The sequence below is a fragment of the Malania oleifera genome, chromosome 1, assembly GCF_029873635.1.
Source record: "Malania oleifera isolate guangnan ecotype guangnan chromosome 1, ASM2987363v1, whole genome shotgun sequence".
NCBI classification, from domain to species: domain Eukaryota; kingdom Viridiplantae; phylum Streptophyta; class Magnoliopsida; order Santalales; family Ximeniaceae; genus Malania; species Malania oleifera.
Window position 1 is genome coordinate 68,861,152 of NC_080417.1, and position 72,089 is coordinate 68,933,240.

Sequence of the window (72,089 nt, forward strand, 5' to 3'; positions counted from 1 at the left end):
ATAAGCATTCATCGACAAACTTCCTTCTTGACCTCGTCGACGAAGTGACGTGGCTCGTTGACGAGTGCAGGTGTATAAATAGCCTAAACTCAAATTTTTCAGCAAAATTAAGTGCAGAAACTCTCTCTCTCTCTCCTGTTCACCATTCCCCCTTCTCTCTAAGATTTCGGGCCGGATTTTTGCCCGTTCGACGATCCGAGGCCACTACGACACTCCTAAGAAAGTTCTCGTCAAGTCTGCTGAAGTGGATCGTTGGTGGGGTTGACTTGAACTCCATCCCAAATTCAAGGTAAGACTTTTTATTCAATATTTGGCTTTCCTATAGTTGTAGAAAATGTAGTACTCGAAGAAATACTGAAGTTTTGTTCAAGAAAATATTGCTTTCAGGGAGTTGAACAGGGAACCCTATGGGTGTAGAACTAGTGATTTTAGGGGCTTTTTAGTAGTCAGGTAAGCGAGTAAACTAAAGCAATGATTTTTCATAAAAATTATTATTATTTAATGGCAAATTTATGTTCAGAAAGCATGCATTATATATAAGCATATTTGTAAAAATATATATTTGGGAAAATACTGCCATTACACCGAAAAATATATTTTTAGTATAAAATGTCAGGAAATATGATTTTAAAACAAAAATCATAATTTTATTCACTATTGTGTGGCATAAATATTATTTTACGCATATTGTACTATGTTAAGTCAATTTTATAGAAAAAGCATGCTTCAGCTATTTCAAGAATAACATGATAATATGGTAAACTATGATTTCAAAAAATATGATACACAATACATTTATTTAGATCAGTATGTATGGTATGTTCGGTGCAAGTCCGTGATAAATAGCCGGCGCAAGGCCGTGGATTATGCATATTTTCGGCACAAGGTTGCAATTATGAATATATTCGGCGCAAGGCCTTGTTTATTTATGCTATTACAGAAATCAGAAAATGCTATCAATCTATTTATGTTAAACAGTATATTATAATGTATTATATGTTATCAGAACCCGGATGATAGTTTAGATCAGTTTCATGAGCACGGTACCGTAACTATACAGTTCAGTTTAGTTCACACTTGTGCTAACCGCCTCTGCTAGTAGAGGGGGTGAGAGATGGATAGTCGATGTGGTTTTCAGTGTAGAGTTGTAGGCGTCCACCTAGCAGTCCGGACTAGGGTGTGGCGGGTCCATCGTACTTACAAACATTTTTGACTCAGCAGTGGTCGACCAGCCATTGTCGGGTCCCGCCTTCGAGCTGCACAACCCGTCACGGAGGATAATACATGACATCAACTAGCTATTCATCCTGAGTATTATTAGTTATATTAGATGACTTTATGAATAGTTGGATATAGTATGATCTAGTAGAATTATGAAATTATATTCTTACTTAGTTATGATATTATTAGTGTTTTTAAGCATGTAACATGTACTATATATTTATTTTAGCACACAGATATTCATGTTGCCACACAACTTTATTTAGTTTACTTTCCCCTTACTGAGAGGTGTCTCACCCCAGCTTAAACCATTTCAGGGAACCCAGAAAGACAGGCGACCGTTGAGGCAATGATTACCACCCCGTTAGGAGGGTGAGTCTTTTGAACTAGGGTCAATAAGTTTTTGATTTTAGATCCTAGATATATCTTTTGATGATTTTGGGGATTGTATAAATATATATAGTATTATGATGGTTGTAGGTAACTTTGGTATAATGTATCTTATGGTTTGGTGAATGAAATTCATGTTTACTGCTGCTTAAGTTTCCACTGTGTATGACAGGGGTGTCCCCGATACCCATGGGTTCAGGTTAACTTTGTGATGTTTTAAGTTAATGATAATTAATATGGTTGATTATGTAGTAAATTAAGCAGGTCGTTACAGTAATTAATCAATCTAATAATGGAGTTCGAAAGAGGTGTGATAACATTCTTCCAAGGATTTTCAAGGTGAAGGAAGTCTTATGATTTTGATAGGATATCCGATAATCATAGGGTGGAACAATATTTAATGGAAAGATAATCTAAAAGCACACAAGAATCAAAATCCTTGTTTGATTAATATTTGAACATTTCCAAGTTATTGTGAAACCTTTAGAAAGAATATGTGTATCAGGGTGCTAATGCCTCCCCTTACGCAACCCTACTCCCAAATCTGTCTTTGGTATCACAAACTATGACTACTAATTTCTTGGACCTAGTTTTGACTTTGGTGTGATCCCAAGAGTGGGAGTGAATTGGGTTTTAAAAACTTTTCGGCTAATTTAAACGTTTCACTGATTCACCATGTATCATATCTCATTCAACATATACACGTGTATGTAAAATGATTTTAACAATGAAAGCAAACATACTCGTGTGCAGTATCTTATTTAAATCAAATGTGTGTATGCAAATAATTATGACATTAAATAAACATTCATACACATGCAAAAATTAAAGTACAGGAATTTAAATAAGATAGAGAGCGTGACACCGGATTTGTTATCAAGGTTTGGCCAAACCAGCCTACATCCCCACCTTGGGCATACCTCCCAAGGATTCCACTAAACTTGCTCACTTAACCGGGTGGAGCAGAAGCCGTTTACATCATCTCCTTACGGGGCGAGAAAAACCCCAACTCAATTATTAGGCTGAGCCAACCTAGTCTCACTTATGGGGCTGAGACTCCTCAGTTCAATTTTTGGGCTGACCCGAACCGGTCTCACTTATGGGGCTGAGACTCCCCAGTTCAATTCTTGGCTAAACCCAACCGTACATGGAAAACATTTTTGTACATGAAAATGCTTCTAAAACATACAAGCATAAATGTATACATTAAGCTCAAATGCAAACACTCTAGTATGATATGAAATGTATGCTCAGTAGAGTAAGGGTGCTTAAATATTTTAAACCCTAATAAGAGATTTTCTCCAAAAAAATATATTTCAATAATAATATGGGAGAACTTAGGGTTTTTGGTCTTAATAATATTTTTGCAAAAAAGAAGAGGAGTGATCTTGATGTTGAGAGAAATATGCACATGCTTCAAAGATTAAAATAAAATAAGTATTTCTCCAAAAAAGATTAGCAATAAAAAGTATTTGGAGAAATTAAGAGTTATGCTCAAAAATTGTTTTTGCAATAAACTCAATCAAAATAGATGCCCAAACAAAATAAATACTCTCTTACAAAAGATTTTCCAAACAACAATAAAGAGAGTAGGAAAGTAAAAAATTTGACCCCAAAATGATTTTTCAAGTAAAATAGTATGTGGGGGAACTTTGATTAAGAAATAATTTGAAAGGTTTTTAAAGTTAATCAAAGTTGCTAATTTGGAGTAATGAGTGGGTATTTATAGTTTTTTAAAAAATTATGACCGTTAGGGACACGCTTGATATTTTGAAAAAGATTAATTAAAAATTAATGACGTTTTAGCCCTTAAAAAATTTCCAACCCGAGAGGTTTCGGGTGCTCGGTCCAAGATTCGGGTGCCTAAATAGACTCAATGCAAAATAGGTATTTTTGAGGTTCGATCGCCTGAAATATGTTTTGTTTAGTCGAACAGAGGCGATTCCCCAAAAAGACCGCAGTTCGGGTGCCCGGAGTACAATTCGGTCAATTGAACTCGCAAGTTTGGTTGCCCGAGGCCAAAATGAACGCAAAGGTCGGGCACCCAGGTTGGTGAAAAGTATTCTGACACGGGTTCGGATGACCGAGGAAGATATGTTAAAAAATGGTTCGGTTTGCAGAACATAAGTCAACATGTTGACTTGTCCACAGTTCGGTCACCCAAGGCATTTTCAATGCCACACGTTCAATCGCCCGACCTCTCATAAGATTTTAAATTTAGTCCAATTTTGCTTCTAATTAATTCCCCTGATATATTTAAGTGATGTTGGAAACTTTGTGCACAATGTGTAGGAACCTAGGGTCTTTTCAAGTACGCCCAAAAAATATGACGTCGGTCAACTGAAGGGTGCCCTAAGGTCATTCGGTCCCTATGGTCAATCTACGACATTTCTAAGCATACATGACATATCATGCAGATGCATGCATTATTACAGACCAAAGATATAAAAATTAAATGTAATACAACAAGAAATAAACGTCTTCTTCTTTTGCTCTTCTCTTCATGGAATGTGCCAAGTTATATGTAGGCTTTAAGTTCAATCTTGGCTTTCATTTCTCTTGTATCTTATATCCGTGCTAACATGTACACCTGTTCACACACTAAATGTACACATAAGATACATGTGTTTTGTCAGTATCAAAATAGGGATTTGACTCAAAAAGTCAACACCTAGGTTTAGCATAAGACCAATCAATTGGTAGTAATTAGGTGAATTTAACTATACCTAGGTAAAAAAGGTTAATGGCTTCTTCGTAGAACCCTTAACATGATTAAACCCCACGCTTATCATTTTTAGGATCATCATCCCAATTAAGGCATGTGTTGACAATATTGTTAAAGGTTGATTTATGACAAGTATAAATAGTGTTGACAATAGTTTTGTAAAGGACCTTCAACTCAACATATCATATAGCCTAACACTAATACAACCGACCTTAGTGGCACGTCATTATTCTCTCTCTCTCTCTCTCTCTCTCTCTCTCTCTTATTATCCTTTGTCTTTAGTGTATGGAACCTTCTCCTTATCTCTCTTGATATGAGTTTGTTTGCCTCCTTCATTTTAAGAATTTTTATGACTCTAATGTCCTATTTCATAGGGTATCCATTGTGGAATAGGGAAACTTTCCCATGCATCTGATAAGGGGGTAGGCATAATGATCCTATTACCATATCCACATCCTACAAATCACCCCAACTCACAACATTTAAAAGGCACTTGCAAACATTTTTTTTAGCATAGTTAGACTCACCAATATTGATTTAGTGACTATTTAATCACAAATTATTAAGAAAATTTTTTATGTGGTCTCTCACACCTTTTATGAGGTTGTGTTATGATAAAGATGACGGTTGGTGATTTGAGGGGTGAAATGAGATCTTGGAAGGACAATATGTAGAAAGACATGTTTAGTGATATATGGTCCACAATAAAAACTTCCATTGCAGCTCATCTCCATGGGTGTGGCCAAACCATTGCCATAGTTATTATTATCCATATGGGTTCAACCAACTTACACTTTTCTCTAGGTAGACATTAAGGGGAAAGTTTTCACCCCACAGTTTACTCTTGACTAAATCATTACCTATGATGATTTTGGCCAAAGTATCTCAATGATCACAAGGGTCCTAAATAGGTTGATTATATATACTTAAGTCCCAATGTTGAGGTCTCAATGATAAAAAATAAACCTAATTTTGATGTTGCTAATTCATCAGTGAAATTATTAAGTCGAGTGAAAATCACTTTCTAGCTTGGCCTAAGTATAAAATGACCAACTTGTAGTCTTCACCCTTGATCAATCAAACTTTCTTTAAGTCCAACATACTTGGGGGCATCCTTTATAATTAATTTGACGATAGAAGAATTATTTGGCTAAGAAAGACAATGAAGGTAAATACATACTTTATGCTAAAAAGTAAAAAAAATAATACAAGAGCAACAACAACAACAAAAAAAACCAAGCCTCAAGTCCCACTAGGTGGGGTTGGCTATATGAATCATTTTTCGTCAATTTATGTGATCATGAACCATTTCTTTTGACAGATTCAGGGATATTAAATCCTTACTCACTATCTTCTCCCAAGTTATTTTAGATCTACCTCTACCCTTTTTACTGCTCCTCATAGTAACTAACTCATTCATCCTCACTGGTGCACTATGCGGTCTACGTTGCAAGTGTTCATACCATATGAGTCGTCCCTCTCTTATCTTATCTTCTATAGGAGCTACACCTAACTTATCGCAAATATGTTCATTCCTTAATTTATCTTTCAATGTTATACCACTCATCCATCTAAGCATTCTCATTTCGACAACTTTTACTTTTTGACAAAAGTAAAAAACAAAAATAATAAATCACAAATAAAAATTAGCTAATGCTCAGGCCATGTGATGCACCAATTATTTGGCCTAGGAAGGTAGTGAAATTAAATACACATTTCATATTCGAAGGATATAAAAGAGTAAAATTAATCAATGCTTAGGTTGTATGGTGTTTGCTCAAATTATTTTCCATATGAGTTGGCTTACAATTTTGTGTGCATCAAATTATATTAGCTCTTACTTGGTGAGTTCAATTGGACTATTTAGTCAAAATTTATAATTAGCTAATCATGTTGGTAATGACTTTTAATCACACTTGGATCATATAGTGAAATTAAATTCACAATTCATATTTGAAGGATATAAAAGAGTAAAATGAGTCAATGCTTAGGTTGTATGGTGTTTGCTCAAATTATTTTCCATATGAGTTGGCTTACAATTTTGTGCGCATCAAATTATATTAGCTCTTACTTGGTGAGTTCAATTGGACTGTTTAGTTGAAGTTTATAATTAGCTAATCATATTAATAATGACTTTTAATCACACTTGGATCATATATGGCAAGTTACATTTGCTTTTTTATAAGCATTAAATACAACTAATTAGAGTAGACATGGGGGCATTGTATGTGCAATTTTTGTGCATCCTATAAATATGTATTGTGGATGCCGAATATTAGCCACATGGTGCATGATAAAACCATGCGTGTTAGGATAGAGACTTGCCTAAGTAGAATAGGTCATGAGTGCACCCTTAATACATAAACTATAAACTTGCCTAGTTACATGAATGTCAACCGGTCATCTAAGGGCCAACATAGGGAAGAGAACTTGGGTGGTCTTAATTACTAAGTCAAGGTGTAGAGTCTTGATCATTGTGAAGCTTTTGGAAGGAAATGAGTTATTATGGTCAAAGACATAATAAACTCCAATGTTAAATTAGGCTTTAAATGTGTGCGGGCGATTGTAACATAATGAATTGACCTTTCATGAGCATATGTAGTGCTGATGACAATTTTGTGAAGGATCTTTAACTCAGCATATCAAATAAACCAATACTAATACAATCGAACTTAGTGCCACTTTATTTCTATTTTTTCTTTCTTATTATGCTGTGTTTGGCCTAGTCCCCTATGCCTTTTCCTTATATATATATATATTGATTTGAGCCTATTCACCTCCCTCATTTCTAATTATTTTTATAATTTCTATAATTTTTACAACTCTAATATCATATTTCATTAGGTATCCCTTTTGCAATAAAATTTTTTTTTCACACCTCATCAACATTTAAGAGTTATTTGCATGTAAAATTGACACATATTTTGATTTTAAAATTTTGATTTTTAATAATATTGATAAAAGTGACCAAATACAACAAAAAATGTTTTTTCTTTTTTGACATTTATTTTTGGCTCCAGGGATCCACAATGGCCAATCGGTTAGTCTGTTGATGATATGGCGATATCTGGGCCCTTGATCCCGTGTGGCCCACAGACGTTGAAACCCCTCCCCCTATGCAGATGAACCCAGTCCCTAGCCCTTCCCGAGTCTCCTACCAAAGCACAACACACGCACGGCACAATACAATACGAACGAAAAAACTCTCTCTCTCTCTCTCTCTCTCTCTCTCTCTCTCTCTCTCACACACACACACACACACATTCACACCAAGCCCACTTCCATGATGGAATATTGAGTCCTGGTTTTACCAAGTCATCTGCTTTTCCCTGTGCTATGCTCTTAGCTCTCAACCATTCCTGCTTTCTAGGGTTCTTCGATTCTGATTAGGCAAATTAAATGAGATAGGAATACTCAAAAACTCAAATCCCTGCGAACCATGCGGGATTCTCGGGAGTTTCGTGCAGAGCAAGAACTCGTGAACTGTGAGTCCTCGTTTGGTGCTTTTCTATCTACTCTGCTCTTTCTCATTTGCATTTAAACATACCCTGTGTTTGTTTGTTTTCTGTGCAAGCTTTAAATTCTGTAAATTTTGCATCTTTTCTGCTTCTCCGCCATTTCAATCCCTGTAATTTTTTCTTCTCATCGCTCGCTTTCGTTTATTTTGTTAGTTTCGTTTGGACTTCGTTATCCTTGTGCTTATTCGTTGGAGTTTTCCTTTTTTAAATTTTTTATTTTTTTGCCCCTTTTTGAAGTTTTGGTTTTGTCGCAGTGAAATATTTTCGAGTGGGTTTGTAGGGTTCGAGCTGTTTTAAATATTTGGGGTTTGGGTGAAGTTATGGCATCATCTCATGGCAGTACTCACTCAGACGCGGCAAGAATGGAGCAAATAATAACTGAGTTCTTTGCAAAGAGTCTGCAGATAATACTTGAATCAAGGTCCCCTTTTGTGTCATCGCGTAATTATAGTGGAGACCAAGTCACGTCTTCTCCATCCTCATCCACATCCTCCTCATCAAGCGTGAGGCCGAGAGATAAATGGTTCAATTTAGCGCTTCGAGATTGCCCTGCGGCCCTGGAGAATATTGATTTCTGGCGCCACAGCAACCTTGAACCGATGGTGGTTGATGTCATTCTGGTGCAGCGACCATTTGATTGGGACCCGATGATTTGTTCCCCAAGAATGGGTCTCGCTAGGAACACCTCTTTGAAGGAGTGCCTTCCAAATTGCTGGAATTCAGAGCAAGAAGAGTTTGGGTGTGAGGAGAGGAGTAAAAAGATTATAGAGAGATGGATAGTGCAGTATGAGAATCGGAAGAGCAGGGATGGAAGTTCAGGGAGCAGGAGGTCAAGTGTTTTGCAAACTTTGTATAAAAAATCAATATTATTGCTGAGATCTTTGTATCTAACTGTTAGGCTCTTACCTGCATATAAACTCTTCCGTGACCTGAATTCATCTGGCCAAATTCATACATTTACGCTAGCTCCTCGAGTGTCATCCTTTGTTGAGCCTTTCACTCGTAGAGAAGATTCAGAAATGCAGCGGTTTGGGTTCACCCCAGTGGATACATCATGCGGTAGGCTTTGTCTTTCAGTGATGTATTGCTCCTCGCTCTCGGATGTGAGCTCTGAACCCTCGACTCCTATGACTCCGCGGTTTATTCCGGATTATGTAGGAAGTCCGATTGCTGATCCAATTAAGAGGTTCCCCTCTCTTCCAGTCATGGGATCCCCTTCCTCTCCATTTTGGAGGCCTCATAGCTGGAGTGATGACCTTTTTAAAGCCTCACCAGCTTCCGCAGGTTCTTTGTTGCCCTCCCCCACACATTCAGAATCTCGTTCTTTGGTTTCTAACCCTAGTTCCCGCCGCTTCCCACCAATGAGCATGCCTGTTCACCCACCTGAAACATCTATAGTTCATAACAAAAATACAAGCTTTGATGAATATTGGCCCTCCCCTACCTTTTCACCTTCCACTTCTCCATCGCCACCAATATATATCCCTGGGAGTCATCCATCGAACGCTATTTTGCGCTCTGAAAGTGCTCCAGTTAGGATACCCTCAGCAAAGCTTGTTAATTCCCCTCTATTGTCCAACAAGCAAATTTTGCCTCAGTCTCCTCCCCTCAAAGGTTCAAGACTTGGTAGTTCCAAGACTGATAAACATACAAGTTCAACTCAAACTGGTGCAACACTTGAGAAGGTACATTATATGCTTTGTCACAGTGAGCTTCTTCTTTCAGGGGGAAATAAGTTTGTGTGCCTGTGCTTGTGTTTATTTTCCTCACTGGGGTTTATTTTGTGTCTTCTGCAGTTCTTCTTTATTGGGAAAGATGAATCTGGAAAATTTTCTGGGGTCAAGACTTCATGCAACAGCTCACCACGGATTTCTGTTTCTAGAAGCTCCAGCAGGTTGTCTCTGCAGGATGATTTAGATGATTCTGAGTTTGCCTGCCCCTTTATTGTGGATGATGATGATATGACAGATACAAGTAGCAGGTAACATTTGAAATTTGTTGATTAGATATGACTTCAAATTTACTTGTGTTGTGTCATTTTCCTAATATTTCCAATTTTGGAAATAGCTTTGAAATTTGTTATCATTGAAGATGGGATAACAAAGTTAAAATGAGAGGATAAAGAATTTTTTTCCAAAGATTTCCATAGTATTTCTTGTGAAACAAATTCTAGGTCATCCTTGTCGAAAATTCAAAAGAGACAAAGACAGAGATATAGAGAGAGAGGAGCAAATCAATGTTGCTGCTCAGTCTGGTAATATTATTTAGGTTCCTCTTATTGTTTGTCATAATCACATTGGCACCGTCTCATTTCAAAAACTACACTAACACTCATTGATGTTTAGTATTTGGTTGTAGTAACACCTCCTAAGGTAGCATACTGTTAATGCACATTTGAAAATCATAGCTTTGCTACTTTGGAATAGAATATTCCATATTTTGCCTTGAAAATTGATTTAGATAACAATAGGTACGTATAGGGGACCCTTTTTCGTCCCACATATGGTCGGTGGGGCCGTGGGGGTCTTCTTTACCGTGCAATAGAAAAAGAAAAGATGAGAATCTTGCTACCACAATGGAGGTTGTAGGTCAAAAGCATATAAACATTCAATCGTGTGGTGAACAGTATATGTAACTAAAATTGGGTTTTCATAGGTGGTAGTGGGGGAGTAGGTGGCAGGGGAATACGTACAGAGGTCGCTTAGACCATATGTGGTTTGTATTGTAAAAAAAAAAAAAATACCGCTTTCATGGATGGTTTCATTGGTGATAGCAAGAAATATGTATAGAAAATATTGCCTCGTCCCTCCCTCCATAAAATTGCTTTTGTTAGGTGTCAAATTATTTTGTTATTTTTATTTCAGTCTACTCAATATATTTTTTGCATTTTCATTTAATGGGGGGTATAAGAGTATTTTCTTTGCTCTGTTAATATTGTTAAATGTAACTGATTTGAAAGGGGTTCAGTGTAGTAGCTGTAGTTTTTGAAATGAGAGAGGTTGTTAGCATGATCATCAGGCTATGGGAAAGCTTAGGGTGTGTTGTGTGGCATACCCTATTGTTTATCATGCTTGCAAGAGGCCATCATATGAACTGTTATAGAAGCTTACCAATGATGCAAAAAATATGATTGTAAGGGGTTAGAGATTGTATCCAATGTAGATATTTATTCTCTCAGCTTTTTGGGTCGTATTTATTTATTTATTTTTTCTTTTTTAAAGCTTTAATCCTGTAATCTCATTGGACTACTAACTTCACTGTGCTTGTTGCCTCTGTTTATCTGCCTTATGTTGTGTATTGCCATCTGTGAAGGGGTAAGTAGCTCATAATAAATTCATATTACTGGTGGTGGTAATTGGTTTCAGTAACTTAAAGTTTAAATATTATTACTGTCATTGTGCCACAACTGCTCATATTGTTGAATATGTTAATAGGGAATTAGAAGGGTGTATTTTTTTTTCTTTTTTATTTATGAAATTCTAGTGTTTAGATTTAAACTCTGGATCTCTCTTTTTTACGTGGCTTATATTGGGTATTATCATCTCTCAAGTAGCATTTCTTGTTATAACTTCATAGTCTCTACATAATAATTTGACTTAATGATAACTAAGAACTTCATTTTTACTACTAGCAGCTCATAATCCTGTGTAAGTTCTAGGTTTGGGTGTTGGCTTTGTTATGCTATTACTGTTTCTTGGAATTAGCATCTCATTTGAGTAAGGCTATTTTAGATCCCTGCATGCTAGTTCAGTTTCTCAATCCTCTTTGATAGTCTTAGCTGCATTACCTTGTGCTAACTCATCTCTTCTTACATACTGTGTGCTCAGATTGCCAGAATTGTTACTCTCAGAAGAAACTTTTCTTGATGCTTCTCAATTCATTGATGAGCTTGTGTGTGATTGCTGATGTATAACTTGTGCCAGCCATGTTGTTAGTTTGTGATGTAGATATATGTCGCAAGCTAGTAAAAACTAGCATGTTCAACAGAAGTACATATCATTCTACCCTTCATTTGAATGTCACTAGAGTATTTTTCTAAGGATAGCATGAGAAACTTGAAAACTTTTAATGATTTGGTGGAGAAATCACCTACCATTTATCTTGGATGAATGGTTTAGATTTGACATGAAAGTAGCAAAATAGATTTGGTAAATGCTATTACTCAAAATAAATATAAAAGAAAATGCTAGGATGTTGCCGAATAGCCCATTATAAGTCATATTTAAAGTATGCAAATTAAATAAATCATTGAATAATTTAGTTTTTTGCTATTTTATCTTGTAGAACTTGCAAACTATTGAAAAGAATTTGTTATTAAGTTTCGGTCTGTAAACTGGTAAAGATATTACTGAAAGTGAGTGTAGATATGGTTGAACACGTTGTTATGGTGTTTAAGATTCTGTGGAGGAAGGGAAGGAGAGGAGGTGTGAGTTATTAGAGAAAATTGAAAAGAAATGAGACAAAGTACCAACAGTAGTCATTCTGCCTGAAAAGCTTTTTGCGCCAGGTGTTGTGTTTTTGCATTTAGGTAGGGTTATTTTTCTTCTTGTATATGCTGAGAATTACATGTTGCCCTTACTTTTGATTAATATAGTCTCAGCACTCTCCCTGAAGCTGGAGCATCAATTTTGACATGCCCAACTTGTTACTCAATTGGAAATTTCCCTACTGAATGCATTGTTTTTTTTAGATAAACAACAACAACAACAACAAAACCAAGCCTTAGTCCCACTAAGTGGGGTCGGTTATATGAATTCTTTTCCGCCAATTTATGCAATCATGGACCATTTCTTTTGATAGATTCAAGGATATTAAATCCTTACTCACTATCTCTTCCCAAGTTATTTTAGGTCTACCCCTACCCCTTCTATTGCCCCCCACAGTAACTAAGTCACTCTTCCTCACAGGTGCACTATAAGGCCTACGTTGCAAGTGTCCATACCATCTGAGTCGTCCCTCCCTTATCTTATCTTCTATAGGAGCTACACCTAACTTACCACGAATATGTTCATTCTTTAATTTATCTTTCAATGTTATACCACTCATCCATCTAAGCATCCTCATCTTGGCAACTTTTATTTTTTGGATATTATGTTTCTTCGTCGCCCAACGTTCCGATTCATATAGCATAGCTAGTTTTATAGCTGTCTTATAAAACTTCCCTTTCAATTTTAAGGGTATTCTACGAGCACTTAGCACACTTGAAGCAGTTCTCCATTTTACCCAACCTTCTTTAACTTTATGCATTACATCATCTTCAATTTCTCCTTCAGCTTGCATAATAGATCCAAGGTATCGAAATCTACAAGTGCTATTTATTTCTTCATCATCAAGTTTAACTTTGTCTCCAATATTTCTCCTATCATTACTAAAATTACATTTCATATATTTTGTTTTATTTTTACTTATCCTAAAGCCTCTAGATTCTAAAGTTTCTCTCCATAATTCTAACTCAGCCTCTACTCCATCCCTAGTTTCGTCAATTAATACAATATCATCTACAAACAACATACACCATGGAACCTCCTTTTGAATATTCTTAGTCAATTGGTCCACTAAAGCAAAAAAGATAAGGACTCAAAGCAGATCCTTGATGTACACCTATGGTAATTGGAAATTCTCTAATTTCTCCATCTATAGTCCTTACACTAGTCATTACTCCATCGTACATATCCTTAATGACATTGGTATACCTACAACATATACCCTTTTTTTCTAAAACCCACCATAGAACTTCCCTAGGTATCCTATCACATGCTTTCTCAAGGTCAATAAATATCATATGCAAGTTCCTCTTCTTTTCCATAAATTTTTCCATTAATTTTCTTAAAAGATAAATAGCTTCTGTGGTAGATCTCCTAGGCATAAAACCAAATTGATTTTCTGATATCTTCGTTTCTAACCTTAATCTTTGTTCAACAACTCTTTCCCATAGTTTCATCGTATGACTCATAAGTTTAATTCCACGATAGTTACTACAATTTTGAATATCTCCTTTATTTTTATATATAGGTATTAAAGTGCTTTTCCTCCATTCATCTGTCATTTTCTTAGTTTTTACAATTGTATTAAATAAATTAGTTAACCATATAATTCCGTTTTTATCCAAGCATTTCCAAACTTCAATTGGGATGTTATCTGGTCCAATAACTTTCCCATTTTTCATCTTTTTTAGTGCAAACTTAACTTCGTTAACTCTAATTTTGCAAAAAAAATCTTATATTAATAGTCTTTTCCTCATTTGACAACTCTAAGTTTAAGCCTTCTATTTGGTTTTCGTTAAACAACTTACTAAAGTAACTTCGCCATTTTTTTTTAATATCTTCGTCCTTAACCAAGACAATATCATCCTCACTTTCTATGCATTTTACATTTCGTAAGTCCTTGCTCTTCCTTTCTCTAGCTTTAGTAAGTTTAAATATATCTCTTTCCCCTTCTTTTGTACCTAGTCTATCATACAAACTATTAAATGATCTATATTTAGCTTCACTAACGGCCCTTTTTGCATCTTTTCTTGCCTCCTTATATTTTTCAAAGTTATCTCTATTTCTACATTTTTGCCAAGTTTTATACCAAATTCTTTTTGTCTTTATGATTTTTTGTACATCTTTATTCCACCACCAACTTTTTTTGCTATTCGAGAATCTTCCCCTTGATTCACCTAAAATCTCTTTCGCTATCTTTTTAATAGAACTAGCTAATCTATTCCAAAGAGTATTTGTATCTATCCCATCCTCTAAGGTCCAATCCCCATCTTTGATCATTTTAACTTTAAATTTTATTATATTTTCTCCTTTTAGGTTCCACCATCTAGTTCTTCTACACTGGTTTATTTTATCATTTTTCTTCCATTTTTTAATATATATATCTAACACTAAGACTCTATGTTGTGTGGTTAGACTTTCACCTCGAATAACTTTACAATCCTTGCATGATAAACGATCTACCCTCCTAGTTAAAAAAAAATCTATTTGACTTCTATTTTGTCCACTTTTAAAGGTTATTAAGTGTTCTTCTCTCTTCTTAAAGCAAGTATTCATTATACTAAAATCATATGACATAGCAAAGTCTAAGATCATCTCCCTTGACTCATTTTTGTTTCCATATCCATATCCTCTATGTATCTTTTCATAATTTTTATTATCTCTTCCAACGTGTCCATTTAGATCTCCTCCAATAAATATTTTCTCAGTCCCTGGTATGCCTTGTATCCATATCTTCCCAAAATTGTCTCTTAAGATTTTCTGCTAAGCCAACTTGAGGAGCATAAGCACTAATGATATTATCTCTTGTCCTAATACCATCTTGATTTTTATAATTCTATCCCTTACTCTAGTTACATCCACAACGCTATCTTTTAAGTTTTTGTCTATAATAATGCCTACTCCATTCTTATGTTTTTCTTTTCCAGTGTACCAAAGTTTAAATCCTGATTTATCGATTTCTCTAGCTTTCTCCCTCATCCACTTAGTTTCTTGAAGGCAAATTATATTAATTCTTCTTCTAATATAATTACAAGGAAAGAAGGATAAGATACCCTCCATTAAAGGTAAAATAAAATTACAGCAGTGCTGCCTTCCAATCCCTTTGAATATTAGATAGCGACAAACCCTCCAAAACCCCCGAAAAATGTGCCCAAAGAGAAGCAAAAAGTGTTACTTTCTCCCAAGGCAAAATCAGAGAAGTCTTCTATCTTTGAAAATTCTTGCATTTGTTTCGAACTAAAGAGCCCACAATATAGCATACACTGTGCAGTTCCAAAAAGTCCTCTTTGACTCTTACTAAAACTGCATAAATGTACCAACAAAAAGTCATATCGATCCTGCAGAGCTACCCAATCCTCACCATAACTAGAAAACAAAGTGTTCCACAGGTACCTTGCTGCCCGACCGTGTGAGGAGAAAAGATGAACATTAGTCTTGTTTGCCTCATGGCATAGCATACAAACATCTAGACTAAGAGCTTTATGGGGTCTCTTATTTGTAGCAAGTCATTCATATTAATTCTCTTATGAACAAGAGTCTAGATGAATCTGGAAAGGAACTTCTTTCCAAACAGCTTTGATCAACAGAAAGGGCTGGGATTTGAAGATTTTATAAGATGATTTTGAAAAGACTTTGAAGAGAAAGAACCCAAAGAATTCCTAAGCTCACCCAATAAAGAAGTAGGTCATCAACCTCTCTTTTCTTTGAGACTTCTAGGCTCTGTTTGGAACTTGGAAAATACTAGGGAAAAGAAAGAAAAATTAGAAGCAATTCACTTTTTATGTTTGGTTATCAAGGAACGTGAGAGGATAAAATATATACCCAAGCTATGAACAAAAAATTGATTTTGCATATAGTTAACATTTGATATTTCTTATTTTTTAATCATGTTGGAACCTATTTTTTTTCATTTTTTTAATAGTATTTGATATATAGATAGAAAATATAGTGGAAAATGAGTTTCCTTATTTTGCTTTCCTTTCCTTTTTCCAAACAAAATCCTTGATCCAAGCGGACCCCCAAAGAAATGGAAATTCCAAGAAAAAAAGCCCCCCGCAGAAAGATAGTAAGCTGAAATTGGTGCATTATGAGAGAAGGTCTAAACAAACACGGCACTAGCAGCTCCAATGACCTACCCACTTAAATATCCTACTAGAACCTAATTCTATCACCGTTATCCGCTTCAAGGCAAGTACGAGGAAAGAAAAGACAAGAGCTACCTGGGAATTTCTAGGGGGTTGCATGGATAATGTTGCCACTCCCCTTAATATCCCACCTATACCGATGCATTCCATACTTGCTATTAATAACCTGATGCCATAAGGAATTACACTCTTAAGGGGAACCTCCATAATTATTTCCCAATTAGAGAGATGTTCTAAGAAACCATATTGCCAAGCCTTGTCCCCCCTCAAATTTAGGTCTCATGACCACCTCCCAACTAAAAAAATGATCCCTCTTATCCTCCCCAAAACCAGTCCGCAAGAAATCTCCCATAATCCTCTCTAGGTCTTGGTCACTCTAGTAGGAATCCTAAAAAGGGATAAAAATAAAGGGAATGTTGGAAAGGGAAGCACAAATGAGAGTGATCCTACCCCCCAATGAAAGGTAAATTGTCTCCTAACCTTCTAATCTCCTCCCTAATCACTGATCCCAAAAGCATCCACAAAGGATTGCCTCCTAAAGGAAGACCAATGTACGATAAGGGCCAAGTGAAGGAATCGTTATGAGCTAGAGACTTGAAGCTCTGTAACTCCCTACTTCTCTAATTGATACCTGTTACACCACTCTTGGACAAATTTATCCAAAATCTTGAAATTTTCTAAAACATTCGTACCAAAATGTGAATGTGGAATTTCTTAAGACTATTCTAAAGAGAAAAAATAACATCATATGGGAATTGAAGATGAGACACCCCCACCTCCTCCCTCTCAATCGAAAGACTCTTAAATCACCTCGATATCTTGAGCACAAAGAACCAACCTACTCAAATTGTCTCTTGCTGGGTGAGCAAAAAAGGCGATGATGGATCCTAATCATCCCGTTGTCTTAATCTCTTAGTAAACCCTAAACCAATCCTTTGGTTGACCATTAAAAAGCACAAACATGTTAGCAAAACCAAGGCATCCACTAATCCAATTAGACGACAATACCTTGCAAGACTTTATCAAGGTATCCCCAATTAAACCATCTTTGATGTAGGACAGGGATTGGAATTTATATGTATAGATAGAATTGAGAGAATTAAAGACGAAGAACAACAGAACAGTGGTGAGAGCCAGAATTAGAAGGAGAAGAAGCAGAAGCCCCAATTAACCATGTGATGTAGGACAGGGATTGGAATTTATATATAGATAGAATTGAGAGAATTAAAGACGAGAACAACAGAACAGTGGTGAGAGACTGAATTAGAAGGAGAAGGAGCAGAAGCCCCAATTAACCATGTGATGTAGGGCAGGGATTGGAATTTATATATATATAGATAGAATTGAAAGAATTAGAAGAAGAACAACAACAGAACAGTGGTGAGAGGCAGAATTAGAAGAAGAACCGCAGGCCTGTGGGGGGAGGGAGGGAGGGAGGGCGAAACTGCAATTTGATTCAAATAATAACTGTACAATAACTTACATGAGCACTTATACACATTGCTAACTAGAACACATATTTACATAAAGCCGCAATAAATCAGGAAATTACAAAATAATCCTAAAGTACTTAAATACACAAAATAAACCTAAATTGACTAAACTTCTAAAATGAGAAGAGTTTTCCCAAACTAAAATATAAAAACATCTAAAATTCTCCATTGGTCGTTCTGCATCAAACTATACTTGATAGAGGAAAATTTACCTCGACTTTTTGTAATGGCATAGTAGCTTTAGCTCGATGCATGGGAACAAAGTCAAACATGCAGGCAAATCAAGAGGAGGCACAATCTGTTGCATCGTCAATCACCATTGGAGAATATGTATCAGATTATCCAATTGCTAGTAGCATAGAAGGCTGCAATGTCCTTTGGTAAAATAACAAGTCCTCCAACCAAGAAATCAATTTAATATCCAAATCTTTTGGCAGCTCAAGCAAATATGCATTCAGTCCATACTCTAAGATGATGGACAACATTTAACTAGATTTGGTTAAGGAAAATGTAGAGGGAGAAGATGAAAGGGATGGAGACCCAAGTTTATTGGATTGAGGAGAAATAATCTCAAGAGGATTTTCAACAATAGGTTCCATGATTGAAGAATTTTTAACAGACTCCATGATTGAAGAATTTTTAACAGACTCTACGGCAGCCAATTGTTCCTCGCTCTTTGGGTTAGAAATGGAATATTGACTGGGATTTCTGTCTTAGTAGTTGGCAACTCATCTTTCTATTCATTGCAAGTTTCAACAAGTGTGGTGACAAATCAAGGTCTATCTCTGGCCTGGAGACCCCAACAGTGCTTAGGGTCACTAAAGACAAGTCTACGACCTCATTTTAAGAAGATTCATGACTCACATCAATAGAAGAATAAAAAAATTGTGCACTACTTATATGCATGTCATTTATGTAGTCATTATACTCTATTATGCAACAATTTGGATGGGCACTTTTGATATACTCAACAAGTTGAGTTTTCTATTGGACATCTTGGGTGGGCCTAGGACTACCTTCTGACCATTGAGAAGATTCATGAGTTACGTTCACTAAAGAATCAAAAAATTGTGCACTAGTAATATGCAAAGTCTTAAATTTTGATTTCGACTCAAGTTTCGAAGCTTTAAAAGTACGGAAATTTCAAAGGAAATTTTGATTTTGATGTCAATTTGAAAAATTAACGGAAATCAATAGTAAAGCATGGAATTCTTTGTGAAACTTTAGAAATGGTTAACAAAAATAATAATGTAAGTTTTACGACTAATATATTACAAGTTAAATACATCTATGTTGTGTATGAGGTGGAAAAGTTGTAATATAGTATGTGTATCAAACGCATTTGTAAGATAATGTGCATTAAACATATTTAGTTAATACAAATGAAATTCATAAATCATTTAGAAGTTAAATACATCTATGTTGTGTATGAGGTGGAAAAGTTGTAATATAGTATGTGTATCAAACGCATTTGTAAGATAATGTGCATTAAACACATTTAGTTAATAGAAATGGAATTCATAAATCGTTTAAATATTATTTATTATACAAATAGTTATAATTTAGACATGAACGGTTAAATAAAATGTTGTTGTAAATTTATTTTTTCATATAATTTCAAAAGCTCTTGTAATAATCTTTTGTTTCAATAAAAATAAATAAAATAAGTTAAAAGAGAAATTTCACTTCACTCCTAAATCTCTTATTTGAATTCTAAGGAAAATTTCATTGCATAGTTAAATTTCGACAAGCTTCACTAAAATTTCTAGATTTTGATAAATTTTGGATGATTTGTTGAGATTTTGATGATAATTATCCCAGACGGAATCAACTGCCATTTTGATTTTGAGGGTGATGGAAACTGGAAATTTCGATGGAAATTTCAACAATTTCATGGAAATTTAATAAAATGGTAATATGTAAATCATTTATGTAGTCATGATACCCAACTACACAAGAATTTTTTGATATTTGATTGTTTATCCCCCAACAAGTTGAGTTTTCTCTTGAACATCTTGTGAGGATCTAGGAATACTACGTGACTATGGAGACATTGATCTAGAATGATGAAATTCTTTAAGATAGGAAGTGGTGTTATAGGTTGGTGGCTGGGGAAATCTCTCATTTTTGAAAGCCATATGGGAAGCCTCATATAGAGTTGTGGGGATATTTTTGAATTCGCATAAAAATAAACCTTCTGATTTCATCTCTCATCCCTTTCTTGAACAAAATTACCATTCTAGGTTCCTTACTAAGAGCACACTGATAAATGAGGTCTCTAAATTTAAGATAATAATCGGTAAAACTAGAAGAAAGTTGTCTAAGACTACATAGTTGGTCTAGCAATTGTTGAGAATTGCCAACTATGTAGGAACCACACATACTGAATTTACTTCTTTTTTTTTTGTTTTTTTCTTCTTCAACCGGAGCGTAAATATGGACCAATGCAAACTCGAACAAGTACCAAATAGATAAGCAGCATTAAATCAATTTCTATGGAGTTCAAGTAGTGTAAGTCCATACAATGTTACCAAAATGTCCTTGCTCTGACTTTGTAGTTTTGAGACTTTAACTTTTCACAGATGCTTCAAGAACTATGCTAGCTCACTGATTTTACCCTCCAAAAATATGTACTAAGCAATCCAAGAACCAAGATTAGTTTCTTAAAATCAACTTTAAAATCTCACTGATGGAAACCAATTTGTCACAGTAAAATCTCAAAACACAGCAACTAGGCATCTATCTGGATGTTGGCAGACTTTCATAACTCTGAAATTTGCTCGAGCAGCCCAATATTGGGCTATATTTGACCTTAAGAATGCAAACCAAGCTTTATACTTCAATATTAACTCAAAAAGCTTCAAAATATCAGGAAAAAATAAAAATTTTTATCTGGCAACTTCCCCATGCATGTGGCCAACGTGTGGAGTGCGTGAGCCACTAGCGATGAACCTCCCAGTTGGTGGTAGATCAGGGGTGGGGATTCCAGTGAGCTTGGAGGTGTAGCAAAAAATGCAGGAAATAGGGGAAGGGGTTTTGATGCTGTCTGTCTGTGATGGCGAAGGAGGTGCTGCCTGATTTTTAGGATTTCGAAACCAGTGGCAAGACTGTAATTTCCTGAAGAAGTTGAAGGCTGATGAATGCTTCTGTTTTCTGGGATTTTCCTGCGATTTCTGACTTGTTATTGCAGCGGTGAAGCCTGTTTGAGTAGAATGCAGTTGTGTGGTGGATGTAGTTTGAGTTGTAGGAGTTACAAATCTGATGGAAGAACAGCAACAGGGAAGCCTGGGACTTGATCAAATTAGGCTGTGATGCCAATTTGATGTAGGACAGGTATCAGAAATTATAACTTGCATGTCCAGCACTTATGCCCAATACTAACTTACATAAGCAATCTGATTCAAACAATAGATGTACAATAGCTTGTATGTCATGCACCTATACCCACTACTATCTAGAACACATTTACATTAAAGCCCAAATAAAACAAGAAATTACAAAATAACCCTAAGTATTTAAATACACAAAATAAACCTAAATTGACTAAACTTCTAAAATAACAAGAGATTTCCCAAACTAAAAATATAAAAACCTAGATACAAGATGAGCATCTAAAATTCTCCTTTGGTGGTTCACCATCCCCATGTCATTGGATTTCCCCCTTCTCCTCACACCCTCAACAACCTCATTAGCTACCAAAATTGCATCTAAAATTTGTCTGTCTTTAACAAAAGCAGGGCATTGACACTGTAGCTCCCAACACCTCCCTAATTCTTTTTGACACAACCTTAGTTAAATCCTTGTAAATGCTGGTCACTAAAGTAATCTGCCTAAAATCCCTCACCCTTCTAGACCCTTCTTTTTTTGGAATGAGGCAATAAAAGTGAAGTTAATACTCTTGCACACCACCCCAATACAATGGAACTCCTTAAAAAAACCTCATGATGTCAAGTTTCAGCACTTCCCAAATTAGCCATTCTTAAAACCATTCAGGCCCAATGCTTCATCCCAATCCCTGTCAAAACAACCTTTCAAACCTTCTCCAATTCAAAAGGCCTCTACAACCAAATTGCGCTCCCTCCCCAGTGCTCCCATTGAGCCCTTCCACCATCAACCTATTCTTACAATCATGTACAACATTTGTAGAAATTTGTGATCTCAACCTCAATCTGCGTAAGATCCCTCGCCTCCCTCCCCGAGTCTAACTTCAACTCTGTAATACGGCTTTTTGTCTTGTTGTTTGCAACCTAGTAAAACAACCTAGAAGTACAACCCTCTTCTTTACCCCACTTGAACCCCGATTTTTGATGCAAACTCCTGTCTTCTCTCGACATAATCACGCCCAACTCATTGTAAAGATGAGCCCTTCTAGCTCTATTTGTCTCCCCCAAAAAACCACACAACATAGCCATATTAAGTGATTTTACATAGAAATTATTTTTCTTCTCTTTGGTATTCTCGAACACCTCTTTATTCTTATCCTACTTGTTTTATGAAACTTCAATTTTCTGTTCACTTTAAAAACTAGCCACCCCTGAACATACTCCCTCCGCCAATCTCTTAACAGTTTTTTTCATCAACAGAGAAACTTTATTAAAGACAAACTGGGCATCAAGACAACGCCTTCCGAGTACAACACAAACAACAAAAAACTAAAACAAACACAAGTCATTGAAGTACATCCAGGAAATCAAGAAGAATGTGATTAACTGATCCTGCTTCTTCGAGGCACAGAAAACACCTATTCATAGTAGAGATGCCCTTTGTTTGAAAGTTGTCAAGGGCGAGGGCCTTCTTAAGTGACCCCCTAGGTGAAAAAGGCAACCTTGGATGGGGCTGCTGTTTTCCAAATGGGTTTGTAGGGAAAGAGCTAGTGCACTCTAATAGACAGCTAAGGTGGTTAAAATTGGACTTGACTGTGAAAGTTCCCTCCTTGCTCAGAGACTACTTGGGATTATTGTAGGAGCCCTGGCTCTGAACATTATAAATGCTGCTGTGAAAAACAATGAGTATCAATTTCCCAGTCAAAAACATTTTTGATCAGGGAAACATTCCAAATGGCCCCCATAGGTTGAGTGTTCCCAGTGATAGCAAATGAGGGCATTTTTGTCCAGGCGAGTCTATAAATAGAAGGGAATGAAGTGCTAAGTTGGGAGTCACCACACCAAATATTGTGCCAAAAAATTACATCCTCCCCATTTCCCACATTGAAATGAATGTGAAAAAAGAGTTCTCCCTGCTTTTTCTGATGAATTTCTAGACACTAGTACCATAGCTGTCAGCCACCTCTTTGGAGGCCCAACTGCTGTGATGAAGGCCATATTTACCTGCTAGAAATGATTCATCTTAGACATGAACCTCCGAAGCCATTTTTCCCAAAAATGCCTTATTGAAAGGGAGAAGGGATCTAATTGGCCATTGCACTAGAGATGGGAAACAAGGACATAAAATAAAAAAGGGCATAAAATAAATTAGGAGGTTGGTTAAGGTGTTTTTGATAAGAGTGAGTCTACCACTTGTGGAGAGATATATCCTTTTCTAGCCTGCTGGTTTCCTTTCAAAGCTTCCAATATAGGATCCCAAACACCCTTGTGTTTGAATTTGGCTTTCAAAGGCGGGCCAAGGTAAGAAAGAGGAAGCTTCTGAGATTAGAGCCAAGAATTTCTGTGAGGGGGCCATGCTCACAAGGCCCCATAGGAATGATAACACTCTTGCTCAAATTCACCTTCAGACCTGTGACTGTTTCAAACCCAAGAAGGATGGATCTAAGGTTAAGAATTTGTACATGATCATCTTCGCAAAAAATAATAGTATCATCTGTCAATTCAATGTTAAGCCCCTGATTTAGGACAAAAAGCAAGGCCTGGGGAAGATCCTTGCTGGAGAATATTTAAGAAGAGAAGGAGAAGAGAAACAGAGAAGAAGAAAGAGGGCATAATGTTGCTGGGCAGCAGGGAATGAAGGACAGAACAGGAGATCAGAACTGAGAAAAGGAAGAAGAACAGAGAAGGAAGAAGAAGAGGAGAAGAGAAGAGTGAGGGAGAATGGGTGGATTGAAATGGAAGAATGGAGACTGGTTGGGCTCTGATACCAAATGATACAGGGGTAGCATCAAGGTTCTGCAGCCATGGAGAAATTAGAAGAGAAGAAGGAAGGGGAAGGAGGAGAAAGGAGATAAAAGGGGGAAACTCACATTCACTTCAATTCAAATTCATCGACAACTGTTTACAACATGGTTTTCACACACTATTTATAGGAAAGCCTCTAAGGCATGAAATTACGCATGCCCCTAACATTACATGAAACTACAAACAAACCCCTAACTGAGGGAGCATCGAGGCAAATTTTTTTCTAACTGGGGGAGAGTTCATGTAGGACAAGAAGCAAGGCCTTGGGAAGATCCTTGTTGGAAAATACTTAAGAATTGGATCGATGATTGTTGGGTTTAGTTAGTAGTTAATAAATGTTTGGTATTGATTAGTATATCATTGTGTGTATTTGGGGGTTTGTAATATTTGTGTAATTGGGCATGCATTTATAGTTTCATGTAATGTTGGGTGTATGTGTAATTTCATATCTTGGAGGCTTTCTTATAAATAGTGTGTGAAAACCATGTTGTAGATAGTTGATGAATTTGAATTGAGGTAAACGTGAGTTTCCCCCTTATATCTTCTCTCTCCTCCCTTTGCCTTCTTTCTTCTCTTCTGATTTCTCCATGGCTGCAGAACCTTGATGCTGCCTCTGCATCATTTGATATCAGAGCCTAACCATGATCTCCATTCTTCCATTTCGATCTACCCATTCTCCCTCACTCTTCTTGTCTCTTCTTCTTCCTTCTCTCTTCTTCTTTCTTTTCTCTGTTCTGATCTCCTGTTCTGTCCTTAATTCCCTGCCGCCCAGCAGCATTCTGCCCTCAATCTTCTTCTATGTTTCTCTTCTCCTTCTCTTCTTCTCCTCTTCTTCTATTTCTGTCTCCATAATTCCCTTATTTCTCTCAATTCTATTTCCTTTATTGTTTGCTGATTTGAACTCTTATCTTTTCTATTCTGATTCTCTGTTCTTCTTCCTCTTCCCTCCTCCTTCTACCTTCTTCTTTGTTCTCTTTTTCGTTCTATGCTTCCCCCTTTCTCCTATCTCTCTGATTGAAACTTTTGGTTCTGTTCTGAAACTCCAGTTAAAAAAGAAAACCACCAAAAATCAGTTTCTGAACTTTTTTGAAATCCCTGCCGTGCCCTCATTTGTTTGAACACCACTTTCCAGGTACAATTGTGCAACACGACCCACACCTACGAAAACAAAACCCTCAAAAACTCTAGCCCTTAAAATTTCCTCCCCATCCGACCACCGGAGGGGCCCCATGCGGGGGCCAAATTTCTCCAGCCGCCAACCCATTGAAAATCCATCCTTTCTGGAGTTATTTTGACACACAGTTACCACCGCCGTATTCCCCAGCTCCTGATCTACCCTCACCTGAAAAATCATCCCCGGAGCACCATTGCTGGCAGCACACACGGCCCATGCGCCAGAGACTGCGAGTGGTAAATGCCTGCTAGAATCTCCCCCTATTTCCAGTATTGCATAGCCATGATTTTTGGTTTATATTTTGATCTGCAAGGAGATATTTGATTGTGGATATAATATATTGCAAGCAAGCACGATAAATTGGCATGAAATGCTAGAAATTGAAGAATTAGTGTACCGTCAGCATTTTAGAGCGTGGATTTGTCACTGCCAGCAATAACAAATCAGTTTGCATTGCTGTGTTTTTGAGTTTTCTTTGTGAATTTGTTTCATTGCAGCATGACAATCAACATCAAAGGTGCATTGAAGATAGTTTTTAAGAAATTGGGAGTAAGGCTTGTGGGCAAACTGTGTTAAGGCTTTTGGTGATATATAGTTGCAGTATTTATAAATAAATCCAGCACTAGGGCAACAGCTTACTGGAAAAATGAACGGCTTTTGTCATACTTTGAGCATAATTTTAAGCCATTCCACATCTTTCTTAAGTATGGGGAAAAAACAGGCGAATTCATTTTTGTTGGAAGACGTCCTATGAATGTGATTTCTAGTAGTGGAGTGATTCGTGTGCAACTTCATTTGAAACCCTATTTAAATCCTTATGGCGTATCTTGGATTGATAACACCACCTTGTATGTTTGTGAAAGATGTTTGGTTCCTATCCAAATGGGTGACTATTTTGATAATGTTTGGTGTGATATCATACCCATAAATATTGGCCATGTACTTGTTGGTTCTCCTTGGATGGATGATTTGGGTGTGACTCAAGGACTTGAGAACACATTTGTCTTCCTTTATAATGGTAAGAAGATCATTTTGAAGCCTGCTCTACCAATCAATCAAGACAAAGAATCTGCTAAAGTTACTCAACTTGAAGACACTACTAGCAAGGAAATGAATGTGCTTGAAGACGTCCAAAGTCATTCAGACATTCCTATTGTAGAGTTTGTCATCCTCGATGTGTTCATTGATGCCAATTCTCAGTTTAGGTCTTTGGTGCTATCAATAACATGGTTTCTTGTATCTTTCAAGTGCTGGCTTTTGAAGTGTCCAAGTTTGCTTCTCACCCTTGATCCTCCAACTATTCAAAATTTGAGGCAGAATTTTTTCTAAATGTTAGAGAGTTGATGGAGGACAAGAAGCAAGGCCTTGGGTGGATCCTTGTTGGAAAATACCTAAATAACTGGATCAATGATTGTTGGGTCTAGTTAGTAGTTTATTAATTGTTTAGTATTAATTAGTATATGATTATGTGTATTTGGGGGTTTTTGTGTAATTAGGGGTTTGTTTGTAGTTTCATGTAATGTTTAGGGGTATGTGTAATTTCATGTCTTAGAGGCTTTCCTATAAGTAGTGTGTGAAAACCATGTTGTAGATAGTTGATGAATTTGAATTGAAGTGAATGTGAGTTTCCCCTTTGTATCTCCTCTCTTCTTCCCCCCTTCCTTATTCTCTTCTAATTTCTCCATGGCTGCAGAACCTTGATGCTGCCCCTGCATCAGTCCCTTAAGAAGGCCACCTTCATTTGCCTTCTTTATCATGTGGCTCTGAATCTCCATGACCAAAATAATTTTTTTGTTTGTTGGGGGTGGGGGAGGGAGGCGATCTCGTTGCCTTAAACTCTGCAATGATCTGAAAAACTCCTTAGGGCAGCCATTAATCACCATGGATAAAGCAGACAATTCCAATTCACATGGTCAAAGGCCTTTTCCATATCCAGTTTACACACTAATCCACTTTTTCCTCCCTTTAAATAGGTATCAACGGCCGCATTCACAATAAGGGAAGCATCCATGATCTGTCTGCTTTCCACAAAGGAATGCTGGTGCTTCCAAGCTATTGACCAAGCTGATGGGATGAAAATCTATAATGCTTGGAGCCCTCTCGTCATTTAGGAATCAGAGAGACAAAAGGTTGAATTGATGCTAGTTACAAATTTTCTTGAACTATGGAAGTCTTTAAAGACTCCAAAAATGCCTTTTTAATGAGGTCCTAGTGCCTTTGAAAGAAAGCTATGTCAGGTCCTAGAGCCTTGTCCCCATTGCAGCTCTTGAGAGCTGAAGCACTTTTCTCTTCCTCAAAGGGTCTTTCAAGTCATTGAGCTGTGGAGAAGTCAAAATCTTTGAAAGAGATACCATCAATAGTTGGTCTCCAAGATTCCTTCTCAGTATACATATTTTTGTACAAATTGCATATGCCCCCTTTAATGTCTCTCTCCTCGAGGAGTGCAGCATCCACTTCCACTTTTGTCAACAAATTATATCTTTGATGCGCATTAGCTGCGCGGTGAAAAAAGGTGGTGTTCCTATCTCCTATCTTCAACCAAAGGGCCTTAGATATTTGTCTCTACGCTTTAGTTTTTTTCCTCTATGCTATCTTCTTTGAGCTAATGATTTCGACAAGGGCTTTTTTGAGAGCAACTCTTTTTCTGTCATTACATGTCCTCGATCTACCTTGATATAGTAATAGGGATTGCGAAATATAATTAATTAATTAGATATATATTATAGAAATTATAATTGAATATTGAAATAATTCAATAGAATCAATACTTGGTTAATTGCCCTAATTTGAGTATCTATATTAGGCACTTGGTTTTAAAAACCGGGCTGGTGATTGACCCGGTAAAGCCACTGGATTGGTTCGACCAGTTGCACCAGCAAGTTGAATTAGTGGTCGAATCGATAATATTATATGTGTTGCGCGTGTACTACAAATAGATTTGAATGATGATGTTAGTATTAATAGTTATTATTTTGTTTGGATCAAGAACTTTATTTTGAAGAAAATAATAAAAGAAAAATAAGTGGAAAATTTATTTTCTATTATTAACTTTTAATATCTGACACCATTAAAAATAAATATTTATTTAAATTAAGAAAAAATAAATGTTAATAATGTCCATAATAAAAATTTTGTTTAATTGGTTGTTACATATATTGTTTTCTTTTTTACTTTTCATGATCAAGTTTGAAATTTTAGATTCTTTTATATTTGGTGTACTTTTATTAATATTTTCAAGCTTAAGCAAGGACTTTAAGCTAAAAGATTTTAAATTTTTATAACTTTTATATTTTCTTTACATATAATTTTATATGTACATGAATATGTATATATAAAATATGTGCATGCTCCTAGAACACGAAAGAAATTTGGCTTCCATGGTAAGCCCTTATCCCACACGCATAAGGTCCTGAGTTCTATCCTAGGCCACTCTCGAAACATCACATTAAAGTTTTAATGAAACACGAGTCAACCTAGTCGACTTGTTGGGTTTGACCAAGTCAGATCGAGTTGCCTAAGTTTGACTGGGTTGATATTGGTTCACTCCATATCTGGTTTGAGTCCTCCATTTGGGCTGGTGAGTTGACTAGTTCCGGTCCAATTGGGTCAATCCAACTGGTTTGGTCTGGTTTTTAAAACCATGATTAGACACCGACTTGGTTATCACTTTTTTTAACCCTATCCATGACTTCTTTGGCTACTTTTGGAATGTGTGGGGCACCATAAAGAAATTCGGGGTTCAAGAAAATCCTGAAATTAACTTCATAAACATATTAATCAATGAGGGTGCCTTGCTGCCTTAATATAAGCACGTAACAATTTAGTGTTTTGCGTAATTTAAAAGTTAAATAATAAGAAAGTGCATTTATTTACACTTACTAGTTGCATGCAAGTCTTGATGCAACTGAAAACTCCACCAATGATCAATTATCTTTCAATAATCCTAGTAGAATTGACTATTTTTTTGATGGTGAGCTTTGCCCTATCAATTGTCTTATATATGAGATCCATGGTTGATTTTTCGTCGCCATTAACCAATTTAAGAAGTTCTACCAAGGGTTCCTAAACTTTAATTTTTCCATTTCATACTTTGAATTTTTCCAAGCAATGATGTGAACATTTCTGTCAAAGCTTGTTTATTACTTACAATGGTATCCAAGGCAATAAAGTTGGCGGAAAATCAAGTGATGGTAGGATGAAGTAGTACTCTATTATTTGTGAATTTCTTTATGAAATTCACTGTCCATCTATAATTGTAAATAAATGAGGTTATTGTTCTTGCATACTCTAAGATCTTTTTGATATTGCTTTTCTTACCAATGTCTTCGAGAATGAGGTCTATACAATGAGTTGCACATGTTGTCTAGTAGAGATTGAGCTTCTTTTGCATTAAGAATTTTCCTTTTGCCTTCATGTCAACTTCATTTTCAATCACTACTTGAACAACATGTTCCTCTCCAATTTCTTCAACAATCTCGTCCATTAATCTAAATTGAAATTATAGATTTAGTAATTATTGTTACTACTATCTAATTGAGAATGTACAAATCTATAAAACTATTTATACATAGTCATAGACTGTCAAAATTAGAAAATTACCTGAAATAATATTCAGTTGTTCAACTTGGTACATTAAAAGAATTAATTGACTTATAGGACACGTTGCCTCTATTGCAGTAAACTAAAAAATTTGCTACGTGTTTTGTAGTTGATTTTAACCAACCATCACACATAATGGTTACACCTCTCTCCTTCCATATGCCAACAAAAGAAGATATATAGTCATTCATTTCATGATACTCCTACTCTAAATAAACTTCAAATGCTTCATAGGGTGATGGGTCTTTCACCCCCTTTCCAATCTTTGTAGCAACATCAAGCATAGGCTGCATAAATGGAGAGTCGACTACATTCGTTGGAATCTGATTATGAATTAGGATTTTTCAACAGCTTTTTCTAATTTACTTCTTAAACTTTTCAGGAGTCTAGTGTTTATTTTTGTTTGCTTCACACCCTTGCTTCTTTCTAGAATAGGATCCATTGCGCTTAGTCTCAAGGGCATTGGTATTGATCCATTGCCATCTATTATCTCCAACTTCTTGGACATTATGTGATCGAGCTCTACTAAAACCACTGGAACTGCCACTACTTGAGTCACCCTCTTCATAAATATAACGCCCTTTGTAGTTCTTGCGTGGAATCTTTGTTTCTCTTCTCATTGTTGTTGTGATTGTATGCTTTCTTGTTGGGCAAATCTCATTCTTCTTCTGAGTCTTCTTCATTGCTCAAATTCTTAATATCTTTTCTAATTTGAGCTTCCACTTCTTGCCTTTTTTGTTTCTCTCTCTTCTTTGTGACATAGTGTTGTAGGTGTTTTATCATTTGTTCTCTTACCTATGTGGTTACATTTGGACATCCAACCTCTTGACCTTTTCTATGTGCCAAGTGCTGTTTCAAGTGTGTAATACCTCCTTTAATAATCTTCCCACACATCTAATATGCAATAATATACTTGCTACCCTCCACTAGGGTAGCAAAATGACAACCATTTTCCTCACTAGGTACATCATTTCTTTTCTTGTCACGTGACATCTTGATAAACTTGACTTGATGACCCCTGCGCAATACAAAAAAGAAATACAGAGTTATGTTCCTCATGGAAGATAACATTATTAATAAATACTAAATAGTAATTACTAATTATTAGTATAAGTAATTACATATCAAATAGTTAAATCATGATAAATAAATACTATGTTTCTTAACTACATAGTGACTAGTAAATTCTAACAAGAAAGTAGATGAGTAGGATGCGATTTAGTTAAATACCCTTAACCATTATAATTTTAAATATTTTTTACATAAAATATAAAATATAATCTTTGGTTAAAAAAATAGTTTAGAATTAGATCTATTTCACTACTTAGCAGTTAGTACTTACTATCTAGTGGTATTCATGGCATTTTTTAACTTGCTTAAATAAAATAAAGGAACTTACTAAATAAATAGTTAAATGCCATTATAATTTTAAATATTTTTTTACATAAAATGTAAAATATAATCTTTGGTTAAAAAGATAAACAGTTTAGTGCATAGAAATTACTACCTTGTAGTAGTACTCATGGTATTTTTTTAACTTGCTTAAATAAAATAAGGAACTTACTAATTAATAAATAATTAAATGCTTTATAGTTTTAAATATATATATACATATGTTTACGTAGAATATAAAATGTAATTTTTGGTTAGAAAAGATAAGTAGTTTAGATATCTACTTCAGTCTTCATCGAATCACTACTTAGTACTTAGTAGTAGACTAGTATAGTCATGGTATTTAATATTTTTTAGCTTGCTTAAATAAAATAAAGGATTCAAGATATTTGAATAATTAGAATATTAGATCTATTAATAAAACAAGACAAGATATTGAATTAATTAATTATTTATCTTCAAGGTTCAGCCTAAATAATAAAAGAAAAGAAAAAGAAAGAAAAAGAAACAGGAAAGAAAAACGTACTTGAAGAGGAAGAAGGAAGACATGAGGTCCTGAGCTGCTGAAGAGAGGAGGATTGAAGATGAGTGCTTGGAATTTCAAAATTTTCCCAAAACAAGTGGAAAGTGGCTAGAAATTGCCAGATTTGAGCTGCACTAAGTGGAATTCTTCCCAAAACAAGAAGAAATTGGCTGGAGATTTGCAAGAAAAGTAGGTAAATGGAGCGAAAGTGCTGGGAAACTGAAGGACGTTCTCTCCTCCAACTTTAAACATCAAATATAAGGTAAATTTTTTGTTTTGAGACTTTAGATTGGTAGATCTAGGGTCGACGAGTGTTGAGAGAGGGAGAGCAAAGCAAAATCAGGGGAAACACGTGAGAAATGGGACAAAAAGCTGTTGTCTGCATTTGGGGGGGGGGGGGGAATGGTGTTTAACAGCCTGTTATGGCCATTACATACTGTTATGGTGCGTAACTGCCGTTATGGCTGTGAATTCCATCCTCACTGATAATGCGGTGCGTATCGGTTTTGGCCCTTCGATTTTCCATTACATAACAGCTGTTGTGCTACCTAAGGGCCGTAATTTAAAACCAAAAAAGGGCAGCCCGGTGCACAAAATAAAATTAGAAACAATCAATAAAACTGCCAACCAATCATGCTGAAGATCAGAAAAAGACAGCCCTTGAAGACAAGCAGTTGCTAAAGCCCATAATGATGCCAAATACTCTATCCTATCCCAGAGCGTACAACAAGACATCTTTCTCCCCCCAAAATATGAGCATTCCTCTCCAGCAAAATGCCCCACTAGACAGAGTAAAAAACAAATCTCCACAATGGTAAACCATTTTTATTCATTCCAAAACCTCTAAATGAAATGCTTAACAAATGCTCCATTGGTGCTGGACAATCCCAACTCTTCCTAATCCAAAAGATTGTTCCAAACCCTCCAAGAAAATGAACAATGAAGGAGTGAGAAGCAGATTCTAAAATGTTAAGGCATAGTGAGCAAATATCTAGATATAGACCCTTTGAAGGCTTCCTACTCTACAATTGGTTGTTAGTGTTAATTCTATTTAGAACAATTAACCTAGTAAAAGCCTTACTCTCAGGGGGGGGCTTTGGCCTTCCAAATGACATAATGAAGCCGCAAAAGGAGATTTTCAAGGATAAAAAACTCAAAAAAAAGATTTGCTAGAGTACTCCCTTGAAGAGTCTAGACCTAAAGAATACTTCCATGACTGATAATCCTTCCTTTTGGAAGGACAAATTCCTTCCACCAAGCATAACAAAGACGTTAGCTCCAACACCTCACTATCATTTAAGAGACCTATGAAAAAAAAAATTCCAATAGAGCTCATGCCCATTTGAATTAAAAGAGGGAGAAATAGATCCATTATGCACATAGAAACCCTATGTAAGCAAGGAAAAGTGCATAGGGCAGAATCGCCCACCCAAGTGTCTTCCCAAAACTGAGTGCAATAATCATTAGGTACAATAACTTTGGTCTATGGGATACAGATTGGATAAATCTGTAAAACACACTTCTACAAGCTTTTAAAAGAACATATTAGTCCAATATAAGCATCCCACCCATTATCTTGCAAGTCAAAGTTACTTTTAATTACTTTGTGCTAAGGGGATTTCCCTCTCAGAGAAAGTGCCAAAGGCGTTTACCTATTTAAGAAATGTTTTTTAGACACCAAATTCCCATGGCCCAAGCTCCCCCTTTTTTGTAGACCTACAAGAATTATCCAAATTGACCAAATGATTTCTTTCCTTCCTCACCTTGGACCAAAAAAGATCTCGTCTTTCTCTCAATATTTCTAGATAAGGATCTTTAAAATTGACAGGAAATACAGAGGGATAGTTAAGACAAGCCTAAATGAGGGTGATCCTTGTCATGTCCCTATCTTGGCACAGGACCGGCCATGACTCCATTTAACATCTGATGGAGGCACCAGGCCTAGGCAAGAATTTGTTTTGCAAGTTAGAAGCCAATTAAGAGTGAATATTTTTTAAAATACTAGATGCATATATTTCATAAAACAACCGAAAAAAAGGTTTTACTTTCATTGACAAGCTTTTTTACATTGGATTGTACTTTACATGCAACATTTTTCAAATTCCATAGCTAAATACGTTCACCAGAAAAATACATGTTTAATATCTAATATCTTCTTGCCAACCTATAGCACATGTCAAAATGGCATTCTTGGAGAACTTAATAACTACGCCTCTCCTTTAGTTTGAACCTGAAATTGTTAAGGAATAGGGTGAGCAACCACGGACTCAGTAGACATTCTTAATTCCCCCTTATTCAAAATAAGGATTTCAATGCTGAACAACTGATTTCTTATATGCTTGCAATATTATGAGATGCGTGAACACACTCTTTATACTAAGCAATATCTTCATCTAAAGTTACCATCACAAAACATCCAAATAGCATGCATTTCCACGTTTTATTCAACATAGTAGCACTGTCCCAACTAAATGCATATTTTATCTCAAACAAGTTCCAAATTCCAACTTGGCCAACCACCATTTAATGTGGAAATACCTTCTAGAGGTTTAGGGCCTTCCACCCAAGGGGGACACAGTCCCTACTTGCTCAAATCCCACAATATCTCAGCCACAAACAGCACATGGTGCCAGCTATTTCACATAATTGCAATTCAATATATGCACACTCAAGCTATGCCCTGGCAAATAAAACCTGATTCCTTATGAGATGAATATCTATCACATGAAAAACTTCCAACTAAACAAAATATGCAGCTATGATAACTAAAGAGAACATATGCAGCCATATCAAAATCTTCCTTACTAGGATTTAATTCCATGCCAGTTTCTACTCCTATTTCTTTTGAAACCAAAAATCCCTTAGATGAATAAATGAAAATTAAGAGTACCTATCTTTATTTCCAGCTTCTTCAAAGTTCAAACTTATCTTTATTTCCAGCATCTTCAAAGTTCAAACTTTAGTTTGACTTTCCCTCTGAATTTCCTGTATTTTCCCCTGATTTTCTATGCAGAGTTCTCTCTCTCTCTGTCTCCTTGGATCTAGGGTTTCAGCAAGAGTTTGTGGTATTTTGTGTGTCGTGGCTGCTCTGCACAGCTGGAATGACCAAGACAGCAGCTACTTGCTGGCTTGCTGCCAGCCGCCTGCCAAGTGTCTCCTTCTAGGCTGGAAACATGGCAGGACCACAGCAGCTGGTGGCAACAAGGGTCCTGCAGTGCTGCCATCTTTGTGCTAGGTGTCGGCTGCTAGTTTGCGAACCTGCTAGGTGGCTGCTGCTGGTTTGTAGTGCTTCTAGGTGTCACAGCTGGTTTCAGCATGCCTGATCTTTTTTTTTTCCCTCTCTTTACTCCAGCACTTACGTTGTTTATGTTCTAGCATGTCCCTCATAATTTCTATTCATCTAAGACCCTCCTACAACCAATAAATCGAATGAAATTTCCAATATCAATAAACACAACTTAATTAATGAATAACATTGTTAGTTATGAATTGTTTTAACACAAATACAAAGCAAAATAATGCTAATTTATCAAAGTACTTTAAATTTACTATGGCCTAAGGGGTATGATTATCACAACTCTCTCCCCTTTAAGAAATTTCATCTTTATCTGACCTTTGGCTGCAAACAAATGAGGATATCTTTCAATCATGTCGATTTTTGATTCCTATGTTGCTTATTCTATGTTATGGGGTTGCCATAATACTTTGAACAAAAGAAATAACCTTTTTTCTTAAGACGCTTTCCTTCCTTTCAAGAATTTGGATAGGATTTTGTCCATAATTCAATTGAATATTGGACCATTCGAGAGCATGACTTGGATATGATTCATACTTTTGAAGCATTGAGGCATGGAAAACATCATGAATATGAGCTCACTTACATGGCAACATCAATCTATATGCTACTTCTCCAACTCAAGAACATGAATTGGATTTGATTCATACTTTTGAAACATCAAGACATGAAAAACATCATGAATATGAGCAAAACTTAGATGGCAACATCAATTTATATGCTACTTCTCCAACTCGTTTGACAATTTGAAATGACCCAATGTAATGAGGTTGTAGTTTACCTTTGTCCCAAATCTAGAAATCCCCTTTCAAGGTGATTCCCTTTGGAATACTAAGTCTCCAACTTCAAATTCTAGTGGCCCTGCTTCCTTAGGCCCGTTATGATAACCCCTAAGCTTGTAATTTCTTGTAAATTTTAAATTTAAGTTCTCCACCTGAAATCTCCTTTACCTATCAGTGTATCGCTTGAACACTAGATCCCCTACTTGGAACTTCGCAGGAGACTCTGTTTGATTTCGACCCATCTTGCTGGCAATTATGGGCACCTTCGCTGGAGTTTTCTGAAGAACATCAGTGTAAGATTCTTCTGGTCTTCTTAACATGATATTGAAATCCCTATGCTTGATCCATTAAAGGTTGGTAACAATAGTTGCCACAACAAAATTTTGGCCTTCCAACTTGGTGCTGTTTATGTTTTCGACATAAGATCTCCTTCAAGCAACAGGAATGAAATCCACCATCCACCAACTTGTACCCCTTTTATAAAATGAAGTGATATGCTTCTTCAACCACCTTCATGTATTTCCAAACAGAGAAACTTTCCTCACAAATTCTGAATAAGTTTTACAAGAAGGAATCCTCCTTCCACACTCTTAGAGCTTACCCTGAGGATCCTTATCTAACCAACAAAGCCCTGACCAACTGAATTTCTAATTTAGCACTAAGAAAGGCACATGACTGTTTGCAAGAAGTATTGTGCAAATCTCATCAATCACCAGGTGTTAGAAGTTAAAACACTTATCTACCTGCTTTAAGGCTTTGTTTGGGTCAAGGATTTGCTTGAGGATAGGAAATAAGAAGGAAATTTATTTCCATTGTATTTTCTCTCTATACCAAAATACTATTAAAAATAAACATTTGTTCTAATATAATTAAAAAGTGAGGAATGTCATGTGTTAATGATGTGTAAAATTAAATTTTTGTCTATTAGTAGTTATATATTTTATTTTCTTTCATGCTTTCCTTGATAACCCAACTTAAAGAAGAGGATTCCTTCGGTTTTTTTTCCCCAAATGTTTTCCAAGTTCCAAATGGGGCCTAAAAGAATAATGAGGTATTCATGGAGATCATTGTTGTAGATTATCTTGCCCTTGCTAGATTAACATTTCTTTGAGGAAAGTTGCTGGAAACGATGGTGGTTATCCATTCGTGTATCGTGCGTTTGACATCTCTTTTTAAGGTTATTTATTCTTTGTATGATATATCAAAATTAGACACTTAGCATAGGTTTTATGTAATGGTAATGAACCCATAGCCAGAATTTAATATGTTTTCAACTAGTGATGCTTATGTCCATGGAGAAAAGTTCTTCATTATCATGTATCAAAATGACTTGGACATGGCAAAACACATGTTGAGGTTAATTCCACAACCAAGCCCCTTAATAGCTGCATGTTGTCTCACAATATCAGGTAATGTTTTGAAAGGCTCAATCGAGGCTTGCCTCAAGGCAAGTTATGGCTAATATACCAAATCCCGTAAACGCTAAAGCATTACACGTTGAAGCTTATTTACTTGTACAAAAGGCACACGCCTTTTGTACCTTTTTAGTCGAGGCTTAACGCATTTTGGGCTTGTGATTCTGGTAGTGAGCATGATGTTTATACTAGATGCATGCAGAGAGTGCAACTTGGTAGTTGTTAATTATGGGAAATGGGAAGAGAGAGCAAGCAGTGGGGATTATTGGCGACTGTTGACGTTGGCAAAGAGGTGTGATGTTGTGGCAAAGTCTCTCTTAAGAAGAAATCGCTCTCGAAATCTCGCTCTCTCACGAAGCTTGTTCATTCATCCATTGTTTAGGTGATTTATCGGATTCCTAGTGTGACTTGTGACTCAACCAAGCATCTCTACTTTGATTAGGAGTTTCGTTAAAGCCCTAGTGCGAGTTGTGACCTTCTTCTTTGTTGAAGGCTTCAATTCTATTCTCTCTTGAAGGCTCAAACCCCCCTAGCTCCCTCACTCTTTCTTGAAGGCTTGCTAGATCCCATCCTTTCTTCAACTTTGAGCTTGGTTGCCATTGGAGTCTCTTTTCTCAAAGGCCAACAACAATGAGGAAGATGGAACTCTTGAAGGCTTTTCTGGCTTCTCAGCTGCAACTACAGTGGCATTTAAGTTGAGGACTCATGATGGTTCTCTCTCGTGTAAATGACTCTCTCACTCTCCTTGCTCTCTCCATCTTGACCATGGTGCTCTTAGTTATTGACGATGGGGATTCCTTCAGTACTAGTCCTTTGATCAGAGATTGGATAGAGTAAGGAAGATATAAGCTTTGTTTATTCTCGATAAGAATTAGTAGCGTGATCGGTGGGTTCGATTTTCTTCACTTTGTAGCAAGTTGGTCCCTATAGGGGTTCTCATCCATTGCTGAAGGTTTAAGAAAGGGTTTTTGTAGTTCTTGCGTGGGTTTTATTGATTATGGAAATTCTTGGAATTAGGGCACAAATGAAGAGGCAAAAGATATTCTATATTTGTCCTTGAAGGATCCAAAGGCGACGAGTGGTCTCTGTTTGGGAAAGAGTTTGATGTTTTGGTGAGCTCTTGTTTGTCAGGCATTGATGGAGTTGATGGTAAAAAGAGTAATGAAAATTAATCTTGGAGTTAGATAGTATTAGGAAATGCTTATGCTAATGGAGTTTGTTCAATTTCTAAGGTTGTTGCTTGCTCGATTCCTAATGACGGAGATCACTTGATCCCTAAGTATGTGTTGGATCTTGTGTGTGTTCAATGTGGGGGGAAGATACAAGATTAGATCTTGCCATTAGTTTTGCACAATCAATTGACGCTGCTAAGGGAGAATGTTTTGGCAGAGGAGGCTAGACCAGAGCGACTTGGGTGTTTTGCATAGATGATGGGATGATGGTCAGGTGGGCTTGGTGTGGGTCTTTGATGATTAATATATACATGGACCAGCTGCTCGAGAGCAATAAAAACCTTTTAAAATTTCTAATGCGCTTGTTGGTTAAGGATGTCCAAGAGCAGAATTTTGATTCTATATTGGACCAGTTTAGAGAGGAGAAATTTCAGTCAAGGTAAATCCCTGTTAGGCCAATCGAATGGGTAGGCCCAAATGCCTAGTCAGGTTTCCAGCCAAAAAGAAGGCCTATTTATGAAAATTTGTGAGGCTCTGGGAATTAATCTCTCCTTGGAATAGAAGAAAGGTGTGTGCAGTCTAGTGCTTCGGTCATCTTCTAGCAAGATCTATGGTGGTCTAGAGGAGAGTAGTAATTGTTTTGGGAAAAAAGAAGGAAAGAGGCAGAATTAGATAGGTGGGTGGCAAAAAATTCTACTAATTTTCTAGAGAGTGGTGTGCCTCCAACTTTGGAGTTATAGTAGGCGAGGTTACAAGATTGAGTGTGGGGGATCTTCTTCTTAGAAATTTAATTATTGTGGAGTTGAAAATCAAATTCGGATAACTTGATGAGTCGAAAGGTTTATGCTTGTCGTAAGGAAGTGCAATTGCGTTTTAAAAGGAGGAAGTATTTTGAAGATCATTGGGATTCGTCTGGTGACATGACAAAAAAAAAAAAAACTTGATAGAGGTTCTAAAGGTGTTTTAAGTATAGTGGAGCCAATTGTTGAGAGGATTAATACCAAGTAAAGATAGTAAGAGATGGGGGGGGGGGGTGTTTTAGAGGATGGTAGTGTAGGTAGTAGTGATTTTCAATGTGACGAGGGTTTACTTTTAGATCAAATTTGGGAGCAGCAAAGATTTTTTTCCGACTATTCTTTTGATTGTCTTGGAGATTTATCTTATATGCCGCCTCCTCCGCTTGAAGGTTCAGATGGAATTAATATTTTTGAGGATGATGTTTCTAAAGAACTGAAGGTTAAAGATGGAATTTTGGCCAATCCAGTTCTGGAATCTATTGAGAAAGACATTCAAAATCAGGATTTGTTGAATAGCTTGGGCTCACACTATTTGATCATGGAGGAAATGAAGTTAGGCTTTATGGTGGTAAATCTAATGCAAAGAATAGTAGAGAATTAATGAATTTGAAGTGTTTGGTGATTTATGATGGGAAGGAATTAAAGAGGGGCTTTCTTGGATAAGTTCAACTTTTTATTTTTATTTTTATTATTTTTATGTTTTCTTTTTGTTCTTTGCTTTTTATTTTTTCTTTTTCTTTTGAGGATTTAGTATTAGTATCCTCACTTTGATTGTACATTCTCTTTTTAAATATATCTTTTTTTTATTATAAAAAAAAAATTCTCAAGTTAGATTTGGCTAGAAAATTAACTCCATGTTTATATAGAAGGAATGTCATAATATGAGTTGATTTCTCTAATTCTTGAACCTAGTGTTGTATCTTAGACACAATACACATACCAAGCTTTATGTCCCTCTAGGTGGGGTCAGCTACATGAATCTTTTTTCACCAACATATGCGATAATGGACAATTTATTTCAACAAGTTAAGGGCTATTAAATCCTTGCTATCGCATTCCAAATTATTTTAGTTCTACCACTACTTTACTACCCCTCATAATAACTAATTCACTCTTTCTTGCTGGTACACTATTTGGCCTACATTCAAGTACCCAAATCACTTGAGTCGTACCTCCCTTAATCTTATCTTTTACAGGAGCTATGCTTAACTTACTGCAAATATGTTCATTAATTAATTTATCTTTTAATGTTATATCACTCATCCATCTTAGCATTTTCATCTCGGCAACTTTTTCTTTCTTTAGTCAACGTTCTGATCCATATAACATAGCTAGTCTTAAAGCCATCTTATAGAACTTCCTTTTAGTTTTAAGCGTATTGTAAGATCACACAACACACTCGAAGCACTTTTCCATTTTACCCAACTTGTTTTAACTTTATTTAGTATGTCTTCTTCAATTTCTCCTTTAGCTTGAATGATAGATCCAAGGCATTGAAATCTATTAGTGCAATTGATTTTTTCATCATTAAGTTTAACTTTGTCTCTAATATTCCTCCTGCTATGACTGAAATTACATTTCATATATTCTGTCTTATTTTTACTTATGCCAAAGCCTTTAGATTTTAAAGCTTCTCTCCATAATTCTAACTTATATGCTACTCTACCTCTTGTTTCATCAATCAAAACAATATCATTTGCAAACAACATACACCATGGAACCTCATTTTGGATACTCCTAGTAAGTTCATCCATCACTAAAGTAAAAAGATAAGGGCTCAAAGAAGATCCTTGATGTTCACCTATTTTGATTGTAAATTCCCTAGTCTCTCCATTTGTAGTCCTAACGCTAGTCATTATTCCATTGTACATATCCCTAATGACATTAGTAGACCTATGATAAACACCTTTTATTTTTTTTCGTCTCCTAAACCCACTATAGAACTTTTGTGGGTAACCCTATCATACGCTTTTTCTAAGTCAATAAATACCATATGCATGCTCCTCTTCTTTTTCTTAAACTTTTCTATTAATCTTCTTAAAAGATATATAACTTTTGTAATAGATCTCCTAGATACCTTCATTTCTACCCTTAATCTTTGTTCAATTACCCTATCCTACAATTGTGAATATCTTCTTTATTTTTGTGTATCGGTATTAAAGTGCTTTTCCTCCATTCGTGTGACATTTTCTTAGTTTTTGTAATTGTGTTAAATAAATTAGTTAACTATATAATTCCGTTATCACTTGAGCATTTCCAAACCTCAATTGGGATGTTATCTAGCCATATGGATTTTCCATTTTTCTTTTTTTTTTTTAATGCAAACTTAACTTCATTAATTCAAATTTTGCGAATAAATCTCATATTTTTAATCTTTTTCCTCATTTGTCATTTCTAAATGTAAGTCTTTTACTTGGTTTTCATTAAATAGATTACTAAATTAACTTTGCTATCTTTCTTTTATATCTTCTTCCCGAGACAATATTATCCTCTCACTTTTTATACATTACATTACCTAAGTCTTTACTCTTTCTTTCTCTAACTCTAGAAAATTTAAATATGTTTCTCCCCCTTCTTTTGTACGTAATCTAACATATAAATTATTAAATGATCTATGTTTAACTTCACTAATGACCGTTTTTGCATTTTTTTTTGCCTGTTTATACTTTTTGAAGTTTTCCATGTTTCTACATTTTTATCATGTTTTATACCAAATTCTTTTTATCTTTACAACTTTTTGGACATCTTGATCCCATCACCGACTTTCTTTACTATTTGAGAATCTTCTTTTTATTTACCTGAAATCTCTTTCGCTATCTTTTTAATAGAGCTAGCTATCCTACTCCAGAGAGTGTTTATGTCTACACCATTCTCTATTGTCCAATCACTATTTTTGATCATTTTATCTTTTAATTTTGTTTTATTTTCTCCCTTCAAGCTCCACCACCTAGTTATTTTGTAGTGAATTATTTATCATTTCTCTTCCTGTTTTCAATACATATATCTAACACTTAAACTCTATGTTGTGTAGTTAAGCTTTCACCTAGGACAACTTTACAATTCTTACACGATAAATGATGTACAATGATCTACCCTCCTAGTTAAGCAAAAAAATCTACTTGACTTTATTTTGACCACTTTTGAATGTTATTAGGTGTTCTTCTCTTTTCTTAAAGCAAATATTCATTGTAATAAAATCATATAGCATGGTGAAGTCTAAAGATCATATCCCCAGATTCATTTTTATCTTCATGTCCATATCCTCCATATGAATTCATAACCTTTATTATCCCCTTCAGTGCACCCATTCAAATCTCCTCCTATGAATATTTTCTCAGTACATAATATCCCTTGTACAATATTATCCATATCTTTTCAAATTTGTCTCTTAAGGTTTTCTATCAAGCTTGCTTGAGGAGCATAAACACTAATAACATTTAATATCTCTTGGCCTAGGAGTATCTTGATTTTTATAATTCCATCTCCTACCTTTTTTGACATCTACAACACTATCTTTTAAGCCTGTGTATAATAATTCCTACTCTGTTTTTACGTTTTCCTTTTTCAGTGTACTAAAGTTTGAATCCTAATTTTTCAATTTCTAGAGATTTCTCCCATACCTATTGAGTTTCTTGAAAGAAGATTGAATTAATTTTTCTTTTAATCATCATCTCCACAAACTCCATGCTTTTACCCATGTCCCTATATTCCAAGTTGCTAATCTAATCTTAGTCTCTTGATCTAACTTCTTTACCCACTCACATTCATAATGATGCGGGAACCCTCGTATACTTGACACTGCACTTGGGGGCTAGCACAGTGCGTTGCTTTGGGGCAATGACCTAGCCCACCTTTGCCCGTTTTTCGCTACACCCTGGTGGTATAAGTGCAACGTGTCGCTCGTAGGGGATGCCCAAACAATTAATCGGTAAGGATTCATATCATAGTGATTTAACAAGTTTTATATTGGTTGTCAGCTACCTAATGCAACCCCCTCCTCCTTTACTTGAGTCTGGGACTATTGTGTGCGGAAGAACTAGGACATTGAGTGCATAATAGATGGAGTTAGTTGTATTTTAGATCTTGAAAATAATTTAATTTTTGTATGATGTAGGCATATAGCTATCTCTTGTCTTGATTTACGTAGTGAATTCAAATTAGCGATTTTTGAATGGCCAACAAATAATTTTAAAATTATATTAGTGATTTTCTTAATACTTTCTTTATTTTAAAAATATATGTAATTTATTTGCATATATTTATCTAAAAATAAAATTCTAAAAGGCTTATGCCCAATGCTTTGAAGCTTATGCCTCGCCTCTTAAGGGTTAAAATGCCTTGATTTATACCTTCGCCTTGTAAAACATTGATATCAGTGAACAACAAATGCCAGCAGCTCTCAAGCCTCTAAATTAACAACATGAAATCCCAAGAGTTCAAGATGTTTTCCCTGCCTTAAGAGGATCTCTCTTGCTTTCTTTTGCTCCCACTAGACTTAAAGAAACTCGTCTTACTGGAAACTAGAGCCTACAACTACAAATTTTTTTCTAAAACAAAAGGAAATTGCATTTGGTTGGTCACCAATTGTAATAAAGATCAATAAATCACTTTGCTGCACAGACCTGCTGTTAGCAAGGACGATAATTTCATCATCTCTTTTTGAGATGATTGAAACATGAGATTTCATTTGAGAAAATGGTTATGGTAAATGGTGTTTTTACCATATGCATAAAATGGAGGAGTTTTTATTTTTAATATTTATTTATTATTATTATTATTATTATTTTGGCTTATCTTATTTTAATCTTTTTAAAATACTCAATCAAGAGAACAAAGAAAGCAGAGACATGGTGATGCTGGACAGCTGGGAATTGCAGGGAAAGAAAGAGAAATGTGAGAAAGAGATAGAGGAGAGGGGAAGGAAGAAGCTGGAAAAAAGGAGAGGGAGTGGCTGCTGTTCGTTGATGGGGATAGGAGAGAAAAAACACAGATTCTTAATTTCAATTCAAAAATAAAACTGACATACAAACTGCCAAATGTAGTCATACCCTAAAGTTAACAAAAGCATAAAATTACAAATAAACCTCAACATAGCATAAAAATATGTAACGCCAGTCTAATACAGGCATCCTGATGTCCTAAATCTTTTTCTTAAGATGCCTATGCCAAATAGGTGGCCTAAATGATGATCACTGTCCTTTATTATTTTCTGCAGGTTGGAAGGAACTCAACTATAGAGATTATGCAAATTCGACTTTTAACAGATTAGGGGCACTCCCATGAACATCATCCTTGGTAAGCCATATATTTAAAAGCCTAGAAAAACTCCCTTGTCTCCCAAAACATCATCCTCTTTCAGCCATCTAGCATCTGAAACAGGGCAAACTCTGCCAAATATTGTTGCCATGTTGAGGAGAATCCAGGAACTCATCTAGAATAGCATGATTGTGTCATGTGGTTGAGATATGGGAGGAGCTAGCAAGAGGTTCAAGAGCGTTTCACTAAGATGTTATGTCTTCTCCACTGAAAACCAGACTAGTCATGGTCAGGCATTTATACATTAGATCCAAGTTTTGTACTGATGGATAATGGGCCAATGGCAAGGCCATAGAGCTTCTTAAAGGAGTTTCTTTGGTAGTGATTGTGTCTAATGTGAACCATGATGCTATCACCCACATTAAATTCTCTAGCTCTATGATGCACCTTAGCAAGGATTATAATTTACCCTTAACCTTCGCATGCAACCCTTAGATGTGGCCAGGAAAGAAAAGACTTAGTAGGGTGGAAATACAGTTTTTTAGCGGTAAGAGGAACAAGATCAACAAGTACACACTAAAAAAGATTCTTACCCAGGGACCAATGTAATGTACTCAACAGTTGGTCGCAGCAAGTCCCAGTTGCCATGTTTTTCATTGAACTGTGGTGAATAGCCTCAGTGTGCGACTTTGGGGATGACTAGTGGGAGAAAACATCAAATCAATGTCACAGATCTTCCAAAATTTCTTCTGAAAGAAATGAACAAACTTGATGCCCCTGTCAGATACTTGAATTCAGCAAGCTAGGTGTAACAGTCCTGAGCCCAAGTCCAGTGAGATATTGTCTGCTTCAACTCATCAGCCGCATGGTTTGTTCTACAAAAGGCATCCATAATTAGAGCCCAAACCATCCTTATAAGTACAAGATCACCCAAGTAATAAAAAAAATTTTGGATTTGTTTTACAAGTTTTTTCTAACATCTTACTCTTGGATTTGATTTGAATATTTGACGTTGTATCTTTATTTTTTTAATGTAACATGAACTTGGGACAGTGAAAAATGGCAGAAAAATTGGATTCTTTTTAAATTGAACAGGATTGCCGCCATCATATGCAATGGCTTGTAACTGGTGGTTTTGTGATGGGGATTGATAAGATTAAAAAGAAATCTACTTGTGATGACCATGGCCTAGTTCCATTATGAAACAATTTTAAAACCATAGAGAGCCTAATGGGAGCCCAAGCCCTGACAAGCTTGGCTTCTGGCAGTTAACATGCACTTGAGTTGCAGTGGATCTTTCTCTTTGTGAGCTATTGTGAGCCTTCATCAACTCGTTATACTTCATATCTGAGATGTGACATGCATGATGCATCCATTCGGATGGGAAGAGATTACTGATGGGTGGGAACTGTACATTGTGTAGTTGAAAGTTCTAAATTTAGACTAGGAAAAAAATTTCAAGGTTAGAATAGTCTGGAAATTTAGATGGAAATTTTGATGCCAATGATTTTTTAAAAATGATGGAAATGACTAATATAGCATGGAAGCTTTTTAAAGAAACTTGATAAATTATTAATAAATGTAATAATTCAATATTTCAAACTAAAATATTATAATTTACAAATAAAACACACCAACAAGACATGTGCATGAGGTGCAATAGCTGTAGTATAATAATCATGTGAAATATATTCAATTAAAATGGAATTTTTTTTAAGGAAACTTGAGAAATTGTTAATAAACATAATAATTCAATACTTCAAGCTAAAATATTACAAATAAAACACCTCAACAGCACATATGTGGTGCATGAGGTGCAATAGCTGTAGTATGATAATCAAATGAAACATTTTCAATATTAATACATGAAATTCATAAATTTTTAAATAATAATTATTATAAAAAACATTGGTAATTTTGACAAAAATGGTAAAAAAATGTTATAGCTAGTATCTATGTTTAATTTTTCATACAGTTTTGAAAATATAAAAGTTGTCAGTTGTATCCTTTGCTTAATATATTTAGTTTCAATGAAAAAAGAATACTGATTAAGAGAGATTTCAATTTGGGCTTCAAATGAATGACAAAATTAATTTCAAGAAAATTTTATTTTATAGTTAAAATTTCAACGAGTACCGCTGATATTTTGAGATTTCAATAAATTTTATGTGATTTCTGGGAATCTCAACAAAAATTTTGTAAGGAAATTTATTCCCTTTTGGATTTTGAGGGTGAAAAGTGGAAATTTGGATGGAAATTTCAACCATTTTTGGAAATTTAAGACCATGTGTAGGGGTATGTGAGTCTGATGTTTCCTTAATTTTCACAACATATCTTGAATTCAGTAGATGGCTCATATCACAAATGAGTTGTGATGGATACATTTTGTTTACAGCTCACTGTTTTTCCTATTTTAGTCATAGTTATGATTTGTGTGGCAGGAAATGTGGCTAGTAACATATAATCTGTAATAGTTTGAGGTTTTCAGTTGGAGCACATACTTTTGTAGCAATTTCCATGATTATTAATTTACAATATTATGTTCTTCCTATATTCTGTCATTGTCTTTTAGTATGTTGGAGATTTTACTCAAAACTTTCTCTGATTTGCATTATTACATTATTTTTCACTATTCTGGCGAGAGTTTGCTCATCAAAATTGTTCTAACATTTAGACCCCATTTGGAACGCAAATTTTAGGGAAAGGAAAATATTGAGAAATACTCATCTTCATGTTTGGTGATAAAGTAAAGTGACAGAAAATAAAAAATATACAAAATCGATGGACAAAATTTTGATTTACACATCATTAATACATGATTTGTCCTAATTTTTAGTCATATTAAAACAAACTTTCATTTTTAATAGTATGAAATAGAGCAGGACAATACATGGAAAATGAGTTTCTTCCTTATTTTTCCTCTCCACAAGAAAAATCCTTAATCCAAACGGACCCTTAAATATTAGCATCACTGTTTTTGACGTGGGCATTTCTGAGATAATTTATCTTAGGTGTCAAAGATCACATTGTGTTTTTGTTTTGTTTTGTTTTGTTTTGACTGAATCTGTTAGTATACTTCATCCAATTCCTTAACCAGGACCATCAACATGATATTTTGTTGCAGCAAGCAAGGATCTAATCTCCCTTAATTATTTTAATTTTGGCGAAATAACTTTTCTACCTTCAAGACTTATTGTCTGGTTTGGCATATTTAGCTGATCTGATGTATGTCATTTCCAGACCGGAATCTTTTGATCAAAGGGGACATCTATGCGAGCAAATTGAGCCTGGAGGGTCATTTCCTGTAAGGAAATCACAACATGCTGCTGTTGGTGCTCTTGTACGTATGTTGAAGAAAGCCCCACCTCTCTGCCAAGGCTTCTCCAACTCAAATTTGTCCCAAGCATCCAAGCCTGAATTCTGGTGTGAGAGCATCCAAGAGTTCAATCAGATCTCTAAAGAGCCTGCGGTTCGGCATGCTACTTCAAGTGTAATATCTTCTGGTTTTGTTATGTCGAAAACAACAGCCGATGCCTTGGAAGAGCTCCGAGGTTACAGAGAGATGAAAGACTTGTTGCTTGTTAAAAGTGGTGGATCACAGACAGGCTAATTTTGCTTCTGCAGAGAAAACTTCCAGTAGAGGTATGGCTGGGTTATGAGCTTGCGTTTCCAGTGAATCCTTTGCACATATGTGTAGCATTTTGACTCTTATGTCGTAGCTTTGTGTGTCAGCTTGAAGCACACGTACCGCGGTGCCAGTTCTATTACTGTACATATCAGTGAGTAAATAGTTGTTCATACATAAAGGCTATAAAATCTCTTCTTCTGTGCAAGAAAACATATGAAGGAAAGGGGTATTTATAATTTGATGGAAGGGCGCTGGTTTGATGACTGATGTATATATTGACATACTACTCAGGTATCCTCCACCATAATCTTTATGTAAGAGCATGCCTTTCAGCCTCAGTTAATCATGCCTTCTTGCAAGGCTATTTTATTTTTGTGCCCTTTCCCCCGAAGTTTGTTTGTGTGTGTGTGTATGTGTGTTGGACGGGTGGGAGGGTCTGGGGCCTGGGGTTTTGGTTTCTTTCAAACATAAAGGGTCTGTTTTGGGCCTTCGAGTTGGACGGCTTGAATTTAGACTTAAAGGAGGTCCCAACTCCACGTCCATCGTTTGGGGCCATAGTTTTGGATTTGGATTTCAAATGGTATACGGAATACTAATTCCGAGCCCAGGTTGGATTTTACAGTCTGAAATCTGTCTTTTTCATTCTAAACCTACACTCTTGTTTTCCTTCAACATGTTTCCCCAGATGCCCTGATGCAATTTGCTAGTCCCCTGCCATGTGAGACCTTCTCCAGACCTCCAGCAAGCCTCCAATTACACCCTGTGCATCTATCCTCTCGACTGCTTTGCTTTGCTTGCGCTTTGATCCTTGCATCCTTCAGCCCAGCAGAAGCTAGACTCCAATCCTTCAAATAAGTGCACAATCGTCACTTCTGCTCTGCCTCTTTGCCCCATTTGTTTTTGCTGGTAATGGAGTCGTGACTTTACATGTTTCTTTTTTCTGTCTTGTATTGCCAAGGGAATAAAAGAAAATATGTGACTGTTTATGCTAGTAGTTCTGCATCTGTAGAACTCCTTCGTTATTCTAGCACTGGCGTTTTCAAGGTTCAGCCTGTGCCTGCCAAACTTGCATTCAGCTTGCTGGAGTGGCTTTTGAGTTTTTTGGACTTTAACCTTGGCTCTTTGGCCTAACTGATCTACTTTTGTCAGTCAGAAACTCGTCCTTAACTGTTGTAACAGTTGAGTTTTATACAGTTTACAAATTATATATATATTTTTATTGGGGGAATTGCAACTTCAAAATTGTAAGGAAAAAAAAAAAAAAAAATTTAGACTGAAGTCAGCTGTGCTTATTACTTTGGCCCACCGAGTGCAACGAAGAGGATGTTTGGCTTCTGGTCGTTTTTAGCAATAGGCTTTAAGGTCCGTGTGATGCTCAGAAAAGCGAAAGAGGTAATTAAGTGGGATAAAACTCAATCCTGCATTGTGAAAATTTAATTTCAGAGACCAGGATCAGGATGTGCCACTTAATTTGCCCGCTCCATCGAATCAGGCGTACATGAAATGGCATTTTTAGAGAAGTTGATTCCTTGTATTTTTAATTAAAAATCTATGTTAGTACTCATAATTCTAATTTATATAATTAAGGACTTGTATTTATTAATTTTATTCAATTAAAGTGTCAGTTATGTTAATTTAATGGTTAATTGGGGAGTGTTGAAATTAATAGAAGATCATTTTGTCTTTCAAGATTAGTCGGCCCAGCTGAAGTTTGGATATTTTTGAGTACAAAAAATATATTTGTTTGAATTATTTTATGTTAATTATACACTTGAAGTCATACTTATTTCATCACAAATAAAATTTCTTGAGATTTTTTTTAATGATAGGATTGCGAATAAGAGTGATGACATGTAATATCAATTCAATATTTTATATATGTGAGGATTGGTGTAATCCAGGTAAATTGGATTTTTTTAAAATTTTCTGCAAATTATTTTGCCGATTCACCAATAATATCCCAATCTTGAAAATTTTAAAAACTTTAGCTAACTATCTAACTGACTCACAATCTTTATCAAAAATAAATTCAAGGCATATGCAACAACCACAACAATATAAATAAAATTTAAAACATATACAATATTTGTAACACAATATAAACATAAACATACACAAAAGGAAATTTAAAGAGTGTAGGGAAAGAGAAGCAAACACGGGGATTTTTACGAGGTTCGGCTATCCCCGTTTACGTCCTCGCCTCAAGACAACCCGTTTGAGGATTTTACTATTCCATTCCTTAAACAAGGCGGAGCCACCTTATACACACTCCTTCACTTGGGCGGAGCCTCCCGTTACACCACTCCTAGGCGGAGCAACCTCTCCAAGCAATACCCCACACTTGGCACGATTTTATACCCGAACTGCAAATACAATGAGAATTAAAATATTTTGTGTACGAAGAAATGTTTCTCAAAAGCTAAATTGTACAATGGAAAATATATCTAATATGCAGTCAAATGATTTTAAATTTGAAACTCAATAAAGTATGTGTATTCCTCTCAAAAATATTTTTGCAAGTAAGAGTGAGAGTATGGAAATGATTTTTCTTAAAAAGACTTGAAATATCAAAAGCAAGAAGGCTTCCAAGCAGGATCTATGAATGTGAATATATGCTCTAACCTTTCTCAAGAAGATTTTCAAGCAAGTATATATGAGGGAATATATGCTCAAAGTTTTCTTGTATAACTCATAAGATTTTCCCCAAAAAGAATTTTCAAAACAAGAGTAGGAGAAATATTTTCTTCAAGATTGACCTTAGTAAAATCAAACGCAAGAAGACTTTCAAGCAATATATATAAGTGTGAATATATGCTCAAGCCTTTCTTGAATAACTGAAAAAGATTTTCCCCAAAAGGATTTTCAAAAAGAAAGAGTAGGAGAAACTATGAACTTGATCTTCAAAATGGGTTTCAAATATGAGTAAGAATCAAAGAATATGCAAGTAGGCTTTCCAAATGATTTTCTTAGCTTGTTCAAGTGTTTGGGCAAGGTATTTATATAAAAAATGGAGATATAGCTATTTTATGGCCGTTGGGGTGTTAAAATATAATTTATTTTGAAAACTAACCATTTTCCGATAGTTTCCACGCCTTTTCTGAGAGGTTGCAAACACCCTTTAATATTTCGAGCATAATTTTTTCTACAAAACTCCAATTTGGACATTCTTAGTATCAACATAAAGTTAAGAGAAAATCCCATAATCTTTATGTTAAACACCTTTTAAGATATGTTAACTTGATGAATCCGATCCTATTTTGATAATGACAAATCACTTTGTATCTTACGTATGCACTAGCTTTTGAACATGATCACTCTTGGCATGCACAAATGGTACGAATATGATGGAAGCCTTGAAAGACATCAAAGCTTACACATATGACGTTTGAAGAGCAAAAAGAATGAAGACCATATTTGTCAAATGTAATTGCATTAAGTGTTTGGTTCTGTAATAATTGGTATGTAATAATTGCATTGCATGCAAGATAGATTTTATGCTCAAAGGCCATAGACTGACCATTGGGATCTAAAACCCTTCAATTAAAGTGCCATACTTTTCATAAAGGGTTGACAAATTTTTAGAACAAAAAAAAGGCTAAAATCATGTTTTTAACAGGCCTCGGTCGATCGAACATTCAGTGTTCAAAACCCATTGGTCGACCGAACTTGCTCAGCCGACCGTCCCACTTTTTCACGTAAAATCCTCGGTCGCCCAACCTTGACTTTGGCATGTTTCTTAGCGCTTGGCCGATCGGCCTTTCATGTTGCAAAATTGAACAGCCGACTGAACTTTGTCTCTCGGCCGATTGGCCATAAGACCGGCTGACCGAACCTACGAAGGTAGGTTTTTGTCTTTAGCTCAGCCGACCGACATATTCCACGACCAATTGAACCCTAAAATTGATTTCAAACTTTTGTGTGTGGTTGGTCGACTGACGAAGCCATGGGTTGACTGAACCTCTCGGGTTCACAACTTTTATTTTGCTAATTCGGGGTAATTCCTAATTAAACAAATTATAAAATTCCCACCGTGTCCCTAATAGTCATAATTTTTGCGAATTCTATATATACCCCATTAGTTAACATGATTAGGACTTTTTGATTAGCACAAAATTCTCTGAAAATTTTTAAGCTATTTTTACACTCTTGCAAGCAAATATTACTCTCTTGCTTATTGTTTTGTGAAATTTATTTAAGAGAGCTTTGATCATCAATCTCTATTTGCATATTATTGCACTTGGAAGATTGTTTGATTTTATTGTGAGCTTCACATACTTGTTCAAAAATCTTTACTCTCACATATTCATTTTCCTTTATAAAATCTCTTGAGAGTAAACCTTAAAGTTCTTCCCATATTATTTGATTGATATATTTCTTTAGGAAAAACCTTTTCATATCATGTGAGCCTTTGCATACTCATTGCAAGACTCAAAGGCTTGCTTTATGTTGATTGAAAAATAATTTTTGAAGCAAATCTTCATTGCCACCTATACTTCATTGTAAAAAAAAAAAATATTTGTGGTAGATATTTTTCTTTGTGTGCTTTGAAATCCTTGATATATACATAAAAATGCATTATACTTTAGCATCAAGGATCATAGTCTTTAGCATTTCTCACATTATTACATAATACATTTTCTTTGAGAGATATAAATCCAAATACACTATTAAGCATAAATCTTTATCATACTAGAGTGCATTGATTGAATTGTAGTACACATCTTTTTATGCAAGAAGAAAATTTATTTCTACTCAATTTGTTACATCTTTGTTGTATTCTTGGCGTGTGATCGTTAGAAGAGGATTGCACTGGCCTGTAACGTGCACCGGATTGGTTCAGACCCGTTTAGGAGAACTAGGAGCGCCGTCCTATAAGGTGTGGTTAAAGGTTGGGGTTAGCCTTGTGAATGTGACCTGGAGTATTCCCTTGCCTAGTAAGGAAAGGGTATTGTAATCGGTGATGCTCCACCCATAAGTGAGCAAAGTTAGTGGAATCCTCTTGCTCGTTAGCTTGAGGCGGGGATGTAGATAGTGTTGGCTGAACCTTGATAACAAATATTGCGTTCGATTTCTCTTCCCTACGCTATTTAATTTTTGCACTTGAATGTTTATAATTTTACTATTGCGAACGATTGGGAAGTATTGAGCTTGCTATATTTGTTATAACTTCTGCTCAGTTTTATATTGTTGGGTGATTGATATTTGTGTAGACAGACCCTAGGTTGTGAAATACTAGTTGTAACTTTAATTTCACCTAGGAATTTTTTAAATACCCAATTCACCACCCTCTTGGGAATACACCAATTTCTACAAGATAAGAAGTGATTGATTAAGAAAATCGCTCATCATTGAGGCGACAAAAACATGAAGGGAATTTTTTGCTGCGGACATGTTTCAGTATTTTAGGCATTACTTTTTCTAGAAAACTCCAAATGGAACGTTCTTGGTATCAAAGGAAAGCTAAGAGGAAATCCCACAAATTTTGTGTTAAACGATTTTTAAGATGAGAACGGATTGATCAAGAAAGTGCTCATCAATGTGATGGAAGAAACATGAACGATTTTTTAAAAAACTTATTTTGGAGTTTTTCATTCCAAAAATGATTTTACACGTGAAATAATTTTTGCACATTTGTAAAATGATTTTCCATGAAATATAGAGTGCCTAAGTTCAGTGATGAGCTTTAATTTAAATCGGATGATATGCATGCACAATTGGAATCTAATTACATTACAACTAAAAAATACAAACAAGTCTTCAAGATTTTGCTCTTTGGTTTCCATGGAATGCGCTAAGATATGTGCTTGTTTAGGTACTTCAAGGCTTCCATTTTGTATCCATCATTCTGTGCTTTATGAAACTTGACCTGTTCAAATACTAAACAAACAAATGAGATGCTGTGTTTTGTCATTATCAAAATGGTACATGACTCAAAAAGTCAACAATCTCCCCTTTTTTTATTATGACAAACACAGGAGCAAAATGAGGTCAGCCTAACAAGACTCCCCCCAACAATATGCATAATTTCAAAAGATAGTCAATAAAATTCAAGCATATTCAAAATGAAGACTTTTGAATTTTCAAGCTGAGAATTTAACTTTAGTTTGCATTTTGTATTAAAGTTGACTTTTAAAACAATTCAGGTGAAACCAAGGTCACAATAACTTCTTGTAATCATTTCGACTTGAAAAACAAAAAGCAGGAGGATACCAATTGTAAAAGAGATAAAAATTGTAAGAGGATTATGATAATTTTGCTCCAAAACCTTCTCCCCCTTTCACTGAAGTTCTTTCTTAGGTTGAATAACTCAGTAAAAATGCAAAGACCTGTGAGCTTTTCTCAGCAAACTCACAGCAAGTAATTCAATAATAGTATATGCAAGGTAGTTTTGAAGAGTAGAAAGAATTTGATTGATTTGCTGCTTGTAGATTGTTGGTGTATTTGATACTTAGGTTTAATAATATAGTTATAGAGTTTAAAGAGTATTTTTCGTGTTGCCCAAGTTGTTTGGAGTATTCCCCAAGTTTTTACAAAGTGTAGGATTAAAAAACTCAATTTTGGAAACTTTTGGTTTTTTTAAAATTCTGAATTTTGAAGGGTCAGACACCTGAACTCAAGGGGTCAATCGCCTAGACTTTAAATTTCAGAAAATTTTGGAAGTCAATGCAGGGTCAAGAGCCTAGACTCACGGGATCAGTCGCTGGAAGTGGTTTTGTTTGCTTGTCAGTCGCCTGAACAAACAAGGTCAACCACTTGACAGCTTTGACCACCCTTTAGTATTTTGATCATAACTTTTTCTACACAACTCCAAATTAGATGTTTTTGGTATCAACAGAAAGTTAGGAGAGACTTCCACAACATTTATGTTGAACACCTTTTAAGCTAAAAAATAACAGAATTTGGAAAATCTTGATTTAGTGCTTTTCATTCCAAAAATAATTTTAACCTTTTTGAAATAACTTTGTACCTTATAAAAATATTTTTCAAGTATTTTAAAAGGTATCTAGGTCCAAGTAATTGACCTAAGAGTTTCATTTATCCATATTGAAATTGCTTGAAGTACTTACATAAAGACTTTGACATTCTAAGCACTTAAGTCTTCATGCTTTTCCATCTTTTGAGTCTATCTTGACTTCCAACTTCAATTCACTTTAAGCTTCATCAAATCATCTTTGAATCCATGCTTTAATAGTATAAGTTTTATGAGATCTTCTTTCTTTGGAGTATAAGCTTTCAATAATCTTTGTGTGCACTTGACCTTGTATTCACATACTTGAGTCCTAAAATATCATCACTTAACCAAATATGTTAAGTTCCACTGAATTGTTATCGTCAAAACAAGATTTTAAGCCTTGTAAGGCCAATAATTTCATTCATAAATATTTCTTGGGAAGACTCTCTTTAACTTGTGAATCTTTACTTACTCATTGCAAGATTCAAAGGCTTGCATTGTGCTTTTGTTGGAAAAATATTTTGGCATGCTAAACCCTAATATCTCTTTCACCTCATATTTGAAAGATATTTTTTGAGATATTGCTTGGGTCCTTAAAAATATTTTGATAATACTTTTAGTGAACATTGCATCTTGAATCATAGATCATACTCACACACACACACACACACACACACACACACACACACACATACACACACACACACACACACACACACACACACACACACACACACACACACACACACACACACACACACACACACATATATATATATATATATATATATATATACATTTTTTGGAGTTGTCATATAAACTACAAAATCTCTATTGAACTTAATCTCCCATCATATTGTGCTTATTGTTGTACATCATTTGCTTGTTGTAAAATCACTTCATTTGTGCACAAAAACTTTCATCTTTGTATTCCCGATGTGTGGTCGAAAGAGGAAGGCACTAACTTGTAAGGTGCATCGGTTTGACTCTAACCTGGTTAGGTGAGCTAGGAAGCACCCGCCTATAAGGTGTAGGTTTGGTTCCACCCGGTAAGTGAACCGAGGAGACTCCACCTGGTTAAGTGAGCATTTAGTGAATCTTCTTGCTGGTTAGCTTGAGGCGGGGATGTAGGCACTGTGGTCGAATCTTGATAACAAACCACATGTCACTCTTGCCTTATACTATTTACATTCCAGTATTTGCATACTTACATTTATCTGCTGATATTATCTCTAGTGAATTTTGAATATTAATCAGTGTTTGGTCGGGAATATATTGGAATTGTGATAATTGTGTAAATTGTTTAAGCATTCATTTATTTGTTAGATATTTATTCGATTAGAAAGACCTTAAGTTGAAAAATGCTGATTGGTGTGGTTTTTTAACCTAGGAATTTTAAAATATCCAATTCACCCCTCTACCCCTCTTAGGTTTACACCAAAAATCACACTCTCTGTCGATATTATAATATCTAGTGGTCCTAAATTGAACAAGTAATTTGGAAACAAATTTTGCCTATAAAGGCATTCCATAACGAGCTTCAAACCAGTGATACCATTGAATAGCATCACTATCTAGACTAAGAGAAGCAATCTCAACTTTAGATGCTTCTAGAGTGTGGTGAAAGTGAAAGTATTTTTTAGCCATAGAAGCCCAACCAGTAGAGTCATCACTTTCCCATTCAGGAAATTCAACTTTCATACCTACAAGACCATGATCACGCTCTCCTTGGTATCCTCCTTCGCGCACATATGATTGCTTCCTATGATTAGTTGATGTAGAGGCATCATCTTCTAGCTCCTTTTGGGAAAATGTAATGACTAGTTTAGAGAATGATGCCTAGATCTCTTTAAATTGATACTTAAATATATTTCTATGTTTATCCTTTAGCTCAATTTCCATTTGGGACTCTGCGGAATTTTCTAAGGTCATTGCGTATGAGTGAAGATCAAGAATTCTAAGATCTTGCTTTTGTTGGTGGGTTAATGGCATCCACAAGAATGTTGGCTCTGATACCAAATGATAAGCCCCTAGGGTTTTATCATGAAGGAAATGGGGAAATTTTAAGAAGGAAATATAATAAGAGAAAATAGGGTTTGATCACTTCAAGGGGATTTGCCTCCAAATTAGCCGAAGGTTATGAATTATGTTATAACTTGGAAGGAAAAAGTCTCATGGGGTTGTATATATATATATATAGGGTAAGGAAACTTATTTCCTATTAGAAATGTGAAATATCCCAATTCAAGTCCTTGGTGGACACAATCCTAAAAAAATTGGAAATTTGAACACATTAAATAAAAGTACCAACATTAAATAATCCTAACAATAAAAAGAATTCATTGGGAATCATAATAGATTGATTATAAATTTTCAATTGATTTGGAAATCCTATGATTAAATAAAAAATCTCAATTGATTTAGGAATTCTAACTATATGGAAGGCTCAAATGATCTTTTATAAGAGAATGCTATTATAAATGTTGACAAGATCATTAGCATAATTCTTCTTGGTGTTCAATTTAAATTCAACAAGAGTATTTCTTAGAGTTCAATTTGTTTGTAATGTCGTTTTTGTTCTCTAGTGAGAGTATCTCTTTTAGAGTTTTTCTTCTCCTTGTTATGTTTTCACTTATATTGTTGTCTTGCATCCCACCTTTGAGATAATACGTTTTCTTACCTTCTTCTAAAAAAAAATTGTTTATAAAGAATAAATTTACGAAGTGAATTTGAATTATAGACAAAAAAATATATATATCTATAAAATTTCAAAAAAAAAAAACTTTTAATAATTTTCAATTATCGCGTATAGTAGGATTGTTTTTCGCACACTAAAAGAGGAGTTTAAAATATAATAATTAAATAAATTTATTATCTTTATTATAATATACTTTAAAATTTTCTTTTCTATTTTTTATTTTTTGATCATATTTTTAATTTTTTTTAATTTAAGGATTAAAATGAATATCAGTTCAACTTTTATTGTTTTTTACTTTTTGAAAATATTAAAATTAATTTTTAATTTTCAAAATTTTAGTTTTTATTTTTATTTAAAAATTTTTAATCTTCTACAATACTATGAAATGGTCCATAAAATATTCTATAAGCTTATGAGAAAAACCGAGGTGTTTTTTTTTTTTAAGTATTATATACTTATCAATAATTTAATCATAAAGGTTATTATAAGTAGCATATAATTCTTACTAAAAGCTATGTCCAACGTGTCTCCTTGGAGATATTATAGTGGTCAAAATTTGAGACATCTTTGTTAGAGGTTTTGGTTTCAAATTCTAAGAGGGGTAGATGGAGATATGAGATAGAAAATGGACTACCTTCTCTTGTGAAACCCAATTTCAATATGAGTACTATCCTAAATAATGAATAAATAAGAAAGATATATATGTATGTCGATAGTTGTCAAATTTTAATTTAATTGAATGTTGCACAATATTTTAATGTTAACGATCCAAATATCTCAATAAATCATCCAAAATAACTCTTATGACCCAATCATGAAGAAAATTTTTTTTGAAAAAAAATTAGGTCCTCCAGGAAATTGAACGTGTCTTCTCAACCAAATGAAAACATACCAAACAACAAGTGTCAAGTGATAGAGCCTATGTATCACATAGGACTCACTATAGCGTATTTTCATTAGGTGGGAGAGTCTGATGGGAGGACCCCGTTGATCCTCCTAGAGGATTTAATTTTTTTTTTCTCTCCAACCGCACCCATTATAATACTTCATTTATTCTTCTATGGAAAAGACATGGGGTTAGAGATCAAAATTTTGTTGCAAAATTAGGAATCACAATATTTATGATGAACTACATCATCTTTTAGGGTCACAATGGCTTAGTTAGATGACTAACTATGACGCCGAGAGAGTATTCCACCAGTCAAAAAGGACAATTGTTGTATATCGTATGTTATACAAATAATGAATTATAAAGTTTACTTCAAAATGACTGCAAATCAAAGTTTAGCACCAATTTAAGATTATTACTATAGTGACAATTAGTAAAATTTAACTAAAATTAACATCTCTTTAAATGAAGGAGATTGAGATGAAGAGATTGATGATGGTAAAGATCTAGTATTTTAATTGAGATCTTATCAACGAATGCCTGCCTCTTGAAAGCAACCAAGAGGACTTGAGTCTCCATCTCCACAAAGAAGAATGGGGAAAGGTCAACTACTGAGCCCAAAGGCCCCGTTCATTCTAGGTCAACAGTTGAGACTAAAATTTTGCTGAACTACTACTATTCTTGCCAAAGACGAAGGATTCTCAGAAATTGCCTCTATTTATTATAGTTTTGACTATTTCTAAATCCATTTTAGGTAGCAGTTTCCTTTTGAAGACTTTCACATCCAGAGTCAATCCCCTTCAATTTACTCTATCTGCTGTAATCATGCAGAGTCGATCCGGATCTCTCCTCAACCTGGAAGTGAATATGAGATGCAGTGAATATCAGTACTGGAAATTAATCTATTACTATTAGTTGCCTTTCCATAGATAGGAACCTTCACCGCTGCGGACAATCCACCGGCCTCCACCATCTGCAGCTTCCATCTTGCATGAAAAATATATAATAGAAAATGCCATCTGAAGCTCGCAACTGTTGAAGCCTTTAACACAATGACCTCCACATATGTTATTTCTCTCTCTGGCTTTTTTTTTTTTTTTGGTAGTATAATAAGCATCCTTTTGGTAAAGTGATTTTTAGTGTGTACATGATACATCTTTCATCATTGCTTGATGTCATGGGCGGAAACGTTAGCTAAAGCTCTCTTGTTCAACTAGTTAGCCTAACATTTACCATAATTTACCAACAAAATACTTTCGTTGGCATTGAAATAAATATGAGCGGAAACAATAAGCAGCTTATGAAAGCAATGATACTTATTATCAACACTCAATTAACAACGTGAGTCTAGCGAGGGAGGCAAGTAGGCTAAACGCGTTGACAATGGCTATTGAATTTTACAAGTTGATGAATACTCATCCTCCCCTGAAGAGCTTTCTATGCTATTCTCACTCTATCACTAGGAAACATCAATATGACCAAGGAGGCATACTCGCTCCCCTTTTTAGCCTAGGAAAAACCTATATTTGAAAAGTAACCCTACACTAGTATTTACATGATGGAAAATCATCTTAAATACACGAGTCAAGTGGTTACAAGCAAGTATAATGCCCTAAACAACCTTGGCTCATGACGGGCGATGATAAGTATGACAAACAGATGACCTTATGTTTTATTATTATTCTTTTAACTTCTCTTTTAGTTTTCTAGACTTTATCGCATGGAGTGACCATCAAATCAATTGGAGAGTGAATTAAATTTCAAAAAGTTCATCCTAAATAGCATCTGCAATAAATATAAATGCGTGGGTTGTAAACTTCAACTGAAGATTCTCTAATTTTCGGTGTGAACTATGTTTGAATCCCTTGATGCCTAAGGAATTCTAGGAAAGTTTCGTCTCTGTATTTTCCTCCTTGGTCTGACCGGAGTGACTTTGTAACAACTCGAATCAAATGGTAGTTAAATAATAAAAGAAAAGGGATATGGAAACCGAAAACAGAAGGAGGCTGTCGACTTCATCGACGAATACAGGGAATTCGTCGACGAAGGCTTAAGAGAATTCGTTGATGAACACAGAGGCTTGTCGACGAGAAAATACTGAGAGGGGTTTTAAGGCAACCTGAATTTCGTCGACAAATACAGGGTCTCGTCGACGAAATTTGTGAAGGACTCGTCAACGAAGGTCGGGCTCGTCGACAAAATCCGCTGTTTTATATATATGAAAATCTGGATTTAAAAGCTTCTTTAAGAAGCTAACACTCTCTCTCTCTCTCTCTCCCCCCTTCAGCTCACTCTCTCTCTCTCTCTCTCTTCATTTTTGGGCCATTTTTACTCCGGATTGACAATCCGAAGTCACCACGATGCTCCTGGCGGAGTTCTCTCCAAATCTGCTGGAGCGGATCGTGGGAGAAAGCTAGTTGGAAATCATCCCAAAGTTGAGGTAAGGCTTTTTAAGCCATATTTGTTCTTGCGCTAGTTATAAGAAATGTTGTGCGCATGAAAATACTGAAGTTTAATACTGGAGATTTTCAGTTTTAGGGTATTGGTCAGGGAACCCCTCGGGTGTTAAACTTGAATGCTTTTGGGTAAAAACTTTCTACTCAATATTTGGGTTTTTGGAAATTGAGGAAAATATTGTATGCTTCGAAATACTAAACTTTAATTCTGGGATTTTTCATTTTCAGGGTGTTGAGTTAGGAACCCTGCGGGTGCGGGGCAGTTTTATTAGAGGCTTTCCAAGAATCAAGTAAGGGGATAAACTAAGCTAGTACTGTTTTGAAAAATGCTTATATATATATATATATATATATATATATAATTATCATTTGATTTATGGAAAATGTATATGATTATATATATATGTCTTATATTTGCAAAATACTGTGAAAATGATCGTATGTTGAATATGTGGAAAATCTACTGTGTGGCATGAGTAAAAATGTTGTGAAATGCTGTTTTCTGGGAATATGGATGATATGGATTTTTATGATGGAAAACTGGCGTACGGGCCGAGATGTTTATATATATATATATATATATATATATATATATGTGTGTGTGTGTGTGTGTGTGTGTGTGTGTGGATGTGATTTGTCAGCGTATGAGCCATGCTATGTGATTTGCCGGTGTACGGGCCGTGCTATGTGATTTGCCAGCGTACGGGCTGTGCTATGTTATTTGTCGGCGTACGGGCCAGGCTATGTGGTTTGCCAGCATACGGGCTGTACTATGTGATTTGCCAGCGTACGGGTTGTGTTATGTGGTTTGCCAGCATACGAGCTGTGCTATGTGATTTACCGGCGTACGGGCCGTGCTATGTTAAAATGTGTAATACCGACGTACGAGCCGATGAGTTTTATGGTACACGTATATATATGTAAATGATATGATCGATGTGAAAATGAATGATATGAGACATCTATGTATCACGATTTTAGTATATGTATATGATATCAGAACCTGGTTGGCTTGGTTTAGGCTAGCACTTGCACGGTATCGTTGCTATGTGTCCATGGTCCTCGTGATCATGATATCTATGTTAACGCCGCTGTACTGAGTGGTATGAGATTGGATGGTCGATGTGGTTATTTTCAAGAAGTGTGCTGTTATCACCCTTTGTGTACGGACCAGTCTGGGTAGACCCATTAGACCTATAGACTAGACTATTGACTTGGCAGTGGTCGGCCAACCATTGTCAGGTCCCGCCTTCAGGCCACACAACCCAGTCATGTAGGGGTAATACATGACAACAGCCAGCTAACCTACTAAGGATTGTTTTATGTTATTATTATGATATGAGATGAGATATTATGTAATGAAAATGCAGTATGTTCTACCATGTTTTGAAATACATATGTTTTCCCAGATTTGATAAACAGTATTGAATATGTTATATATGATATATGTAGAACATGGATACTCATGTTGCCACACACTAGTAATAGTTTATTTCCCTTACTGAGAGGTGTCTCACCCCTAAATCTTATACATTTTTCATGAGCCCCTGATAGGAGAGCAGGAAAAGCCCCGCTGATCTAGAGCAGTGTTTGCCCTCTTTGGAAGGGTAAGTTTTTGGTAGGGACAGTTAGGATTTTTTGGGAAATTGTCCCTAGATTTATTTTTGGGATGTATATATATATTGAGAGATAGTGTTTGTAGTACTCTAGTATGATGTATTGCACATTATGACGAGATGTATATGATTTTATATTTTCTACTGCGTAGGCTTCTACTGTATGTTCTGATGTATCCCTGGTACCCACGAGTCCAGGTAGATTATGACCTGCTGTGTTGTAATGTTTGATGTTGATATTATTATATTAAAAAAAATGTGTAGAAAATGAGCGGGTCATGACAGACTTGTTGCGATAGCCACTCTGTTTCTCCTCAAGAGCTTTGAACTCTTTGAACTTGTCGAACACTTCTGACTTTCTTTTCAGGAAGTAGACCCAGGTCTTCCTACTGTAGTCATCGATGAAGGTTAGGAAATATCAATTCTATCCATTCGAAAATGGTCTTAGTGGACCACACACGTCCTTGTGTATTAGCTAGAACAGCATAGTTGATCTCTAGTCGGCTTGCTTTCCAAAGTTGTTTCTGTGTTGCTTGCTCAGAATACAGCTTTCACATATTACATTTGGATGGTGGATAATGGGTAAGCCTTTCACCATCTTCTTACTTCCCAATTGTTTCAAACTTTCAAAATTAATATGTCCATACCTTAGATGCCATAGCCAATCTTTGTCTCTGATGATAGCACTCAAACACCTTGGCGTATCATGCTGGATGGCGATCGGAAACATTCGATTTTTTGCCATTTGTACTTGAGTAACAAGCTTTCTTCGAGCATCTATTATCACCATCTACTTATCACTGAGGATAATTCGATAGCCTCTCTCCACGAGCTGTCCGAGACTAAGTATGTTAGTCTTCATATCTGGCACGTAATAGACGTTGGAGCTGTAAGCATGATCTCCAGACTTCTGTTTGATCAAAACATCTCCTCTCCCTTGGACTGGGATTTTAGAATTATCGCCGAAAGAGATCTCCCCCTGAACTTTTTCATCAAGTTCAAAAAATAGGTTCTTTTTACCAGTCATATCGTTGCTGGCTCCAGAATCAAGGTACCAAACACTTTGGTCCTGAGGAGTTGCATTGTGTGCCATCAGCATCAACGAATCTCCATCTGTATGATCAGTTTCGGCAAGGTTAATCTTTTTGCTAACCTTTTCTTGTTGTCTCCCCCAACATTCATTGCTATAGTGTCCGTACTTGTGACAATTGTAGCACTGAACACTTCTTTTGTTTATGTTCGAGTGGTTATTGTATCCTCCTCTTCTTCCTTGTCCTCTGCCTCATGGTACATAGTTCTTTTGGTTGTGTCCTTCTCTAGTGGGACCTCTTCTGCCTCTGCCACCTTCTCTGGAGTTAAAATTTCCAGAGTTTCTTCCATGAGATCCTCTACCTCGTCCTCTTCCTTTCTATGACATCCTCCCTTCGTTGTATCTATCTGTAGTGAGGGAAAACTTTGTTTGGAGGGCTTGCTCCAGTGCTTTATCATCACTCCTTATGTTGAATTTCTACTCATGGGCTTGGAGTGAGCCTACAAGTTCTTCTACAGACATTGTTTCCAAATCTTTTGTTTATTCCGGGGTCACAGCAATATAATCAAATTTTGGATCTAGAGATCGCAAAATTTTCTCACAAATTCTATCGTCATTGAGAGTCTCTCCATTTCTTCTCAATTGAATTGATACTACCATTACTCGTGTATAGTAGTCAACAATGGATTCAGTAGACTTCATTTTTAAAGATTCGAACTCATCTCACAATGTCTGAAGACGAATCTTTTTTACTTTATCTGAACCTTTGTGTGTTCAATGGAGAGAGTCCCAGACTTCTTTGGATGTCTTGGCGGAGGCAATGATTTCAAACGTGGCCTCATCAAGGCCTTGGTATATTATGGACTTTGCCTTACAATCTTTCTTTCGATCGGCTCGCAAGGTCATTCTTTGAGCATCTGACATAGCTTCTTCAACTTCCTTTGATGGGCTTTCTCTATACCCATCTTCAACGATGTCCATGAAATCCTAAGCACCTAGTAGGGCTCTCATTTGAATAGACCAGTTGTCATAATTCTCCCAGGTCAATTTTGGAATGACTGATTGGGTAGTACCGTTAGCCATCGAATTTAATATATAAAAAACAAAGAGATGGCGATTTTTGTTCAGACCTTAGGAACCAGTTTTGGGTTGCAAAGAACCAGTCCAAAAAACACTGAACCAGCTATAGAAATTTTCGGGTGGTTTTTAAACTGGCCGGTTTATTTTAACGGTTGTTTAATGGCATTAAGGCTTATCGTTAGTCCACGTGGCAGTGTCTGCGCATGCCGCGTGTTGGCGGCTGGAATGCAAGTCGGGTCTCGGGTACGGATCCAGTTTGCAGGTCGCAGATCCAGGTTACAGGTTGCTGGTTGAGTCAGATCTCACCAACCAGGCGAAGAAGATGCATGCGGAGCGCGTGGGCGCATGTCGCTGGTGGCCAAAGTCTTCGTCGGTGCGTGCAGTGTGTGGGAAAGGTGCTGAAACCGTTTGAGGTGTGTTTGAAGTTTCCCGGAGTCCGTTTGAGACGTGGTTTTCACTGTTGGAATCGTCTTAAGTCAAATTTCACAATGGTAGGCTCAATTTATGATTTTGAGTAACTTCAAAATTGGGAAGAAAATTGAATTTCTCCTCTATTTCACCTCTTTTTGGCAAATTCTGGCATACCTGGATGCTCTGATACCACTGATGGGTAGAGAGGAACGCTCAGTTACTGGTTGTAACTGAAACTCAGTAAGAATCAATACCAAACAACAAACACATTCAATTTATTTCAAAACTGAATTACAGAGGAATCAAAACACTCGCTCACTGGCTATTGCTCTCTCTACACACCACAATATCACAACACATACACACACCTATTTATACACATATGGGAAGGGGAGGAAGTCAAGTCCGGTGGCTAGAAGGTGAGGTTGGTGACCTGCCAATGCTAGAAAATTTCAACAGCGGTGGGCTGCAGGCCATCGCTGAAAATTCAGTCAAGGTTACTGTTTTCAATAGATTCTTATGCAATAACTTCATCAAACTCATACCTGAATAGTGGTTTGATAGTGCACCTGGGCCCATTGTAATCCAGATTGCCTCCCAAGCTAGAACTCCCTGCAATATAAACGATGTCATCTGTGTCATGAGTCTGTAACACCACCTACATCACAGTCTCCTTTCTGCTCCAGTTTATACTATGATACTGCAAATCTCTTGAGCTAGAACTCTATGCACTTCTACCTTGAATCTCCAACTCCACCTACACAACATGCTTGTTGTTGTTTTAGCTTGCTAGCACCTATTTCTCTTTATTTACCTGAGTATGCTGCATCATGGATTTAATATCAAAAATCATGTCTCCACCAATCACCATCCTATTTGCCATTGGATTTCACAGCTTGAACCCAAATTTCTTATACCCCAGAAAGATGTATCGTCTGAACATTGCACCAAGCTTAGATCTCACCTCACTAGAAATGTGCATGGCTAGACCTCCAAACTCTTTCAAACTAGAGAGGTCTACTGCATGACATGTATAAGCTTGGGTGTACGTCTAGAGGGGGGTGAATTGACATCTTTCAGGATATATAACTTTTTCTAAAAAATAAACTTTGGGCAAGAAACAAGTGAAATATATCACAATAAATGATAAAAAAAATCACAACAAATAACTAGTGAAGGGAGAGAGAAGCTCAACACAATGATGTTAACGTGGTTTGGCACCAAGTCTACGTCCATGCCTTGAGACCAAGTCAAGGATTCCCCAAATCCACAAAGCAATCCTCCTTCAAGATGGAGAAGCCTTTACAATCATGGGTACATAACCCTATTGCTCACCAGAAACTACAACAAGATGATCACCAATAGTCACCTTACAAATGCACACAAAGAGCCCCCCCCCCCCCAAAATACAATCGATCAAAGAAAATAGATACAACTTCAAAGTGCTCCTTCTTGAGCTAATAATACAAGTCAAAACCGCACACTACTCTCTTGTGCAAAGATATGTAAACAAGAGTAAGGAACAAGAGAGCTTGAGAACAAGAATGAAACCCTAATATGAATGCTCAATAATGATGCTCAACCACCAAAATTCTTAACTCCTTTTTAAATGAATGCTAAAGGCTCATATTTAAGGTTAAAGGGACGAGCAGCACGCTGGAGAGCCGTTGGGCATTAATGGAGAAAATACAAGCCCAAAACTAGCCATTATTGTGCATTAAATGCAGTTTGCCGCCCGAGACTCGTTGACGAGTCCATGGACTAGTCGACGAGTCATACACATGTGTCAGTCAACGAATCCCTTATATTCTTCGATGAGTCTTCTCTTTAGGTTTTAGTTAGGTCTCGGTATCTCTTCGTCGACGAGTCCCCTATATACATCGACGAGCCACCTTCATATATTGGTCGATGAGTTACCATTGAGATTTTAGGAGGTCTCGGAATCTCTTCGTTGATGAGTCTCTGCATACATCGACGAGTCCCTCATATATGCTGGTCAACGAATCTCCTATATTTGTCAACGAGCCCCTTTTGTTTTTCTTAAATAAAGACCTAAATGAATTTGGATAAGTTCAAAAATAGTTTTTGTTCAAGTTAAAATCCAATCTGTCTAGAATTAATTTTGACAATTTAAATAATGTCTTGATTTGATAAAACATGTTTGAAAGATGTTTTGACATCTTATGCAATTAAGTGACTCGATATGCATGTGTAAACTCGATTTTCATGTTCTAACTTATTATGAACTAAATGCATATACAATTGCTCATCTCCTGCAAGTTACTCTTGAACACGTCACATGCACAAGAGTTACAACCTCTCACACAACCCAATAATTATACAAACAATATAAGATTTCATATATGCTTTGGTTGGTTGTGCTTCGGATGTTCCATGTGTTGAACTTTGGTAATGGTCATTTGCTCATGCTTCTTCGATATACGTCTAACCCTTGTGCTTGCTTTGGAATTGTCTTTTATATTTGAACTGAACTTGAGGAAAAATATTAGCAGACCTAAGAACCACTAATGGATTGTTGTCATCAAAACAAGCTAGAACGAGAAGCTTTGGCCATTAGGGCTAAAATTCTCCCCCGTTTTGATGATGGCAAACAATTGGTGTTATTTTAAAATATATTTCTTAAAAATGTTCTCCCTCAAAATATGCTTACATGTTTAAAAGATTTGAACAATTCCTCCCCCTTAATGTATGCACTATGTGATCATCATATAATATTTTATTTTAGAAAAGTCAAATGAAATTTCGGCAGCATGCCCTCTGTAAATAGAATGTTTTTCATAAGAATCTAATTGATTTAAGTAGTTTAGTATACACAACAGTTCCTCAGTACGTCCAACATAAGCATTTCAGTATATCTAGCATAAGCAATTCAGTATTTTCCACATAAGCATTTCAACTTGAGAATTTCAGTTATAACATAGGCAATTCAATATATTTAACAAAGTGATATCCGTGAAGAATCAAGCATCCAAACAGTTGTTCTTCATTACTAAGCTTGCAACAAAAAGAGATGATTTGCATCAAAACACCAAAAATGGTGCAACCAATCAGTAATATCCAAGAAAACTTTCTTTTTTTCCAAAGACACCTTCATTACAAGCCATAGTTAAAAATAGACACTGTCATTACCATTTCTACCCCTTTGCCATTATCAAAAACATGGGGTTGCTACTGCTGGTGATCTAATTTGGCAAGAATGGCGGCGAGAGTAGTGTCAAGGAGTCTTTCTCATATCCATTTGTGCCATGGCAAACTGAATTACATCCAGGCGCTCTAGGATGGGATCAACTGGTTGTTCCTCAGCTGTCTCATACTCATCCATAGAGGCTTCCACATCATCCACTGGTACCCTGCCTAGCTCAGTAGTTTTCACCCAAGTGTTGGTGTCCTCATCCTTCTCAAAGTGCATCCTATGAAGGGTAACATCAGTGTAGACATCCTCTAGAGAAGGTACAATGCTATGCATACAAGCTTGGAGAATTCCAAAGTGGTCAGAAATGACCATGAGCAATTGACCGTAAGGCAAGCACCTCCGTTGCCTTTTCAAATTCTCCTTTATGTGTTGTACGATGATGGTTGGCAATTAGATGCCCTTACCATTCCAAAGGTAAAACGTAGAAAAAACATCTCCAAGCCTCGTGTTGGTTAAACCAGTCATATCCCGTGGGCCACATGGCCTTGGGAAGACTTTGAATAGGGTAAAAATTACAAGACATGACCTCAGAGAACACTTGATCAGACAATCTAATGATAGTCCCCCTAACCATGGAATACATGGCACAACCTCTAATAGATGGGACAAAATTTGCATAAAACTCGTAAACCAACTCATTATAGACAAGCTCATACGGATTAAACAAAGCTTCCCACCCTATTGCTTTGAGTTTTTCCAACAAAGTTGGGAAGTTTCTTCAAGAAACTTAGATGGAATGATCTTACCATGAACAATGTGTTGCTTATAAATGTCATTGTTGTAGCAAAACTCGGCTTTTAAAGAGATGAAGCGAGACTGAGCTTCAACGGAGGCTTTTTGAGCTTGCTCAAAAGGTGGATTTCTTGAAGAACCCTCGCCGATTTCAGTTTGTTGGGTTTCGTTGGAATAAGATGCCATGGGGGTATGAGAGGAAAAGAGGATTTTAGGGAGAGAGAGCGAGAGAGCGAGAGAGAGAGAGAGAGAGAGAGAGAGAGAGAGAGAGAGAGAGAGAGAGAGAGAGAGAGAGAGAGAGAGAGAGAGAGATTAGGGCTCAGATGGTTGGGAGGAGACAAAATGAGAGGAATTTGGGGGTTTTAGGACTTGAAGGGTTTTAGTTTTGGGTGTCTGTAATTAAAATCCCCTGGCAAGAATCATCGACGAATGACGTCACTAGTTGACAAGTGATTCTTTAATGATCATTGACGAGAGCCTTTGGCTCGTCAATGAGTTCAGTGAAAACTGCTACTTTGGATTTAAATTTTGAGCCATTTGAAGAACAAGAATGATTTGGGATTTTTAGCATAAGTCCTTTCGAATGCACATACCCAACTCATGTCTAATTTTACTAAATATTTCTTCATTTAAGGGTTTAGTTAAAATGTTGGCTAATTGATATTCGGTATTTACATATACTAATTCAACATCCCTCTTTTGAATGTGGTCTCAAATAATTGGTGTCAAATTTCAATGTGCTCAGTTCTAGAGTGTAAGCACGGATTTTTGAGATGTTGATGGTACTAGTATTGTCATAATGGACTGGTGTACCTTTTATCAAAATTTTAAATTCCTCAAGTTGTTGCTTCATATATAAAGTTTGAGCACAACAACTACCAGCTACTATGCATTCAGCCTCAGTGCTTGAGAGAGCAACTGAGGTTTGCTTCTTGCAAAACCATGAGACAAGTGAGTGTCTTAGAAAGTGACACGTACCACTGGTACTTTTCTTATCAATTTTGCATCCCCCATAGTCAGCATCTGAATAGCAGGTACTACCTCAGCCCAGAAGTAGTTAGGTATTTTATGTTTGTTAAGCATAGTTCTGGCCATTTCTTGTATAGACCTATTCTTTCTTTCAATTACTCCATTCTGCTGTGGTGTTTTAGGTGCCGAAAAATTATGAGCTATTCCTAATGAATTATAGTAGTCTTCCATGCTTTGATTTTTATATTCTCTACCCCTATTACTTCGGATTTTAGTGACAGTATAACCCTTTTCATTTTGAGTTTTCTTACACAGATTTATGAATTATTCACACGCTTCATCTTTGTGACCTAAAATTAGTACCCATGTATATCTTGAATCATCAACTATGACAAATGCGTATGATTTTCCTCCTGAACTCTGAGTTGGGTTTGGACCAAATAAATCTACGTGTAGCATTTAAAGTAGCCTAGTAGTTAAGATTACTTTCTTCTCTTTAAAGCTCGTTTTTGCTTGTTTTCCTAGTTGGCATGCATCATAGATTTTATCTTTCACGAATTTAGTCTTAGGCAATCCCTTAACTAATTCTTCCTTAACAAGTTTAGATATTAAGTCCATGTTTGCGTCTCCCAGTCTCCTATGCCAAATCCAACTAGTCTCATTTATAGCAGAAAAACAAGTAACATGTTGAGAAGCAAGGTTGTCAAGGCTAGTGGTGTAGACATTTTCATGACGATCAGCAGTAAATAATATTTTGTTTTTAGATTTGTTCACTACAGTGCATTTGTCATGTTCAAAGGAAACTTTATAACCTTTATCACATAGTTGACTTATGCTCAATAAGTTATGTTTCAATCCATCAACTAATAACACATTTTCAATGACAAGTGAAGGCTCCTTACCAACCTTACCAACTCTAATGATTTTACCTTTAGAGTTATCCCCAAATGTAACAAATCCTTCATTTTTGGATATGATAGATGCGAATTTAGGTTTATCTCCTGTCATATGTCGCGAGCATCTGCTATCCATATACCACTTGTCCTTCGAGGAGGACAATCTCAAGCACATTTGCAGGACATAATCAAATAACTACTTTTGGTACCCAGGTTTTTTTGGGTCCATGGGGGTTAGTACTAGATTCTCCTTTGACTTTCTAGACTTTCTTAATTTTGACATTTTATTTTTGAAAGGGCAGCCAACTTTTATGTGACCCAACCTCTTACATTTAAAACATGTAATATTTCTATGATAGTCTTTAATTGGAACATATGATTTTGATTCTCTTACAAAATATCCCATGTAGAGATGTCTTTGTTTTAGATTATCCTTCCCATTAAAACCAAGACCTTCTTTCTCTAGGGAATTTCTTTGATCTCCTAAGAGTTTTTCAAAATTATTTTGACCTTCTTTAAATTTACAAATGATCGTATATTTATCTTTCAAATTCTTTTCTAATTCCTCAATTTTCAAATCCTTGTCACTCATAAAAGATGCATAAGATTCATTTTGACTTTTAACTAACTTAGGAAATTCCTTCAATTTTAATTTCAAACAAGAATTTTTCTTATTCATTTTCTCAAGCATTTTAAGGGTATACAGATATTCCTGATGCAATTCATCATAAGAAAGCATGCTATTTTCATTTTCTGTATCACTTGAATAGTAAGATGACGTAGAACAAAAAGATTGTACCTCGTGGTCATCGTGAGCCACTAGACATGGATTCGCAATCTCGTCATCACTGGATTCAGATTCTGAACTATTGGTATTGTGAGTGTCCCAGCCCATCTTTAGAGCTTTCTTCTTCTTCTTCTTAGACACTTTCTTCAGTTGGAGACAATCCCACTTGATATGTCCAAATTCTCTACAGTTATAACACATGGGAGAATCATCTTTTTTGCT

General features: G+C 35.9%; 1 protein-coding gene across 2 annotated transcripts; it reads left to right on the forward strand.

The window, feature by feature from the left end:
- Positions 1-7,483: 7,483 nt before the first annotated feature.
- On the forward strand, positions 7,484-48,509 carry LOC131162327 (autophagy-related protein 13b). 2 transcript variants are annotated; one of them, XM_058118678.1, is made up of 4 exons: positions 7,484-7,821; positions 8,109-9,539; positions 9,651-9,835; positions 47,750-48,509. In XM_058118678.1, exons 2-4 carry the CDS (start codon positions 8,175-8,177, stop codon positions 48,117-48,119), a joined length of 1,920 nt encoding a protein of 639 aa, XP_057974661.1. In that variant the 5' UTR covers positions 7,484-7,821; positions 8,109-8,174; the 3' UTR covers positions 48,120-48,509. The 2 variants fall into 2 exon arrangements, with proteins under 2 accessions (XP_057974661.1, XP_057974671.1); XM_058118688.1 differs by having other exon boundaries at positions 7,559-7,821; positions 8,092-9,539.
- The last annotated feature ends 23,580 nt before the right edge of the window (positions 48,510-72,089 follow it).

What these genes read in the sequence shown, in the direction of transcription:
- LOC131162327 (XM_058118678.1), top strand. Translation starts at nt 8,175, where the DNA reads ATGGCATCATCTCATGGCAGTACTCACTCAGACGCGGCAAGAATGGAG. An exon ending in CTGGTGCAACACTTGAGAAG is followed by an intron (nt 9,540 to 9,650) that starts GTACATTATATG and finishes TGTCTTCTGCAG; the next exon opens with TTCTTCTTTATTGGGAAAGA. An exon ending in ATGACAGATACAAGTAGCAG is followed by an intron (nt 9,836 to 47,749) that starts GTAACATTTGAA and finishes TGTCATTTCCAG; the next exon opens with ACCGGAATCTTTTGATCAAA.